The 71757-nt window shown below is 44.5% G+C and overlaps 3 protein-coding genes across 8 annotated transcripts; 1 reads left to right on the top strand and 2 right to left on the bottom strand.

Moving 5' to 3' along the window:
• Window positions 1-18073: 18073 nt before the first annotated feature.
• On the top strand, window positions 18074-18808 carry C1H21orf140 (chromosome 1 C21orf140 homolog). Its single transcript, XM_010201965.2, is given in 7 exon segments — window positions 18074-18099; window positions 18101-18370; window positions 18372-18423; window positions 18425-18534; window positions 18536-18584; window positions 18586-18764; window positions 18766-18808. Coding segments are annotated over 7 exon segments (729 nt in total).
• A 7255-nt stretch (window positions 18809-26063) lies between these two features.
• SMIM11 (small integral membrane protein 11) lies at window positions 26064-36776 on the bottom strand. 6 transcript variants are annotated; one of them, XM_062001377.1, is made up of 4 exons: window positions 33357-36222; window positions 31823-31939; window positions 29986-30165; window positions 26064-26825 (listed from the first exon to the last, which is right to left on the bottom strand). In XM_062001377.1, the coding sequence occupies exons 2-3, from the start codon at window positions 31841-31843 to the stop codon at window positions 29998-30000; spliced, it is 189 nt and encodes a 62-aa protein (XP_061857361.1). In that variant the 5' UTR covers window positions 31844-31939; window positions 33357-36222; the 3' UTR covers window positions 26064-26825; window positions 29986-29997. The 6 variants fall into 6 exon arrangements, with proteins under 6 accessions (XP_061857361.1, XP_061857324.1, XP_061857332.1 ...); XM_062001340.1 differs by lacking the exons at window positions 26064-26825; window positions 33357-36222 and adding exons at window positions 28074-28266; window positions 36652-36776; XM_062001348.1 differs by lacking the exons at window positions 26064-26825; window positions 33357-36222 and adding exons at window positions 28074-28266; window positions 36271-36641.
• A 1908-nt stretch (window positions 36777-38684) lies between these two features.
• Window positions 38685-39062, bottom strand: KCNE2 (potassium voltage-gated channel subfamily E regulatory subunit 2). The gene has a single exon (XM_010198541.2). It carries the CDS (start codon window positions 39060-39062, stop codon window positions 38685-38687), a length of 378 nt encoding a protein of 125 aa, XP_010196843.1.
• Window positions 39063-71757: the final 32695 nt, after the last annotated feature.

Here is a 71757-nt window from a genome sequence, read left to right on the forward strand (position 1 = left end):
CAGGCTAACACATTTTATCTGGAAATCTCCAGGGGAGGGAGAAGAGGAAACAGGCAATTAGAGCGGTGGAGACAACACGGGGCAACCTGTCAAATTGCCTGGCCTGCTGCCATCGTGTGTGGCTGTACCCAGGTGCCACCCTAGATCACAGCCCAACACAAACACTCCTCCTCTGCTGACACCTCCTCCTTCCATTTTGGTGACATTATGGGCAGATCCCAGGCAGCTGTTCCCAGCTGCCCAAGCCTGCAGTTTTAGAAATACCCAACTCAAGATGAATGTCCGAGGAGCTCATCACAGTAATGGTCAGGAAATAATACACTGATGGGGTAACCACCTCGCCACAGCTGCATCTCTGCCAGTGGCAACTTCTCTTCCAATGCCGTTAGCCTTCTCGGTGTCCTCCTCTTCCACCTACTCTGATGGCTGACTGCAATCATGAGTGAACAAAAGAACAAAAAAAAGGGGTATTTGCTAACTTCTGCAGATATTTTCAGCATCTATCACATAATTTATGCCAGTCTTGGGTGTCCTGCTGTGCTCGCTTTTCCTGCGCCACCTCAGCTCTTTCTGCAGGTAGGGCACTGCTCGTCCTCTAGTGTCACCAGCAGCCAGCAGCCACCACCGCAGGCTGGATCAGGTTGGCCCAGGGTGATGTTGTCTTCAGCAAGAGCTCCTTAATGTGTAGCCTGTGGTGGAAACAGGATGTGAAGCACAGGATGGGAGTGGCAATTGCTTTTATTGCTGTCCTGAAGGTGATACTACTCAAACTATATTACCGTGTGTCTGGATAGGAACCAAAAGTGTGAACCAATATCAGACCACAATAAATGTGGACCTTTTTTGCTCCACCGGTACAATTAAAGGGCAACATCCAGTATTTTACTGTCAGTAGGTGAGTCAGAAGTGGATGTGGCTTGGAGGCAAGCAACTCCTGAAGCAGTTACAGCTGCACAGAGCCTGCACGTGAAATGAATTACGTGATGAAGCAGGGATGAGTCCTCAGTGCTCGGCAATGCCTTTGTCTGAAGCGCGCTCTGTTGTGAGCACTCTGAGGTGGGGCTGACTGCCACAGCTGCCTCCTGGTGATGCTGAGTCGCAGCAGCAACACTAAGACAGCATTAGAAAATGGAATTTCCTGGCAAAGAGATGGCCTGAGAATGGTGGAAGAGTCCAAGAATGGTTAAGAGAGCAGCTAGAGCTGTGGAGATCTGCTACGCTGAAGTACTGAGAAAACTAAATGCATTCAGAAGGATCAGCTGATAAACACTGGCAAAGCTAGGGGGGGAAAAAAGGAAAAAAGAAACAAAGAGCCTAAACTTAACTGCCTGAGACTTTTATCATCAGACTCACTCATAATACAGTGTCTAATAACACCGTTTTTGCCATGTGACTCATACTGCATATCTCACAGAAAGCAGAAGTCCTTCTCTCATCTGATGTATTCAATGTGCAAGTAGCTGTTCAGAGTTCACTCTTATCACTGAGGAGGAGTATTTGGAATATCTAAAGGTCCTGTAGGAAAAGAAGGAGTGAGCCACGCAGTGCAGTGCATGAGCAAGGAGCAGACATTCCTGAGCAGATACCCTAGTACCACGCCATTTCCACTTAGCCTCAGTGTACAATCAGGGCTGCAATAGTGTTTTGCATAAATACTCAAGGATTCAGACAAGCTTTTTCTCACACCTACACTTGAGCATGGAGGGAGAGAGAAACAGGTCACCAGATAACCAGTACTAGCCCAAGGCCTCCTATTGCAACAGCAAAATGAAAGCTCTGGCTTGCTCTCAGCCACGGAAACGTGGGCAATGCAAGTCATGACATGATCTGACCCCCCACGAGAGACAACGTGTCCTGCCTTGCACCGGGGCCATTACCTGCAGCCCCTAATCCTCAGCCACCATGAGTGAGTGCCCCTTCTCACACTGTTCTAGGAAGCCAAAATGACTCAGCCACCAGTCGGAGGAAGCTGGAAGAAAGACACGACAGATTATCTCCCTGCCCAGCCAAGTTCCTACAAAGGAGTTTCCTACATAAAGGAGCTCGATGCTCTAATAAATCTTCCCCAGCTCTTGCCTAACTGCAAACTCAACACATTGCTCCTCCAGTGCCAGCTTCTCTGGTTCCCAGCAGAGCAATTCTCTTGATAGTGCTGCAGCAGCATGTCAGCCTCCTGAGTATTGTGACCCTGCCTCCTGGACCAGCCAGACCTGCTTGTCTGAGACACCTTGGAGCACTCCAGCCAACAGCAACCCCCAGGAGGACTGCTGGAGAAGAGGCACCCTTCAGCATCCCTGTCTTGGGAATGGTTCATTCCTGGAGTAAATGCCTGTCAGGGCATGACCTAGATTTTTTCTGAGGAAGTCACAGGTCTAGCATGCAAAGAGCAACATGGGGTTGAGGTCCTCAGTACCCCACTGTCCCCGATGACCTGTGTAGTCTGTTTATAGGACTCAGCCACGTGAAGAATGCTCCAATGCTCATCTTAGATCCAGACATTCCTTCATCCCACTTCCTCCAAGGCAAGTCAGGTCACCCTGAATCAACTGTAAATATCACTTGGAGATGTGAACCACCTTGTATCCCACAGGGGTGAGGGCATGGAAAACAAGCTAGCATGCTGCTGGGGAAAGTGTGTATGGGAAATACTTCACGTCTGAAGCTTATCTGGGCTTGTCCAGGTGCTTCAATGGCACGATGTATCTTCTGTTCCTGGCTCATCCCAACCCATAGGATTTTAAAGACATGTCTACCTGTCTTGGTCACGTCTTGCATGTGCTTTCAGGTGTCCTTGGTCCTGGAAGAGGGGAAGCACCATGATTAGTTCAATTTCCACCAGTTCCCAAGCCATCTCCAGGTCTCTGTTTCTCACTGTAGAGTTGCCAATGCTCTAAAATTCAACATTTGTGCAAAAATATGACCAAAAGATCCTTACTGATTTATATTGTTTCCTTATGCTATCACTTTCAAAAAATAAAGCTTCAGTAACAAGAGAATCAGATCCTCAGCTGATGTGCTCTGGTCTATCTCCTATAAAGCTGATGGAAACTCCCCAACTTATTCTGGGATCCTTATGCCGTCATTGAAAGACTGTCAGAATTACTTCTTCTAACCTTGCTGTTATGATCACGCTCCAAACCTGTTCCCTCATACTTTGTTCCTTTTTTAAAAAAAGGTGCCACTTGACACCAGCACAGATTTCCAGGGTGGTGGAAGGAGGCTGTCACCATTAGGCAGGTGATGAGTGCTTGTTCCTGGTCAAGGGACATGGTCATGCCTGTGTGTTCCATTCACACTGCAACGGGATCCAGTCCTGTGACACACTCCTGATCATTTCTGCCCTCCCCCTCACCTAGACGTCTTATGCCACCCCAGCTTCTTTGTTCTCATTGTCGGAAATGGTATCTGGATGGTTCCTCTGGGTGACACGGGATCCTTGCTGTCCTGCCTTGTGAAAGACAAGTAGGAACCCTACATCCTTTGCCTTGTTATGGCTGAGGGGGGAGTCCACCTCAGAGCACTTTTACTGTCATCGGGTTAGAAGCTGACACTAATCACAGTCATTAGAAAGCAACCTGCTCTTGAGGGCACGTTCTGCTGAGAGATGGACTCATTACCCTTCAGTGCTGTCACTCCACTCACCCCACTAAGTAGGGAAGCTCCCCATAGACTCCCAGGCAGTGAAACAAATCCTACCACTGGTGTATGCTTTGGCCTATATTGCTTACACTCCCATGCTGTGCAGATCAGATGGCCATCATCACCAAAGGTTTTACTATCAGTGTTTATACTTTTACATTCCCATTTATTTCCAAGAAAAGAGACCATTGAATCTAGGAAAGAGGTACAAAACTAGGTGGGTTTTCCATCTCCATGCTTCAGCTAGGTAGAAGGATGAGAAGAGGAGCTGCAAAGGAGCTGATGGGGCAAAAGGACAAGGTTTGAGGCTCATCTTTCCCCAGCACTGACCTACACACTTTCTCTGAAATGGGAGATAAGACAGCTGTTAAGACAGATAAAATATAGTGCCCAGTCTAACCTGCCCTGCAGAGAAGCTGGCTAATGAGCCGTGCTCTGGGGCTGCTCCCTGGCCCTCACCAGCATCTCCACCTGGCTCATTAACAGCCAGCCCAGCTCTCTGGCTCTGCCCCATGCAAGATCAGGCAGCCAGGCCTGCTGGTGTCTTGTGTTCTTTGCTGGGTTTTGGCTCTTATTGGGAAGGTGATGTTAAACCAGTAATACTCAGCACCACATTTTGCTCTGAGAGCTGGGGGTTAGCTATAAAACAGCTCTGTCAGTCTGGATGCAGTGGGAGGTTATACATGAATAAGGGAAGGTGTGTGTAGGAGTTTACCAAACCTCTCTTTCCCCATTGTCCTTGCTGCCTCAGAGCCCTCCACTCTCCTTTCCTCCAACCAGTAGCTTCTGATTTTCTCCCTGTTTCTGCATTTGTTAGCCAAAGGTGCAGCTCACCTAACAAGCTGCTAATACTTTCAAAGCACTGTGTGTTATCCAAAAAAGGCTAGACATGTGAAAAAATGAGTAGTTTGAACGAGTCCCACAGCAACATTTATGAATCTGTCTGACAGCAGTTTCACAGCACTAGCTATTGCCGCTTCCCGAAGGCAGACATACCCTACTGTCGTGGGGCCCTACTTACCCTTGCCTTCAACAATCCTCCTCCCTCCAGCTTTCCACACAAAGAAAACCCACTGGCTTTAGCATGAGCTCTCTTCCTCCCTCAGCTGCCTTCATTTGTTCTGTTTGCACAAAGTAACCCCATGTGAGCGGTCGTCTGTGGCTCCTATGCCAAAGGCTGAGATAAATTAGAGATGTTGCAAGCCGTGGCTGGTGTTATGTGTTGATCTTGAAAGGAGACTTGGCTGTGAAGGGTTGTAACTCATGCTGTTTTGCCAGGGAGAGGGTGTATGAATGAAATAAAACACCCATACCCAGCTGGCAGAACAGGATATAAGAGGTTGCGGCAGGAAGATGCAAGATGGAAGACAGCAAGGTTGCTTCATCCAGCATTCTCTTTCCTATTCCTGGCTACTTTCTTTCGCCATCCTTTCACCATCAGGGTAGAGAAGGATGAACAAGGATGTGGGTGCGTGTTGAACAAAGAGACACAACTGCATTGCTTCTTTCCTCTGACGTGATGTGTGGCATCAGCCAAACACATCTAGGGAGGCACTAGGACACTGCTATTTTCTTTCCCATTTCTGAATGTCCTTGACTTTCAAAAAGACAGATCTATGATTAATAACCAAAAATGACCCTGAGCCCACTCTTTATACTCTTACATCGTCTCTGTCCAACAGCAAGCACCCTCCTGGAGCAGCCTTTATGTCTTATTTTGCCCAGTGTTCAGAAAATTGAGTCCTCATCCACGTTACTCTTGTGCCCTGAAAGATAAGAAAATATACATGACCACTTGCCTTGGAGCCCCTATTTAATAAGAGCCTCACGGGCCCATAGTATCCTGTTACCACATTGCTTTGCCGACACTCCCTTATGCATAATATACCTGTGATTACTTGCTAGAGGCGAGAAGCAGAGGCCACTCCTCTCCTATGCGCCTTAAATAGTTAAATGCATTGGTCAGCTGGGAGCAAGCCTGACAGCTGCAAGAGGTGCTGCTCCCAGGACAGAGCCTGGTCTGCGTGTAAGTAAACTGTTCGATACATACAACACTTCATAGCTCCTGTTATGGTACCTGGGTTGTCTTCAGCTCCCTCTTCGTAGTGATAAGTAGGCACTGGTTTACACTTTCATTTAAATTTCTCCATTATTTTGTATACTAAATCTTTTATTTTTTCCCCCTAAAGTGCTGTTCTCTGGAAATAAGCTCTATTTAACACTCAAGCTACTAGTCTTTTTATTTTTTTAAATGGCTAGATATGGCATTATCCATGTGGGTCTGTGGCTGTTTTTATATCTTAGTGTGTGTTTGTGTGTGTAGGGAGAGGAGAAGTTTACGCACGTGCATCTGTGTGTCTCAATTTATTCCTACTTACGAGAAAGACGATAGCGCTGTACATCTCTAGTTGATGTGAGTGAAACACACCTTTGCACACACAAAAAATGGTTAAAAATGGAAAAGTCTTTATATCACAGAAAAGCAATGAAGAGGAGAGTTGGTAGAAAGGATGTGAGTCTCATCATGGAAAAAAAAAAAGCCTGACTACCAACTTGTGTATCTAGTTTGATGGGGAAAAAGTAGCAATACAGATGTCTGAAGTCTGGAGGAGTACTGACATGGCATCCCAGTATCTTTCCAGAATTGTCTGTGTATGTGTGGGTGTATGAGGGGTGATGAGTGTGCACGTGACAAATGATACACAGACTTATTTGTACAAAACCGTCTGAACGGCAGCCACCAATCCTTCCCTTAGTTACCACTAAAGGCAAATCCTACCATAGACAACTTCTTTCTCATTTTGGGCTGAATACTCAGGTTCTGCCTTTCAGTGGTGTCCCACGTGCTTGGCCTCCACAGCCTGATGGCTAAAACTCCCGTGTTCTGCGTGCCTGACATAAGGGGAATTAGGTAGATGTTGAAGTTAATGGGTCATACTCTGTCCTTTTGGCTTGTTATGTCATTTGCCTCAAGCCTCTCATTACTGTTTTCTGGGGATGGATACCTGTTGTGTTGGTTTTCTGTTGTATTTTGTATGAGAGGGGAAACTGTTAGAAAAACATAAATGCATGTTTTCCCCTGAAATAAAAGTGTTTTCAGTACAGACAAGATGCCAAGGTAGTGAAGTGGTACATGGCTCAGTGATAACCACACTTGCAGATATTTTAAGTGCCAGTCCAAAATGTAATCAGTTTCACCATTCTAGAGCAGAAACATCATATTCCTTAAAAAGCAGTACCTGAGGAACTGCATATCAAAGCACTGTGCTTTAGTATTCCATGTTTAAACCCCAACAATTTGTACACATCGCTAAGGGACCAGCCCCACATGAGTTGTGGCAGGAGTCAGGGAGCCCATGCCAAGAGACTCCAAGGGGCATCATGAAGCTGTGGTTCCCAACCAGAGATCATCTTCCCAAACAAGAGAAGGACAGTGCATTTAGTTACTGTCCTGTCTCCAGGTGTCTAGAGGAGGGCTTGAGATGACTCATAAAGCAATACAATGAGCGTAGAAAAGGCCTCTGAACAAAACACACTGGAAGTACTAAACATGGGTAAGAGCCTTTGAATCTTAGTCTCACTTTTATGTGACAGTCAATGCTTATAATGGTGGCAACTGGGTACAGGATAACCTGGGGGTGGGCACAGGGTGGGTTGCTTGGGGTTTTTTTGCAGAAAGTTAGGATGCCCATCTATCAAGAAGAGGATCGACTTCTGCTATATCGCTGAACTCCAGTCCTTTGCAATGTGTTGTAGCTCATGGTTGCATTAGCCACCAAATTCAAGGCAGTTAGTGTAGCAAGAATAGGCTGGAGAGGCAAAGAAAGGAAATGTGAATTTGATGAGAGACAGAGGAAATCTTGTTATCAAAAAATCAATTTACTTTCAGTAAATCTTCTTTTCAGAACAAACTTTTAACCTGGTGTTCAGCCAAGGTATAGATCACTTTTTTTTCACATTGTTCTCTCTTAAAGCAGAACACCAAGAAAGATTTCACTGCTGTGGTGTATTGTGGTGACTGATTTCTACTGCAGCCAAGTAGAAATAGACAGATTGGACTGGGGTGGAGAAGAATTTTGTAATCTACAGTCAGTTTCCTTGTGTCTAGCTTGGAACCTGGAAGGGATCTTGCCTTTATATTTTTCTGTATAGTCCAAAAATTCCTGGTTAGCTAAAAGCCATACCCTACCTGAACCATATGGCCCCACAGACATACAATGTATTTGTACAAAATATATTGTACATATATTCTGCAATATATTCTACACCCCTCATACATCCTCAGCTCCTGTGGCTGTGGCTGTAAATCTCCCCACATCTCTGCAAATGGGTCCCATGAAAGCTCTGCACTCAGCTCATGCAGCCACTCGTTGTGGTTATTTGGTGACTATTAATAGATTCCAGGGAGACCAGTCACCATGCAGACAGCAAGGTAAACACATTCATTAAAAGTTAATCGTTGCAAGAAGGAGGAAACATAACCAGGAATAGTTAACCTTAATCATCCAGGATGTTCAAGCAATTTCAGACACCCAATTGGCACTTCAGTGGTCTTGTGATGGGCTTGTTCTATCTGGACCTAAGAGGAAATGCCTGACTTCCCTGAGTCAGGAGTAGTGAACATCCCAGCACAAGGAGGGAAGACAAAATAATCTCCTCTGGCCAGTGTCTGCAAGCAGAATGAGACAGGAAAGGAAGCTGTCTGATGGAGTTCAGGCCACTGTCTTTCCAAGAGTAACCCTCATTTTCGCACTGCCAAATGTCTCTGGGCTGACTGGCAGTGAGAGCTGCTTTGAGTGGGCTTTCTCTAGACCCCATCTGATTTTTTTTCAGAGTTTTTCATTCTGCCATTCATATCCAGCTCTTTAAATGATTTCTTGTACAAGATCTAAGGGAACAGTCAAATCCTCAAGTATGGTAAATCACCTGAGCTCTTGTTGCAATGCGTGGGGTTACAGCCTCATTTTGCACAGAACCTTTGCAATGGGAGAGCTACACACTTTAATTAGCACTGGCTGAAAAGCAAGGAAAAATACAAGGAAAGTGAATTACTTTAAATTAGCCAAAGTTGTACTTTGGGCATGAAACTCTTGGCTTCTATTTACAGCTGAGCAAGATTTCATGGGCAGATTTACACAAAATTCTCAAAGATTACCACACACTTCCCAAAGAAGGGGATTTCAGACAACTAAAAATTATACATAGATTTGTAACAAAATTGGAAAACTGATGCTGAAAAAATAGAAAAAAGCTTATTTTTTGGATGTGGGATTAGGAGAGAGAGTCAAAACTTTCTATCTTGATTTTTTTTCAGAATGGAAGGATTTTGTGGTTTGCTCAGAGGCAATGATTTAAGCTTGTCTTGTGCTATAAATGACTTAGAAAACGCTCATAAAGAAAAAGAAAACAAGCTCCAGAAACATAATTTGGCAGAAAATATTTTCTTTCAAGCTTCCTTCTCAGCAAGACAACAAACTTAAATGAGTGTTTGGATGTGTTTAGTTCCTTCCCACATCTCTTTTTCAATTCAGCAGGTTTTACTGTGGATGATTCAGAATCACAGAATCATTACGGTTGGAAAAGACCTTTAAGATCAAGTCCAACCACTAATCTAACACAAAGCCTACGTCTAAACTATGTCCTTCAGTACTTCATCTACACAGCTTTTAAATATCTTCAGGCATGGTGACTCCACCACCTCCCTGGGCAGCCTGTGCCAGTGTCTAAGAGCCCTCTCAGTGAAAAAGTTCTTCCTAATGTCCAATCTAAACCTCCCCTGGTGCAACATGAGCCCATTTCCTCTTGTTACTTGGGAAAAGAGACAGACCCTCATCTTGCTACAACCTCCTTTCAGGTACAGAGTGATCATGTCTCCCCTCAGCCTCCTCCAGGCTAAACATCCCCAGTTCCCTCAGCCACTCCTCATAAGACTTGTTCTCCATACTCTTCACCAGCTTTGTTGCTCATGTCTGGACATATTCCACCACTTCACTGACCCTCTTGTAATGAGGGGCCCAAAAGTAAACACAGTATTTGAGGTGCAGCCCCCCCAGTGTGAACAGCCCTCCCACCCAGGAGGCATGGCTGTAATACTAGTATTGTGGTCTTCTCCCCTGGGCAGAGTTACTGTTTCAGTTATACTGGTACAAGTTATCCTAGACTGCATGGATTAGATGGAAGGACTATTCACATGTCCTGATTTTGACGCTGTATCACCAGCAAGCCAAAGTCAGCCTAAGGGAGCAGTATGTACCCATGCATGTACCTGCATGTCTTTCATGCAGAGAGCAGAGTATTCTGATTCTCTGAATTCATGCATTAACTTGCCACTGACTTTTACTATCTCTGTCTGAAAGCAAGACGTGCAGCTAGACGATAGCTACACAGCAGAGAAGAGGAAATGGTGTGTGGGACTTGAGCTAGAAGACACAAAAGGACAGATGTACATAAACCAGCTGATTCTTTAATTTTGCTTTGTTTTATTTAGCTTTTGCAGCCACAGTGGAAGGACAAGATGGCTCTCAGCAACCAGACAAACGACAGTTTGGTCTTGCCAAATTTACTCCACCTGTTAGTGGAAAAAAACAAGACCCTTCGGTTCAATAATTTCAGCAATCCAGCCTTGAAGATGCAAGAAGAGATAATGGCCTCATTTTATATCCTCATCATTGTTGGGTTTTTTGGCTTTCTTCTCTTTGTCATGATGCTCAGCAATATTGTTTCCAGCAAGCCTGAAAACTACATTGACTATCTCTATTCTGGGAAACTTAACCCTCAGAGAATCAAGGTGGAGCTTCCAGGAGAGGAGAACAAAGACACTTTCGTCATTATCAACAGCACTGCCTTACTGGAACTGCAAAGGCAGGAAGGCAAAAACAACCCTGGATTTGAGGCACCGAGCACAGATGTGGTCCTGAGGAATGTATGAAAATGGTTTCTTTTTATTATCATTCTGTTGTGCACACAGAGCCTAAACGGATATTTTTTGTTCATGAAAGCAAGAAACAAGAAGCTGTGCCAGGACAGATGCAGACCAGTCTTGCTCAAGCTTCCCACGTGCAGCTGTGAAGGTACATGACTGCAAACTGTGTTGTTTCAGCCCCAGGCCTTTGGAGATGAGGCTGGAAATCAAGTTCTTGCTGGCCTAGCTCTTTCATGGCTGTTTCTATCATGGCTTTTTATGGATTGACTCTTGGGAGAACAGAAGGCCATTCTTGGCATGTTGTTGCTCCAAGAAGGGCTGGTACATTTCCAGCTGTTGCTCTGTTGATGTGCCTGTTTGCTCTTACTCTTTATTCATTTATTTATTTGGAGGGTCAGAGCTGCCAGTGACCCCATTGGGTGCAGACTCTGCAAGCAGAAACAGCTGATGCAGCCTCTGGTTCCACCCTCACCGCCATGCAGGGCACTTGGTGGAGGCAAGCTGACTCCAGTCCAGCCCTTTGGGAAGGCAGGTTATCTCAGAGGTCTGGAAGCACATGTCAGACTTGAACTGGTTTGCTCGCTTGGCAGGCTTGATCTGCAGCGGGTTTTTGACAGTGGTCATGCATTTCTCAGCAGCTCTTCTCCTGCTTGTCAACCCTTTATCAAAGTCCAGGTCAACGACAATGGCCAAGACATCCTGACATCTCTTCAGGGCTCCTCTCAGGGCCTACCTGGACAACCCTCAGGGCTGCGCCACCGTTATGTCAATAACCCCTATCAAATTCCTTTCATGTTCAGTGCTAACCCACTCATCATGAAATCCCACTGAACCCTCAGCCCCTGCCACTTCCTCAGGTAGTAGACAGCAAGCAGAGGGGTGCCATAGTAGTTTTAGGGTGTCGTCTGCAGGTCACCAAGCCTCAGCAGACCCCAGAAGGAGGGTTTTGCCAATCTCACAGCTCAGGGGCATTCAGTCCATATTCAGTCCATGTAGAGCCCTGGCATACAGGGGTCCAGGATGGACAGCTGTGGAGAGGCAAATTTTGGCAGTGGCCTTCAGCTTGCTATACTTGGTCCACATATTCATTGGAAAAAGCTCTGGAGTCTGCAAATCAAAATGATTGGAAATTGAGGGGTGCAGATACTCTCAGGACTTGAAGGCATTTTGTCATAGAAGCAAAAATCCTCTGAAATCCTGTAAAATTGTATGCATGTGCTTGGGTGTGGCTGGCTGCACTCAGCCTTCTTTCCGTTCCTTTGTGTAGTTTTTGTTACTGATAGGCTAAAAGTTCCCAACTGTTCTGTACCCTAGGAAACATTATTTCCTAACTTTTCTTAAACAGATTTTTTTTCTGTACCTAGCTTCATCTTTTACTACTGTGATTTCTTTACCTTTTTTATTTTTTTAATGTACTCTTTTCTGCCACAACAGAGTGTTATTGTTATTGAGTTTTGCCACTGTTTGGTCCAAGCCAACTGCCTGGAAATTTTTTACTTCATGTGGGCCATATCCTTAAAGGGAGTTTCCAGAGCCTGATCTCATAAGGCATATTCCAAGACTGATATTTCCAACTGATAGCCAAGATGAAATCCACACCACTCTCTTGGCTTTCCACACTTCTCTAAATTCCAGAGATGCAGCTTTCCAACATAGACATCTCCTTTTTTGGACAGGTGCATATTCCCCAGACGCTGTCTCCAGCAAAGGCAAATTAGGCAATTGAGTTAGTTTTGGACTCCATTGCCTTTGGCTTCATTACCATGTCTGGTTTAATAACTCCTCAGTTTGAGCCAGGATCTACTATTTATGCTCTCTGCTCCTGACTGCACTCAGTAGCCATGTTCCCACTGCTGCAGCTCAGTTAGTCAGACCTGAAAAACAGAATGTGTTCTGAAGGTAGGAAAAAACATTTGTAGTTCCAGGCTTGTTCTTTCGGCCCAGTATGGATATTTTCCAGAAGATGACGAGTATTACTGTCCATTTTGGAGAAAGATCAGGTTTTGCCCAGTGCCAGCATTGTCAGGAGGCTATCAGTAGTGACAATTCTTGCTTTGTAGACACAGTTGATCAATTTTTCCAGTCATGCAACAGTGTTGAGGAGCAGATTAAAATCTCACTCTCATCATGAGTCTTAGATACAGCTTTCAGACGTCCGTCACTCACACCAGGTTCTGTGCAGTGAAGCTTCACCTCCTGTGCAGTGGCCACAGCTTTTCCAGACAGGCTAATGCAAGAGAAGTGCCAGGCTGGAGGGTGAACCCCACAGCTGTGGGAAGTGCTCTCTACAAACTTTGGAAAAGTTTGCAAGCTTCCAAAAACAAATTCACCACCGACATATGACAAAAGTCTACTGATATCCCCTTTGGTGTCCTTTTGGAGATGAGCCCATTCCTGTTCACACCCAGAAGTAATCAGCTTTTGCAAAGCAGCCCAGGGTGGGGGAGTGTGGTGAACCCCATCATCTGCCCGTGCTCACCGTATAGTGTGGGCTTTACATCCTGTATTAATAGTTAAAATCAGGCCTCAACCCCACTCAGGTAACAGACCTAATAGCTCTGTCCCCTTCCAAAACCAGGCACATCCATCAGTTCAGTGCCAACCTCTTAGCCTTTAAGCAGCATTGAAGTTGCTTTGTCTTCCCTTTTATTTCCTCTCCACCTCAGGGAGACATATATGTGTGTACATATAGTTTCAATCACATCTGATAAAAACCTTCAACTCCTAACAATACTCTGTTTCTACAGAGTCCAGGCAATTGATGGCCAAGTATTTCTAACTGAAATAGTGGCTATGCTTAGGTAGAAGCCATGTGACTGTGATGTCACCAAGGGAAGGCTGATAAGCTCAGTCTTGGCAGAGAGTCCCTAATGCTGGAAACCAAATTTCATTAGTTTTCACAAGGTGCCTCACCAGTCTGTGTGGGAAACCACCAGCAGTTGTACTAGCTCTGTTCTGAGAAGTTTAGGCTCTTACTTTAGGTATTGGCTTCATTTACTTTTTTGAAGTTTCCACATTTTTCTGTTTCCATTTGGAGGCCTGTTTTGATTTTGGCAAGCGCTTCTCCTCTGGGTTCCATCACGGATCAAGAGCTAAAATTATACACTTTTGGAAAGTCTGGTTTGACATCAGAACTACTGCTCTGGCATGGGACTTCAGCTCATGTTCAAGACTTCATCAGACAGCTAGATGAAAAATAAGAAATAGATTATTTAAATTGCACACGGTATTTGTTAGCAAAAGAATCCTAATTTTTTTTGCTCCATGTAGGACTGGAAGACAACTAAATTCCCTGCAGAACAGTTTTCTCAAGTGTTGGTTTTGGAAAGAAAAAAAATTTCAAACTCACAAAACATTTTATTCAGATAAAAATAAAATGTTAAATTTCAAAATCAGCAACTTATTTTAGCTGCTACATATAATACAATACAGCAGTAAAAAACATCTACTGTTTGCCTAACATCTTGCCTACTGTTTATGTGTATTTCACTATGTTCTGTATTTCATTACGATTTTACTTGGCATTTTAAAATAAAGGGTTTGTGATGATTTTTAGCTTGCATAAAGGGTGTGTAGACTGGTGACATCATAATGGGTAATTGGTATGTAACTGATAATTGGTATCCTAATTGCTTCGTTAATAGGGACTTTGTCCATGGTAATTGGTAAATTTGTTATTTAGCTAAGTGGTATAATGGAAGTTGGTGAAGCACCCAAAAAGCACATTAGGTAGGAGTGTCACTGCTCGGGACCCACTTGCGTACACAGGCAGCGATGGAGGAGCTGGCAGAAGGCAGGGGCCAGACCTCACACCTCCTTCTCGGGGTGAGCAGGATGCTGCTGAGCCTGGGTGGCCCATGAACTGCTCAAGTGCTAGTGGGCCTATCCTCCCACACTGCAGGCACGCCCTGGCCCATTGCCCCTGTGTGGGGTGCTGTGTGCAATGTCAATGCAGGAAAACAAGTGGTCCCAGCGCTGATGCCCAAACCCCAGCCTTCAGGGCACTGCCTTGCTGCCAGAGGCAGGTCTTGCTGGGAGGGCAGTAAGGCGAGAGCAGGAAACACAGATGCAACACCTAAAGGGTAAGAGAGCAATTGGAAGTGCCTTTTACCAAATCCCAAATGCACTTGGGAGGCAGCAGCTACACCCTGAGATTTTCTGCTGCATGGACTTGCTAGGGAATGTTGGAAGTCTGAAATTACAAGAGTAAAGGTCCCTACCCTGTAGTTCTGACTGGCTATGTAGACATTGGGTGGGGAGGGAAAACAGGCAAAAAGTAACCCAGCAGACTAAAGGTAGCATGGGAAATAAAATACATACTTTTTTTTTGTCTCAGCCCCATGCCTTATGTCTCCTGCCTAAATTTTTTAAATGATGTTAAGACTGTGAATAATTGTTTTTAAAGCAGATGTACAAGTGGGTTTGTATCATATATACACACGAATGAGACAGAGTTTGGAGTATTCTCAAATAGTTACTCTGAAAAGGAGATGAGAGCAGTCCATTCCTCCCATCTCACTACATATTTGCTGCATTATCGTTCATATTTTCATAACCAGCTAGGTACAGACCATTTCATCGGAGTTTAAGGAGCTAGGGCCAGCCAGAGTTGCAGGCACTGCAATGCTACCTGACAGGATACGAGCATCACTTTGTCCTTTAGGGACAGAACCACAACACAGTGACACTGATGTGTCCCATGCCTAAGGCCTAACAGGCAGAAAGGATGGTTTGTGTCTCCTTCATCCACCTTGCTAAGTCCCTTCATCAGCACACAAAAGCACAGACAAGCATTCCACCTCCAGCAGCACTCTTGTCACTCAGATTTTACCTTGATGCTGCAAACCCACAAAAGCCTGGAGTGACAGAGCAGCAGTTTCAGGAGTGTTCACTATAGAGAGTCTGAAGAGAGGAACGCCAAGACCAATTTTCTTGGGCAGCCCCAACAGTACCTACATGTGTGGTCCATTTCAGTAGACCATCAGGATTTTCAAGTGCACCCCCTGACGGCTGCTGCTGTGTTTTGATTTGCCTTTTGGTTTGCCTCCTGGACCAGTCTCAAGAGCACGCAAAGGGGCTGGACACCACAGCTTTCAGACAGCGGGCAGCCTGCAGGGCACAGCAGGACAGACCTGGTGGCAAGGGCAGGTCTGAGTGATGAGCTGGGCAGTGTTAGAGTTGTCTGTAGCCTGACAGGCTCAGGAGGCCTCAAAAATGAGGCCGCCATCATTTTGGTACCTGGGGACACTGCTTGGATGCTACCACAGTTGTTCTGACTTGTTCCCTACTAGTGTCCATTCATGATCAGAAGATACCTAGAAAGAAAGAGTAACAAAAGTGGCATGCTCTTTTGTGTCTGTCTCAAGGATGGCATGCTGCAACCCAGGAACAATTAAGCAATTCCCCTTTGGAGAGGAGACAAGGAAATGGCATCTTCAATTTAGGTAACAGCAAGTATGATTGGCTGTTCCAGTGGATATAATGGGTGGGATGCTTGTCACAGCCACCAAGAAGAATTAGAGACTAAGACTTCTTTACAGGTAATTCTTTTGACACTTTATATCCAGTTCTTGAACACTGAGGTTCTCATATATGCATTTTTTGAGGACCTTAGGCCCTAATCTGCCCTCTAAACACATGAACTTCTCAAAACTACCAAGCACTCAATAACTGCAGTAGGGCTACTCATGTCAGGTTATGCTCCTGGTATACACGTATAAAGAACAAAAGCTCACACTAAAAGAGAAAGGTATACCCCAGTGTGAAATGTTAATAGAGATGAGTCAGTATTATTTTATGTTATATTCTCGTATGAATATGTACTACTTATTAAAGGATTTTTCTTCATATGTGTACAGTCTGAATCTGCCATCATTTTGCATCTGGATTAAAAAATCCAACATATAGGCTTTTCTTTTTCTGGGAGTATACTCTTCTTCTTATATCAAACTTTCAGACTTCAGCTCTCCCTGTGCTGCTGCTAACATGATGTGCCCCATCACTCATGTGCCTCAGCAAGGAGAGCATCCATACAGCTGAGTTAGATACCACAGCTTTTTTTTTGCATTAACACCTTCCCACTGTTAGTGGGAAATAAAACTGTTCCAGGGGAGAAGACATGGAATGTGGGGTATCTCAGTTTCAAAGGTGGGCAAGGAAATGCATGCCGTTGTTGGAGACTAGCATGTTTGTGCTGTTCAGCCCCATCTGTGCGGCTGACGAGTGAATGTTGCCAGTATTCACTCCCAGCCTTGTAAGTACAGCTAGGTGTGAGCAATTTAACAGTCTTGTACCAATAAGAACGTTTCTGTGGTAAAATTCTGCATATGCATCTGCAGGGGGAGGAAGGACAGATCAGAAACCAGATGGGTCAAAATAGTTTTCACTTTCTTGTTTCTCCACAGTCATGCACACACACACACACACTTGGACACACATGTGCGTGCACATGCACACATGTTCCCCTGACTGTTCCCATTTCTCCAGGCCAGATGCAGCCCTCACTTTGCCACATGCTTCTGTGCTCCTGTTTGGGATGTACCCATGAGTGCCAAGGGAGCCAGCTGATATTATTGCTAAACTGCTCTCCATCATTTTCAAACAATCGTGGAGGACCAGTGAGGTGCCTGAGGACTACAGGAAGGCCAATGTCACAAGAAGGCCAAAGGATGAGAAGGATGACCCTGGAAACTACAGGCAGGTCAGTCTCACCTCCATCCCTGGGAAGCTGATGGAATAGCTCATCCTGGATGCCATTTCTAAGGGCATGAAGGAACAGATGGTTATCAGGGGGGCTCAACACAGATTCACCAGGGGGAAATCCTACCTGACTAATCTAGCCTTCTAGCCTGAACAACCTGGCATCACCTCTTTCTTTCCCCTCCAAGGCCTGGAACTGGGCAGGCTGAACACGGTGGACCTTGCCCAGGATGCTGTGCTGTTGGGCACCGGTCACCAGGCATCACCTTCCAACACTGGGATTGGGCCTGCTCACTAGAGAGGTTTGGGTGGGGGTCTGCTGGTTCTCCTTCCTCCCATAACAAGACACCAAGAGTTCATCCCCTTCATTCACCCAGGGGGATTTCAAAGCGACATCTTCCTTAAGGCCACAGACTTGCCAAGGAGGAAATTTCTGCCACTGGTCTCAAAGCTCAGGCATTGGCTTACTCTCTGTGCTGACTCTAGGCTGCTCCTTCCTCTATATCCTCATCCCTCTGGACCTCTTTCACCTGGTTGGTGCCTGGTTGGGCCACACACACTCACAGGGCACATGGATCTACCCAATCCTGTGAGAAGGAATCACAGTGTTCAATATGAGCAAGTATCAGCTAGCTGTGCAGTTGCAGCCTACCCAGCCTGGTGGAACTATTGTTTTCCAAGATGCGATTTGATCAGCAACCTGGAAACCACTGCTGGTGCTGCCACTGATTGAGTGTGACAGTGCAGAGTAGCACTGGGACAACAGGCATCGTGAGCTCTGCAAGTATACTTCATGAGCCTTCAGATGCCACCATGCAGGGCATTGCAAATCCACTCCTCAGTAATTCACAGAGGCTGCTTTGATGCTGCTTCAAAGAGGCAGAGCCTGCCGTATTTAAGAGCTCTGAGGATGCTGCAGCTTAATAGTTTCAATACATTTTTAGCAGAAGCAGATAGTCCAGAATATCTTATAACAGGAGGAAAAGTAGCCAAGGAGGCCAGTCTGCATTGCCCAGTATGGACACTTGTTCATGCCGGCAGATGCCCACGGTGGATGCCCTGGAGATACAAACTGGTATTGAGAGGTTCTCTGCCCATCCATTAGCAGAACCTTGTGTGAAGCTCTGACCACATCCTATGGGAAGTGCATAATGGTGACAAATGGATAAAATGCAGCCAATGTGTGCAGGGACAAAAGAAGGGAAGGAGATGGAGAGGGGAGCCCTGCTGCCAGTCCCACCGGCAATCCACATGTACAGTATTAAGTGTTGCCCTGGTTACTAGAGCCAATGGCCGTGATCTTATTCTTGTGCCTTCATCTTACAACCATCATCTATCCTACGGACACCACCTGGGCTTCTTTGAAATGGTTTATTACAGACAACAGCAAGAACTTTGCCCTGAGGTCTGTAGAGAGGACCCACTCCTGTAAGTGTACTCTCTTCAGTGACTTGATTGTTAAAGGAATAGAGAAGATGACTCCAAACATATGGAAGGTAGTGACTCATGAAGAAATGGGAGAGCTTCTACCTTGACACATTTTCTTAAATGGTTCTTCCTGCAGTCAGGCTTCAAATCTGTTTTGATTGCTGTCAAATGAGTTACCCTGCTCTAGCCCTGCTGAGCCTTTCTCATAAAAAAATGTAAACTGTAAGGACTACATGCCAATAGCACTCATAAAAGAGACAATTTAAAATCAAAATGTCTTGGTTTAGGTGTATTCTATGACTAGGCTGATATGCTTGCATCAGAGAGGGTGCAAGCCTTATCACAAAAGTGGGCCAAACCATGCCTAAGATCCACTTTCTGTATTCTGTTCTGAATTCCAGTTTCTGTCTTATATTTGTTGTGTTTTTTCCCAGACAGTACAGAAGCATGTTGACAGTCTCTCACTTGGTTCCCCCTATTCACTCTCATCCTTGTTAGGATGGCAGAGGCCCCAGCAAAATGTGAGGAAAAAGATAACCAAGGATGTTTTGGATTAAGACAAGGGCAGGGAGGGCTCGCTGACAATTACGGTTCTAGGCAAAACAGACTCCAGTACTCGACTTAGAGAGGAAAGTAGGAAAGTTTGTTCTGCTACCTACAAGAAACAGAACAGAACAAAAAGCAAAAATAGAGCAGGATGATGAGAAAATTATAACCAGCACTTTAAGATCTCTCTCTCCCTTCCCTCCTTTCTTCCCAGGCCCAGCTCACTGCTCCCAATATCTCTACCTCCTTCCCCACTCAACAACTCAAGGGGGCAGGGAGTGGGAGATGTGGTCAGTCTCTCACACATGGGCTCTGCTGCTTCTCTCTGCTCAGATGAGGATGACTCCTGGCATTCTTCCCCTGCTCTGATACGGGGTCCCTCCCATGGGACACAGTCCTTAACAAACTTCTCTGGTGTGGGTTGTTCCCAACAGCTGTGGCTTCTGCCAATACAGGGTCCCTCACACGGGACACAGTCCTTGGTGGATATCTCTGGCGTGGATTCTTCACCAAAGTTGCAGTTTCTGCAGATACAGGGTCCCTCCCTTGGGACATGGCCTCTTCTGAGCATAATTTTAATGAGCTTCTTTGTCATGGGTTTCTTCCCACAGTTACAGCTTCTGTGAATATGGGGTCCCTCCCATGGGACATGGCCTGCTACGGCCATAGTTTCTGCCCCTGGCTCAGGGTCTTTAATGAAGTGAATCACTGCCCCTGGCTAGAGAAGAAGAAAGAAACAGGAAGAAGCCTCCTCTTCCAGCTTCTTCTTAAAAAGTGATCGGGGAGTCATCTAATTGGCTCAGCCCCAGAAGTGGGTCTGGCTCAGAGCTGGGGAGAGTTGTGAGCAACTACTTGCAGGACCTATCTTTACAGCCCCTTCCCCCTTACCAGAAATGGCTGTCATGTCAAACCATAACAGCATTCCAGTTCTGAATCCTGTAGGTCAAGCTTCTTTTTGACCCTCACCCCGAGCAGGGAATATGCTGGAGAGTGAACGACATCAGAGTCCACAGAAGTCTGAAGACTTTAATGCAACTTTCCCATCATACACACATTAACATCTGCTATCAACTCAGTTGTTCGTTGAACCCAGTACCTTGGTTCCTACTGTGGCCTCCAATAAACACTTCAGTGACAGATAAAAGAAAGCTCTCTAAAATGAAAGTTCCTCTCTGAAGCCTAACAATTAGTAGTTAGTTGGTTCAGGCTTTAAAGTACGAAGAGTTCAGTCTCTCAGGATAAAATATGTCACTCATCATTGGAGTTTTTCTTTATCCATGACATCGATTACTGAGATGTAATGATTCCTCATGGAACTGAGTTCAAAAGATTGTTTATGAGTGATGCAAAGTAATATTTTTTAACAGCAGCTTTTTTCAAGTTCATTGAATATTTCAGTTGTTTGTTTTAAAGTGGCTCCCAATTTACATTCTCTGCACTGCTCATTACTGGGTGTGTGTTTATTGTGTACTTCTAAGAGAACTAAGACCATAAAAACATAAAAGAAATGTTATGAAATGATTCACAGGTTCACTAAAATGTTTTAATACGCTGAAGCAAATCTGTGCAGTTTTTCTCCTGTATGTGGGAACTATCTAAATGAGCATTTAAATTTGGTGTGGCAGAGAGATATCTAGAAACAAGCCTCATCTATCTTCAGAAGAATCCACACGTATGATTCTTTAGAGCTGAGATGTGAACGTACAAAGAAAAATAACCATCTTTTCTCAGCTTCATATTCATCAACAGAAACATCTGCTCACTTTTTACAAATATGGGATGTCGCAGAGAATGGAAAATTAGGTACTTCAAATGCAAGGAGGAAAGAGAGGGCCAGGGAAGCAGAGCAACTGGAGACGGTCAGAAATGTTTTTGTTGTCCTTGTCTCGTGGCCCTGAACGTAATTTCACGTTGGCTTGAAGTAGTGATTGCTCCACTAAATATCAATGAATACGAAGTGGCGTGAAATCAGCATGAAGAAAGAAATAGGCCTGGTGCCTAGTTACCACAAGGATAGGCAGTAATTGCACAGCAGCTTGGTTTTCTTAAGAAATAAGTGGTGCACACCTCACTTTCCCAATAACTGTTTACCTTCATCTGATGACGCTGCACTACGCTATTAGGGAGAATAACAGTCTGCTGTAGTCAAACCAGCATAAAGCTGGTGACTTCATTGCTGCGTTCTGGATTCACATGATGAAGGAGACCAAACCTGAAAGGAGCAGAGACCCAGACTGCTGCCTCACCGTAGCTCAGCCCTCTTGCTCTCTGATGCTGTGGCTTATGCAGCTGCGAGTTGAGGGCTGCATTGCAACACTTCTTCGTGGACAGGGTGTGTCTTCTGCCTTCCCTAATTCACAGAGGAGTCCATGGGACCAAGTGCAGAATCACACGCTTTCCATCCATTTTAGCAATAGGGAAGCATCAAATGGAAGTGATTTCTGTCACAGGAATTTCTTTGCCTTTCCTGTTTTGTGTTCTTTGGTAAAACGAGGATGAAGCCTCCATGAAAGGTTTCACTGAAACGAGCACAAGGAAAGAGGAAGTGTTTGGTGATGCAACTCCCAGACAGCAAGAAGTCATCCTTTTCCTGCAAAGGCCTGGCAAAACCTTACTGAACACCTTCAGTTTTCCCAGCCTCTTGTTCGGAGGCTGAGGGCTGGCAAAACTTTTCTATCCAGCCTTATTTAAAGTGTATGGAAACCTGTGGGCTGGCAAAACAACTGAGTCTGAAATCAAATAAACTTTGGTATTTTATAAAAACACCCTCTCCTTTCTTCCTCCCTCCCCCTTTGCTGCTGCCTAAGGGTAATTACAACCCATGTTTTCTAGAAAATGTTGTAAACCTTTGTACTGAGGAAAAATATTGTGGCTCATACAGTTCTGACTCAACTGGTAATTTAGGATGACAAGCAATTCCTTTAACATATGACTAAACAAGCTAATAAGAGGATGTTACCAAATAGCACGCACCTTATTCAAGAGCACTTGAAATAGCATGCATGAGTTTAATATCTTCTTGGTAGGATTTTAAATAACTATTATTTTATTAGGTTTGCTAGCAACAGCTCTTGTTGTGAGGCTCAGAACACTTTGACCATTGCAGGATGTCAAAGCAAAGCTTTTTGTTCCTACTCATGACTCTGTGTGACTGAAAGGCATCACTAGAAGAAAATGATTAAAGTATCTTTGCATAAAGAGGAGCAGCAGATGCAAATGCATATGTTGATGAAGAAGCTATAACAGATGTCCCTCTGCTCCAAGTTAGCTGGAATGCAAATCACCTGAATTTTTATGATGTCTCATTGACTAATTGCTTCTAAATGCTTTTCCAAGACTCATCTCCATGGAAAAAAAACCCCACATTTATTTTCCTTCAGCTCATGAAGCAGGCCTGTGATGACTGGCTCAACTCATTTTTCTTTCTTATTTTCAAGTCCTCTGCTCTAAAACCATGCTGCAATCCAGGGTACAGATGGGACAAATGCACTTGGGGCAAGAGCCTATAGAGGCCCAAGCCAGGGATGTAATGATGGCACATAAGGTGTGAACTTCTGTCACTGAGCAGGCAGAGTGAGTCCTATTTCGGCCACACCTGAGAACTGGGAGCAGGCTGGTTGGGTAGTGGAAAGACAACCAACATTGCTCAAAGCCCAGCCTCTGTCTCCGGGAACTTGTTCCTTGACATTTCCTTTTGCAGTGACCATGTGGATGAGGCATGGAGTGAAATGCATAGATGAACAAAGAAGGGATTATAGGAACACTGTTCTATGTAAGAAATGCAAACCAAGAAATTTGTTTTATAAAACAAATATATCTAAGAGCCAGATTCATTTATTGACTTAAAATTGTACTTAACTGTCACTGTCTGACATTTCTTGGTGGGTAGCTCTACATCTCCTCAAATCAATGAGAAACACCGTGCCAGAAAATTATCCTGAGTTTGGGCCAGAGGAATAGCAATCACAGCAAATCAAAAGATCCATAGGACTGGGGAAGTGCCACACCATAAGAAGCCGAGGCACTGGACAGCAAAATCAATCAATACGAGGAAGTCCAGGGGAAAAATAAGAGACCAATAAAAAAGAGTAGTCACCCATGCTGTTTCTCATGATCAATAAAAAGTGACTACATACAGTCTCTGCTCTGTAACGGCCATCTGAAGAGCCTTTGGATAGACTGGAAACAGTCTGTTGGTCCGGCAGCCTTTGATGCTGGTACACATGGATATTTCCAACAGCCCTCTCGTCAGATTCAAAGAGGGAGAAATTGATGCCATATGGAGATACATATAAATATGGGCCTAGTCACTTCTTTGTGCCCAAAACAAAACTTTTCTCTATGGGAACATATGAGGAGTTCATTGCTATGGGGATAACTGTTCTGGCAATCAGCAGGTATTTCTGTTATCAGCTGGAGAAGGGCCAGCTGGTGACCCCAAGATTGGCACACACATATGCCAATGAAGGCCCAGCTGAGCCTAGATGATATGCTGGGTTTCTTCCAAGTAGCCAAGACAAATCACTTTTGAAAGCCAAAGCCAAACCAAGAAATTATGTGGGCTGTGTATGCCACCTCCAAGCCCAAACCAGTTAGTCACAGTCAGACTATATGAAAATGGCTTCTGGTACATGTCCAGGGGGAAACTCAGGTATTAAAAATTTTACCTGATTAGTCTCCAGACATTCACGTGGGTTGTATGTCTGTTTTCCACATGACTGAGAGCATGTCAGACACAAGACCAACAAAAGGCAGCCAACCCCTTCATGTGACATCTATCAGCTCCTCACTAAACTTGACTTGAAGACTTACAACGTAGTTAATAAACAAGGAGAAGATGCAACAAGTTTGGAAGCAATTTTGCAAATACTGTTAACAACCACTGAAAGCTGGAACAAGTGAGGTTTGTTTCAGTTTAGTCTCCTGGTTTCACTCACAACAGACCTCGAAAGGGAGATGTGAGAGTTTGCTGCAGTGCTCCTCTTCGGACAGAGTTGAGATCAGGGAGTTGACAGTCAGCAGGTAAGCAGAGATGCTGACTGAGTGTCATAAGTTAAAGCTGGAACCAAGTAGAACTGTGAAGGACTCTACCCCAGGCAGAATATTTGCAGGGCTTTTACTAAAAAGAGCAAGAATAAAAAACATCTGGAACTGCTGATCCCCAAGGGGAAAACTGAGGAAGGAAATGCTGGAAATAGTTTTTTGCATCTGAGGCTTTTGGAAGAGCTAACAAATATTGAGCTCCCTGACTTGCTGCACAATGGCTGGAGAGCAATCCCTCCTACTCTAGGATGCTGCTCAGGGAGCTCTGCCTTCCTCCTGCACCACTGCTGGTGTGTTTCCAGTAAAAGTCTTGTGGCCTTCTGACTAAAACTGTTCGGTGGTACTAAAATCAAGCTGACTTCATTTCAGCCAAAGTCTAAAAAGGATGAGAAAATAGTCCAGCTGAATGCTTCTTCATTTATTTTTCACTTTAAGGATCACATACACTCCACAGTCACTGACCTCCCTCAGGTTGGAAAAGTCCTATTCCAGTAGCCACTTCAGTCATCTCAGAACCTCTGAGAGTTTATTTGCTTTCTCTTAAAAGCCCAACAGCTCCATTTGCTATTACTACACAAAGATTTTGGCTTCTGTTAAAAAACACAAGCCTCTGTGTCAGTAAAAGAAAGCTTGAAGGTACACACACGAGAATGTTAAGTCAGATTTATTTCTCAGTCTTCAACACTTGGCACTGATGACAATGACAACATCCCATAATGCAAGTGGGGTGCTGAAAGCTGGCCATCTGATAGACAACATGAATGTCCTTTTTGAAAAGAGTCATTTCATGGAACAGGAGAGACTCCATAGTTCTGTGGGCAACAGAAGAGTGTGATCTGCCTCGCTTTCTGGAAGGGGAACATGTACAAGAGGATCCTGTGTAGTCATACACGCTGAGCACTTCAAGGCTCTCTACCCTTGCTGTCTCATCCTGTTTGCAGACACTCAATCGAATTGAATATTTTGTTCTTTTCCTTAAACTTGTCAAGACTAATTGTATAACCCTTCTTTCAGTAAGAAACCAAACTTCAAGGTCCCCAGACGATTTCTGAACAAGAAACCTAAACAAATCTGAGCTGTTGTCTCCCCCCAGTGTCAGCACAATTTCTTGTTCAAGGCTGCAACTGTGACATGCAGGAAACCCAAAGGCATAAGAAAAAAAGAAAAAGCTGTAACCCACCTACTGAGAACATAGATCAAAACTCTGCCTTGGTATGACAGAAAACTGGGAATTCAGGTCTGGGAATGGATAAGATCTCTTCTTATTTTGGAAACTCTAGGCTATCAGCCTGCTGTGGCACCCATCACAAGCTCTAAGGGTTATCTGTGCTGTAGCACTACTCCACAGTTAAAGTAAGCAAGGTTGGACCTGGCTTCGAAATCTTACACATACAAAGATCTTTTCTGATTTGGCTGCAGACAAAATAAGGTGATGGTGTGGATGACTTCAGAGGAGAATCCTCACAGCTCCTTTCTTCCCCATTCAAGCCCCAGACAAAAAAGAGGCTTGTTCTGTTAATTCCCATCTTGCACATGCTTGGCAATGTAGGGTTCCCAGATTTTAACGCTGGTCCTGATTGCTTTGAGTGCCAAACGGTGCCAAAAAGATGCTCACGTGTTTTAGTGCTAAATGACTTGCTTTACAGAGAGATTGTGTGCCTTTGATCCTGTCTTACAAAGCAACTTTATTGAAGGAGAGATTATCTCTGCTTCCAGTTCCATAAAAAACAAACAAACAAACAAAGCCAAAAAGCTGATTATTACTACTGGTCTGGAAAAACCTGCTCTCAGTTGAAAGTCTAAAAACCATCTAGTTTGGGGTCAATATTCAAAGGCATGCATCAAGCCAAGACTTTACTTACTTTTGAAGCTGGTGGAGACTACACAAGCCTTACAATTTCCTCTTAAGGTTTAGGCATGTGGCTTAGCTGAGCACCACAGTGCATTTCCCTAAACAGCTGTTTAATGGAGGTGGTTAGCAGAGTCTGTTCTCACTGAACATCGCAGAGCCATTTAATTAAATTACCATTCAATCCCACCTTTGCACAGACAGATGACTGCTGAGGTTGTAGGAGGAAACTGCTGTTTTGTAATGGCACTAGGAATGTCTGAGCCTAGCAGCCCCGAGGCCACTGTAGCAAGGATGTTGCTCTATCCCAGGAACAGGATTCTGTGATGCTTATATTCCTCAGTCACCAAGGTGACTGCATGAACAATGAGACTTGAAAAATCACTGCAGCTCCCGGTGAGTAACTACCACAGGCAAAGCTCCCTGAGGATCAGCCACATCTGCTGCACACAAACTCAGTCAGGTAGCACTTGCGAGGATATGGCAGCAGCATGTGCTGGTGCAATTACAGCAGGCAACTCAGCCTGCAGCCACAGGGAGAGGGCAGGAGTAAGCCACCCCAGGGGCCTCCCACGTTCTGCTGGATTCACAAGGCTTCTGCAAGGGCTCTTCCATCTCTCTTCTTTCTTCCTGTCCCCACTCCACTGGCAGATTTCAGGTCCATCTTAACTTCCAGAAGATACAAGGATCTAGGAAGTGCTTTATAATGGAAACATGAAGGGAAACGTGAAAGAAAATGTATTTATTTGCACTCCTACACATGCTTAAGCCTTTATTTCTGTGAAAAAAGTATCTCCTCTGTCGATTAACTTACCATGCCAAGGATTTCGTGTTACTGCATATGAAGGAATAGCAATGGTAATGAACACCCTCGCTGATTCACAGGCTAAGCAGCAGAGAGCCATACACAGTTCTCTGATACCGTGTATAGTGAAATAATATAATAAATCTCCTAGCATGATAACTCCCCAAAGGTGATACTGTGATTTGCATTAATCTAAGGAAGTTCTAGGCATAGAAAGTGGTTTGAGAAAGACTTGCTTGGACATGGAGGGCATAGAACTGTTACGGTTGGAAAAGACCTTTAAGATCATCAAGTCTAACCACTAACCTGACACTGCCAAGCCCGTCACTAAGCTAAACCTCAGTACTTCATCTATGCATCTTTGGAATATCTCCAGGGACAGGGACTCCACCACCCCCCTGGGCAGCCCATTCCAATGCTTAACAACTCAGTGAAAAAGTTCTTCCTAACGTCCAATCTAAACCCCCCCTGGGGTAACTTGAAACCACTTCCTCGTGTTCTGGAGGAATTTATTCTGGAGAGATGGACCCTCACCTCACTACAGCTCCCCTTCAGTTAGTTGTAGAGAGTGGTCATATCTCCCCTCCGCCTCCTCTTTTCAGGCTAAACATCCCCAGTTCCCTCAGACATTCCTCATCAGACTTGTTCTCCAGACCATTCACCAGCTTTGTTGCTTGTCTCTGGACATGCTCTATCATCTCAGTGTCCTTCTTGCAGTGAAGGGCCCAGAATTGGACACAGCATTCGAGGTGTGGCCTCACTTGCATTGAGTACAGGGGGACAATCACCTCCTGGGTCCTGCTGGTCACACTATTTTTTATACAGGCCAGGATGCCATTGGCCTTCTTGGCCACCCAGACACACTGCTGGCTCATGTTCATGTTGGAAAAGCTCCTCTCCAGGGTTTGTTCATCTGGATTCAACAAAGGGCCAACAGGCCCCAGATTTACACCTCTGCAGGAAGCATCTGTTCTGAGGAAGAACCCTCCTCATTTCCTTCTGTCTGTTCATGAACCTTGTACATACCCATGATGCATTCAAAATGTTTTTTCTCTTTAAAACCAGCCCTTGCAGCTAATCTTTAAGATCTGCTTCCCCTGCAGTTCTGACTGTAGCATTTGAGTGAGCAGCAACCAAAGACATCACTTTTTACAAAGGATTTTTTATTGCATAAATAGAGGCTTAGATACTTTGCTGTACATATAAAAAGTTGAAATACAGTTTAGGTGAATGGTACTCTTGAGGGTTTTATTCCTTTGACACATCCTTCATCTACAGGAAAGCTTCGTTCTCCTAGGAAAGGAATCCAACGTAAGCTGCCAAGTGTCAGAAAATCTGCAGGGTGGGGAAACAGCAGTGAGAACAGCTGGCAGGATACGCTGGCAGCACACGGGCTAAATCTGCCTGCCCATGTGGCATGCTGCAATCGCAGCTAATCACAGCTCTGCAGTGCTGACACTAGAGAACATTTTTGGGCTAGAAGAACTCACCCTTTTTGCAATCCCATTATAGAAAGATATGTCTGACAGTTCAAGAGATGGTAGAATTTAGGAAGGACCGGGCCTCTGGTAGGCAACACCAGGCAAGCAAAGTGTTTTCTGCAAAGCCAGAGATACTTTAACACCAGTCACTGGACAAGGCCAGCATCACAGGCTGAACACAGGCGCCTTGTGTCCTGAGCTCCTTACCCTAGTGCAGCAATCTCCTTGGGCTATGGGTCCAAGAATGCCCTGGCATCTAGCACACACAGTACCCTGTGTTCCCCTCAAGTGGCAGGCTTGCGTGCTCGCAAGGCAACCCATCTCTCCTTTCTTTAGCAATAAAACTCCATACAATTTACTCTGACTTGTTCTGCCAAAACGGAAAGCAGTGTTCTCACAGCATTTAACCAGTGGCTAGCAGAACTCATTTAAAAGTTTAAAATTACATAAGTCTGTCCAGAGATAAGCCATCTGTCTGATGTAAACAGGAGACTGAAAAACACCTTTGGCTTTGTTGTCTTTTTTCTATGCAAGTTAACCACTTTGTTCCCATGGCTATTTCCAGGGCCCCTTTCAAGACACAGTTTCCAATCTTGGTTGCACAAAATAAAACAGTGATAGGTTTGAAACCAGAACTAGCAAACATTTTTAAAAACTAAAACTCTCTTCACATGTGAGGTGATGACCTCAAAAGGAGAAAGTAAGTTTTTTTTAGTTTAATGAGGTGTAACATTACTTCAAACTCCCACCGAGTTTACCAAGGGCAGGCAGGAATAGAATTCTCACTTTGCTGCAGAACAGAGACACGTGAAATTGATACAAAAATCACATACAAAACAAGCCGGGAATGTAATTGTAGCACTAGGCAGTACTCATTCTGCTAATGGACTTGATCCAACAAGGCAGTGATTGTTCAAACTTGGAAAACAGAGAGAAGCAGTTCAGCACCTGGGGAATGAAACCCCAAAACTTCAAGGAATTTTGCAATGTTCATTTTGCTCTTTGATACAGAAAGACATCCTTTTTTCTCAGTGAAGTATATATGGTGGATGTAACGAGGCTTAACCTGTGGCATTTAAGTTACCTTGGGAAGTTCCACGGCATGAGATTTGGCCCTTCTGTTCTACAACTTGTCATGTATTTCACAGAAATGTAATGGCTGATTCTTTTCTATCTTAATCATGTGACTTAAGGCCAAGAGGACTTACTGTATCATCCTGTCTGGCACACCTCTCGTGCATCTTTTGCCCAATTTAACAGCCTCTTTACACATCAGGATTTCCTGTGCCATTGGTTGGGTGTAAAACTTCAGAGAGACTAAGAACAGAAAAGGAATACTGGGCTAAGAGCTCCCAAAATCACGGGCCATGGCTGCTGTCAAGTTTTCTGGTGGTAACTGCAATTACTACAAAGAATGGGCATGATATGGGTGTGCAAATATGCTGATACATCACAGGAAACAAACATTACGAGAACTCTGCTGATGGTGATAGTTCTAACTGCACAATTTGAATGCATCAAAGTCAAAATATGAGATTAAGCTGAAGACCGGGGCATCAAATAAATTCTATACCTGAGAGACTCTTCAATCACCCTTCTTCTCTGCTTCTCTTTTCAATTTCTCTTCCCGTTCCCTCTTCAGCTTCTCTTCAATTTTTTTGCTTTGGTACATTTTTACTCCAGCAAACGCTAAGCAAAGGATCAATGTTTTAGCTGCCAAAATGTACATCAGCAATGGGAAAGTCTCCAAAGCCTGAAATGCAAAGTAATATGTTTAGGCAGTTACTGGAATACTTGGACAATAAAGATGAACTTACAGGGATGCTCTACAGCTTCCTACAGCAACGTCATTATTCAAAGCAATGGTAATGCTCCTCTGTTCATAGAATCATAAGAAACTGTGCTGATCAATGCCTAGCAGAAAGGACAAAAATGAGTCCACTCCACTCAAGTTTGTACCTGAAGCCCCTCTGCACAGGCCTTTGTTGCTTTTGTTTGCTTTACAGCAAATAGAATACTGGTACAATCTGGAGCTAAAACGAGGGAAGAATCAAACATCTTAAGATCATCGTAAAAGTGGAAATGCTTCTGAAGAATTCCCACATGAGCAATGGATCCATGCATATCAGCTACCAGATATCATCCCCAAAGACACTTTTGTGCTCCTAGAAATTTCAATCCATGTCAGTTTTGCAATTAACTTGCCCAGATCTGGAAGGTATAGATAAATGCCTTTAAACTCAAAGAAGAGAAAAAACAAAAACCACCAAAACACACAGCCTCCCATGATTCAGTTTCAGGAGTTTCTAATGCCTGGAACCACTGAAATAGCACGACATACTTGAATGTTATAAAAGCATGCTACTCTAAGTGCACATGGAGTGGAAAATAAAATGCAAATGGGTAATGCTGTGAACTTGGAATACAAATATAAGTAGAGAAGCACAGGCACTCAGTGAAAGATGACAATTCCAGAAGGGTACTGAAGGTACATTTAACTTCCCAGCCTACTAATTCAAAGAGCCAACTGGCTAGAAGGGTAAGTCCAGTCTCACAGGTTCACAGGGCCAGCTCTCCCTTAGCAAGCCTCCCAGTACTCCCCTGTACCCTTAGCAGCCTTCCAGTCCCTCATAAAGCTGTTTGGCCATTGTCAAACTACTGAATTTATAAAAAGCCCTGTATCCATAGACCATTGGTGTGTGTCCTTAAAGTCCACAAATCAGAGGCTCAAGTGGGGTCTTTTATAATGCTACGTTCACCTTTGGCATCAGGCCACTCCTCTCCAATATTACTAAAACCCTCCATTCTCTGTCCATCTCTCCACATACGATGGGAGATAAAAGTGGCAAATTCTTTAAACCACAGGTCTGCAACAGCAGAAAGATAAAGCCAAGGCTTGGGGTTAGCACTGCTTTCTTGCCAAATGGCTTGATTTAACATGTTAAAATTGTCCACGCATGAGGTACTCGCTCAAACATTTCTGTGCCCTAAACATGTATCGTGCAGAATGTTTATTGCCCCAAGACATCGAAAGACATAGTGGAGAAAACAACCTCCAGTGGAATTTGCTGAGGAAAGCCAAGTCAAAGAGAAGTCTGGAAAGGGGAAAGCCAGCAGGAGTGGAGAGGAGTAGAGCACAGCTTGCCTACCAGTTCTGTGCTCAGGTCTAAAGTGTGAGGCTCCAACAGCAAACACTGGGACCAGCCTACAAGGTGCAAGCACGTATGGCAAGAAAGCGTAACAAGAAGTCCTCTGTCCTTGAGGTGCAGAGAACAACCTTCACCATTTTCTTTCTAGGCAAGGAAACCATAAACACAGGACCCACCCGACCATACCTTACATGCATCTGATTGAAAGAGCAGAAATTCATTGCTTTACAAATACGTTTTATGAATGGGAGAGAGCCTCACCTTCCAGTTAAATGCCACCATCTTGGCTGCCTGATTATATTGCCCGTCCCACAGCAGGCTGCACTCAGGCACCGACGAGCGTCACGCTTCTAAAGGCACAGACCAGGGCAGGAGCATCTTGAAGAAACAGAAATTAAAAAGAATCACCCAACGTGTTTCTACCCAGCACGTCCACCCTGCAGCTCTCTTGACAAGCTCATCTGCTGCACGGCTCCTGGCAGTGTCCCAGCACCACACGGCTCAGAAATGACCTACATGGATCTTTTTGGAGCTGAGTGACGGCCTGAAGCACGGCCTGTGCTGCTGAAGGACAGGCGTTTGACGGGCCCCGGGCAGGTGCTGCGCTTGTGCAGAGCGAGGCCGAGTTTCCATCACACACAGAGCACCTCCCAGCAGCTGCCCAGCCAAATGCACCGTGCTGTCTGCTTCCCAAAGCTTGGTGCATGTGCACGTCCCACCAGCTCACTCACATTTGAGACCCAGTGGATTAAAGTGCACTCGGAAGAGCTGTCTTGTGGTTTTTAAGTCCACCTGCCCTATTTGGAGCCTGAATGCCTAACAAATTCTAGGATCTAGTGTAATTTACCAGTTCTCTCTGAATTACTGATAAATTAAACACCCCATACAGCCCGTAATATCATGGAACTGAGTCAATCATTCACTGGATCCCTTCAGTGGTCAACATCCATTTCAGAGCTGAACTTCGAGGCTGAGAAATGCCTGAGGGGCTGCTGAAGGCTGAAGCGCACAGCCACAACACTGCCTTCAGGGCTCTGCTTGCTGCTCCACCAGCACCAATTTCAGCTGCTAGATTTCAGATTAAGTACATATCCCTGCCTGATCCCCTTGAGCTGTCTCCTGTATCAGTAACAAGAGTCCCTGTTGGGCAGAAGGAAGCCCTACATCTTAGTCCAAACCTTCACCAGCAGCTGGTCTGAATAAATCTCCAACACACCACAATAGCTGCTGCTGATCTTTTTTCAGAAACAAGATGTCAAGTAAATGTTCTCGAGGCTCCTGCACTGCTCAGCCAGCTTCTTCACAAACGCCCTTATTTATCCACATAGGGTATTCTCTTCTCTTCTCTTCCCCCAGGTGCAAAATCCTCACCCTGCAGAGCATACCCAAGAAACATCCCCATGGAGGGGCACCACTGGTGATCTCTGTTACCGAGATCGAACTATACTGAAGCACTGGTGTGGCCAATTTGTTTGCCATTCAGTATTTACTGTGTTCATCGTGAGTTGCACAGTTCCTTTCCCCAACAAAATGTCAGGGCAGCTGTGAACTAATGAGTCAATAGTGTTACACTTCCAAAAAAAAAGGCATTTTAACTTCTGAAGTTTCCTCCAGGATTTTGGCAATGGTTAAGATCTGAAGTTTGCTGACAATTAGTCAGCAAAAACCCCATATCAGAGCAGACTCTGGTTCTCACTGCACAGTTCAGATGACTATATGCTTCTCAATAAAACCCAAGTTACACAAGCCTGACTTGATCTGAAGGGACTGCACTGCTCAACTGGGGTGTCCTCACCTCGAAATGATGACTTGGGTGGGGGCTTCATCAGATACAGCCTTCACTCTTCTAAATTGCTGTAAACTCTGTGCTTCAGTCGGAATCAATTTTGCAACATGTTGTAAAAAGACAAGAACTCGGCCATTCAGACACACGCTAGCATCTGGCATACGATGCTGAAAATGGGGTTTTAGTGATTTTTTACATACAGAAAAAGTTTCAGAGTCAGCAAACATTATGCAAGCATGATTGCAGGGTACTGTCCTGCCAGCAAGAAGCAGAGTATAATGTGTATCACAATGTGCACTCCTGCAAATGCTCTTGTTTGTGAGTTGATTATTTAAGCATTTAGCAAAACAATCCTCTCTGCTGAGATGCTAGCCTGAATCTGCCTGAATTTTATATCTACTAGGAGTAGCTGTCCTAGGTACAAAGGACAGGAAGCCAAGAAATTCTCTCTGTGTTCTGAAGAGTGGTGTTTTGATCCCAAGTGTTTCCCGTGGGAGCTGACACTTTCGATGGTCCATCCTCATAATGTCTCCTCAGTTGGAAATAAGCAAGGGAGCCACCGCTCTCTCCACACTGCATTACCACAGCCTGTGCCACCAGCCTCCAAGTGGTCAAGCACTTCTCCCCACTTTGTCTCTTGACTCTTTCGGACTCCATCTTGATGCAGATCTTATTAAAAACAGCTGAAACCCCAGGACAGAAGAAAATAGGTGGAGCTGGGGCATGGGGTAGGGACAAGAAAGTAGGAAGAGGAGAGAAAAAGGTAGGATTTACTTCACATTTGAAAAACAGTATTTGTTAATGTTAAGGTTGGCAATTCAAATGCAAAAAGCTCAGACACTACTTTCAAGGTTGTGCTATCTTAAAAGCATGAAGGCAAATAACAGCTGAAGTTTTGTGTTTGCCTTTTCAGAGTCAGATAAGGCACAGATAGGAGTTCCTAACACACCTACAGTCAGGCATTGTTCATTCCCCAGGAAAATGCAAGCTCCCTTCACAAACACAGAGCTACTGGGAGTGAAAACTCAGCCCCACAGAAGGTCACTTAAATTACCTTCACTCACAAGCAAGAAGGTCTTGTAGTGAGCCACATAAGAAAGAATCAGGAGGACAAGGCTCTACCTGAAGTCCTGCTGAAGATTCTACGACACATACTCCATGAACTATCTATCAGATGCTTGTGGAGTCCTATGCAGCGTAGGGACAAAATGATATAACTCCACACATCTTGGTGGCCTTTGCCACTGTGACTGCACCTCACAGTCACTAGCCTATTTACACTCAGACCTACTGGGGAAGCAGATCAAGCTACAGCAGATGTGAGAGGAAGAGGGTCTGCCCATACTGCACACCTCAGTGCTGTACTAGCAATCCTCTGTTAGCTTCAAATGCTCTGCGGTCTTCTGGGTCCAGAGCAGGCAGACAGGGTCACCAAACACGGCTTTAGGAGCCTGTGTTCTCAGCAGGGCTGAAGAGTTCCCTGGGGATTCTGTACAACGCTGTGTTGCGCAACACAATCACCCCAGACAGAATAAGGAGTTGGGCCCCAGTCAGATGGGAAGTCTGTGGTGCAGTGCAGAATTGAATCCAGGTCTCTCAGCTGCTGAATTACAGCTCCAGTCCACCACAGGAACCACATCACAACCCAGCCACTCACACCATCATTTGCTTATGTAGCAGCAGAGCATTTGACTGGCCTGCATGCATCAGGAAACACCTATACAGGCATTTGGGTACTCACAAACCCACTTGAATTGTCTTGGCTGAACATCTCATGCAGCCTGCCAGTAACTACATCTACTCAACAACATGGGACTTGAGATATTATTTTGTCTACTGGGGATTTCTGAGCAACTCCATTTTATCCATTTGTGAAAAGCTATAAAAGTCACCAGTCACAAGGCCTCAGAAAGCAGGGGCAACTAAGGTTATGTGACTGCACTTAAAAAGGAGTGATGGCTGAGTGTGTCCTCAGAAAAAAAGAAGACTACTGGGTCATATGAAAATATAGTAATATGGTAAAGTCCACCATCTGCAGAGAAGCACAGTGAAAGCACTATGATACAGAGTTGCTGCACTAAGAATCCACCACAAACCACTGTCATAAGATGCAGCAGTTCACAACCTTCAGTCAGAAGCACAGACCTGTGTACATTTATGGCCTCTATGTGTAGAGGAGTAAAGAGACCACTCCATAAAAAGACCTATATAATCATTCAGTTTACACTAGTGTCACTGTATAGAAATTCCTACATGAACACCAACTCAAGAAACATCAAAAACATAAAGCCATATAAGACCTTCACACCTGAGGAAGCAGAAATGACAATAATAGCAATTACTCTGGCAGCTCCCCACATGCTCCAAACTCTGGAAAATAAGAAGAGACCAGATGGGACGTACCAGTCATGACATTTGGAATAAAACCAAATAGAATCAAGACCAAAAACATCAGTAGCACATTAGAATGCTCCACTGTGTCTCCCAAGGCATCATTTCAACCATATCCCAGGGTCTCTGCAAACTGCAGCCCCTCGCTTGCTACCTCCACGTTACTCTAGGAGATTCTGCTGGGCTGCCAGCCTCCTCTGCCTCCATCCTCACCCCAGCTCTGCTGTGGCCCTTGGTCACCTTTCCTTGTCCCTGCATGCCCAGAACTGCCAGCAACCCATGCTGGCATGCACTCCATGAAAACAAAATTTTCAACAAACAATAACTTCACATCCCTCTTTGTCACTTATTTGCTTATTTCTTATAAAAACGCCCAACAAAATTTGTCAGACACTTCCAAGCTGCTGTGCATTATACCCGGTGGTAACACACCAGAACACAGCCAAAATTAGGCTTGACGCAGTTTATAGCCAGCGAGTGTGTTCCATGCCCGCGGATTCTAGAAAACGAGTGTGTCTCCGACAGCTTTTACCTCACACACTCCCTGGTCCGGAGGTTATTGCAAGGAGGGAGCTTCTGCTCCCGCTTGGCCCAGCCGCCGGCGCGGGCAGGAAGCCGGGAGAGCAAGAAACCCCGGGGGGCAAAAGAAAGGGCGAAGGCAGGTTAGGCAGATCAGCAGCGGGCTGGCAGGGGGGCAGGAGAAGCAGGAAGGCCGAAAGCTGTGGGTTCTGGGGCGGCCGGGCAGGGCGGCAGGCCGGCGGGCAGGCAGCGATGCAGGCAGGGCAGGAAGCAGCTCCCTGCCGATGTCGTGCCGCCGCCCGCGCCTGCTCGCCTGCCCCCTCAGCACGGGGCGGCGGGCGCTGGGCCAAGCAAGGCTATGGAGGAAGGCCCAGGGGGAAATCCTGTCTCCTACCTCACAGGGCGGCCATGGCTCTGGGCGAGAAGGCGCGACAAACTACATCTCCCAGCAGCGGCAGCGGCGAGGCCCGGCGGGGCAGTCCCGCCTTCCCCCGGCAGAGCCGCCTGTCCCGCAAAGGCGCAGCCGCATGGGGCCGCAGCAGAAAGTAGCCCCTCGTTTCTTCCAAAAAAAAAAAAAAACCCAGGATAATTATGAGGTAATGCAATTCCCACTTGTCCCAGGGGTTTAGGTACGAGGGTAGAACAGCCCAGGTCTCGATCCTCAGCCTCGCTGCGCAGCCTCTCAGCCGTGTCGCGGTCCCCGGGAGCAGGGCCGGAGCAGAGGCCGGAGCTGCTGTCTGGTTTTAGCGGGGAGCGGGGCGTGAGCGGGCCCAGCAGCTGCTGGTGATGTTGGTGCACCTGGATACGTTTTCCGGGGGTGCTGCTCCGACTGGACCTTGCCAAAAGAGGCTCTCCGTGACCGCGGCATGGCCGTAAGGCCAGTTGGCCCCGGAGTCCCTCCTCCCGCTCGGTGCAGCACCACATTTGCGCTTTTCCCCCAAAATAAAAGTCCCACAGCCGCGGCCGGAGCCGAGCAGCCGGCAGTCACCCACATTCCACCCGAGGCAGGTGAGGGGGAACGGGGCATGCTGGGTGGGGAGAGCCTCAGCATAGAGCCATGCTGGGAGCTGACAAGCCTTTGCCAGCACTGACAGACTGAGTGACTTCTTACCCTGCCTGCAAAAGGCACATCTGGGAGCACGACAGCACCTGCTGTACCAAATCTCAAAACCAGTCTACAAAGCAAGCCAAAGCTTCCTACAAAGAAAGCCCTTTGTAGTTTCTTTTTTAAGGTGAGCAAAACAAAATTGTCAGAAATGCAGCAGCAGACATGGCTGAAGTGTTTCAGCCAAAACTTTCTAAAAACAAGCCCACACAATAGACAGCCAGCATGGGAACTTTTAGCTTGAGTGAGTTAAGCCTGGCAACATGAATCGGTGCTAAACCCAGAGTCTTATAAAATGAAGCACGTTTTAATACTAGAAGTGTCACCAGTTATGCTTCTAATTATTTGCTGAGAGCCAGCATTGTGATGCTTCAGCAGTGCGGGAGAAGACAGACCATCCGTCAGCCATTGGAAACCAGTACCCAACTTGTGAATGCCTTAGGAAATACAGCAATGGGATAACCTTGATAGCTGCATATAGAAACCCCTTATCAGAAAGTCAGAAAGCAGAATCTTAGTGGTCTACACTGAGCCCTGGCTGATGGCATGTGTCTAGCACCACCATCACCCAGCTTGTATCCCAGGTGGACAGATTGCTCCAGAGAACCAAAGAGCAACAGAAGAGACAGCTTGGCCAGCTGTAGACTTGAGAACAGATCATAAACCACCAGAAGCTGCCCTGGACAGCCAGGGCATGTTCCTAGATGAGGCTGCTAGTTCAGCAGCTCCACTGGTATAAAAACAGGCCTTATCAGGTGGCCATGAGTCAATCTTTGCTGCCAATGAATAATGAAATAAAAACGAGAGCCAGATCATTAAAAAAGTAATTTGGAATCAATGTGTGTAGGTATAGGTTAGCTCCTATGATTCATATAGTAACACATTGTTCAGTCAAGAGATGGAGATTTTGATATTTTACTGCATATTTTCAGATTATTTTTAAGATGGGGTTAAGTCATACAGTTTGGATCCAAATTGGCACTTTTAACCACTAATTCACAGTTATTCTGAGGTGGTAACATCCAATCTGCTTCTGGATGTTGAAAAAGCTAAAAAAAAAAAATCAAATTACTCATTCTAGTGGTTTTATTTTCCCAAAGAACAGAATATGAGGGCAAAGCACAATCATGCATTTTTCGTGTGTGTTCCCCGAGCTGCTGTGCCAAAGTCCTCGTGGGAAACAGTGATACTGATTTCTTTGGCACTCCGTTCCACATTGACCCATCTGTTAATCTGAGGAACAGTTTCACAGCTATTTGTAATTCCAGTGGGTTCCCTGCACATGGCTTTATGATTTTCTTATTGCTGGTGTCTTCAAAAAGTCAAGGCGATCCAAGGCTTCCTTTCTCCCTTGCACCCAAGTTTTCGTGGATCACACACTTGAGGTCTTCTGGATTCAGAACCTGGCTTTTATACTTCTCACCCCAATCCTCAACGATGTACTGGTGATAGGGGTCATTAGAGTGCTCTCGCCTCTTTGATTTCACAGTACTCACCAAGATTGCCACAATAATGAAGGAGAACATCCCAATCATCACCATCAAATAAAGGATAACGTAATCAAAGTTTTCAGCTTCGACCTTGGCTTGCAATTTATCTGCTGCTTCCGTCATGTTTTTCCTCCAGCCGTTCATGTAAGTGAGAAAGGTTTCCTTGAAAATGTCTTCCACTGCCCGAGTGAAGTTTTGCATTTCAGCCATCTTTGCAAGATATGACTACAAAAGACAATGTGATACTTATTTTAATCAAGGACCTCTGTTAAACCAGTTACATTGGTTTATTTTGTTTATGTTATGACAATTAGGTAATATAATAACACCTGCCATCTGCCACTTGAAAGTGCAGCACCAGTTTTAGATCAGCTGAGATTCCCCATCTCCGAGTGGTTCGATATGTTCAGAGACCTGAGGAGGTCTCACTTCTCTCCTCGTTCAAGTCACATTCAGGCTGTGGGAGGCCAAATATGCCTTGATGAAGACCAGTGAGCGTGGACCCCTGTGATCCAACTTACAGGGGTCAAGATATACTGCTTTCCTTACTGAGGCAAACCCAAGCAAAAAAGCATTATGCCTGGGAGAAGACAAAGTGCATATGGGGTCCTGTAAGAGCTGGCACAGTGCCACTCCAGGATCTCTCAGGGAGGGATGTGACCTTCCCCCTTTCCTGTTTGATGTAAAGGCTGGCGTACCCATGCAAACACAAATGAGTCTGTAGGAACGTTATAGCCAGACAGCTGCAAGGCCATGTCTGTGCTGCACCTCTCCCACCCATCCCAAAGCTTGCCACAGTCAGACCCAGCTGCTGCTCAGAAACCCATGAATCAGGTCTCCATCCTACAGGGGACATCTCCCTCCAGCACATACCTGCTGCAGAGCTCACTCTTGCCCAGGGGCAAGGCTCTCCCAGTTTCACAAGCACATAGTGTGGATGCCCCTGCATTAGGACCTGTCAGGAGTTGTTGTTTTCAGTGGTCTTTCTCTAAGTCTAGATTTCAGAGTTGCTAACTTTGCTAGCAGAGGAGTAGAGGGTGGGAGAGAGACCCTGATGAGGCTTCCAGACTGTTAACTCTTGAACAGAGCAATGCAGGAGGGAGGAAGAGAGGAGGGAGATACCTGCTCAGCAAATGATTATTTATCAGTCCAAATAGTCCCCCGATCAGTCACTCTGTGCTGGTTCTGGGCTAGGTCTGAGGCAGAAACCATCACTTACCAACTCCAGTGAAGGAGCTCTCAAGAAGCTCTGAGGAAAGCCACTTTCCCTTTCTACCTTTCCTACATAAAAAGGAGAGTGTGATTGGATTGCAGCCTACTAGCCAGAAAAAAGCAAAGGGCACAATGGGGCATTTAAGCGTGATGCTCCTGTCTACCCTCTACTGTTCAGTGCTTCAGGCCAGCCAAGCCCTACGTGTGGCAAAGCTTCCAAAAAAAGTCACTTGATCTGAGTACAGTCTTCAAGCAGTAGTGAGCTTACTGCAGCCTATGGTAAGAGGCGGTGAATTTTCATCACTAATAAGAAATTGTGTCTTTCAAGTTGGAATTCGGCAATCTGCCTTCCTCTCCTTGGTGGACTAGCCTAGCAATATCTGTGTGCAGAGAACAGGCATGAACACACAGAAAGACACAGGTACACGTGCAGGTAGATCTCTCTGCAATTACACACTGTCACACACTCAAACACAGGGGCTAAAGGTAATCTAATGAAAGTAAGCATGCTATAAGGAAATCCAAATACAAACCACCTTGACAGATTTTTTGTGTGTAAAATATGCTTTTTCTTTGATTCAGAACAAAAATTCCTATGCTTTTTCAATAGTAAATAAAAAATTACCAACAGAAACTTACCTTTCCTGTGCCCTTCTTCTAATGAGAGTCACAGTAACGCTTGGGATTTTAAAAGTCCACTGGATACTCTTGAAAGGAGCAGAGGTATCTTAAACTTTAAGTAGCCTCCAGCCTGCAGAAGGCTATAAGCAATTTTCTGTTAAATGAGTGCCTTGTACTGCATGCATTATGTTTATATTAAAGTTTAAATCTAATCTCACCCGGAAAGTCAAATATTGGCTGACATCCTATCAGATGCTGAGCACTGCTCTATGCTTAATAGTGAAATTTCATGTATTGTAAAAGAGCGCTGCTGTGCTTTCCTGTGCATAAACAATGATGCAGCTCAATCTTTGTCAACCCAGGCAGGAGAAGAGTAAAGATGAGCTCTGCTGTTTAATGATAATAACAACAGCCACGAATTCCTGTGGCTGATACAGGCACGAGAGGCTGAACAGGAGATGTGAAAGGCCTGCCAGCTTATCAGGCTGCTTAGCACCCATGATTTGTGTTTCCTTTTCTTCCACCAGGATCATGCTTGTTAGTGACCAACCCCTCTATGAAGCCCATGCTGTGAGAAGCAGGTCTTCATACACAGCCAGGACCAGCTTCTCTGAGGTCTGTTCTGTTTGTATCTCACTGATGATCCGGAGCAGCAAAAGCCAAAACTGGCTTTAGAAAAAAGCAGAATTAATTAGTGTTGATTTTATTTCTAGTGAATAGCACATGCTGACACCTAACTGAAAGGCTCTGAGTCACACCTTAGAAAATAAGTGTGCTCAATGAAATGAGATGACTTTGGTTTCAGTCAGCAGGGGTTCCTGGATATGATTGGGACATCCACAGATGAGAGATTAGAGTGGAATTGTGGTGCAAAGTGCTCCACAAACACGTGAGCTGGGGCAGACCTTCTATAAAATATATTTTCATTTCACAGGTGGTCCTGCCTAAGCAATTTGCAGAGAAAGTGATTTCTCAGGTAGCTCTGCTTTGAGAAGATAAAGCAAAGACAAACAACCACATAATCAACAGCTCACATCAGAAGAAGGGAGATATGCTCTTGGTATGGAAAAGTGTTAATCCCTGAGGAAGCCCTGCTAGTGCTGTGCTGCTGGTATTGTCATGGTTACTGCTATTATTTCTTTTGGATGATTTTCTGTGCATGAACACTCCAGCACAGGGGCGAGTTGCTGGCAGCATTTCCTCTCTGATCCCCCCGCTTCTCTCTGGCAGTTTTCCACCTGCTCTTGGTTTGTACCCCTCCAAGTCAAGGTAGCTGGCGAGCTGCTTCTGTTTGCTTTGATGAAGCCCAGGACCACGACAAGTCCAGTCTCCTGCATTGTGCATCTAGAGTCAAACCCTGGTTAGTCCTGGCTGGATAAAGCCACCTGGGGCCACCAGTGTGTTGTTAACAGAGCAGCTCCCAAATGCAGGGCTGTGAACATGGCTTATGGAAATAAGAAGAGGAGCCATAGCCTCAGAGGTTCCCAAGCAGAGTGACTTGGAAACTGCAGCCCTTGACTGTCAATAACCAGGTGAAAGGACTTACCTTTCCTTCAGCCAGCCTTTTCTACCATCTGTTCCTGGCCAGTCCTGTCTGGCCAGTACTTGCAGGGATACATTCATGTGCTTGCACAGGCATAGTTACGTATATAAAATATACAAATGTTGTCAAGGAGACATGAAATTTAACTACCGACTCTGTTCTCAATGAAACCATAAGACTCCTTGAATAATACCATTCTGCTACATGTGCCCCTGAAGGTGACATTTGCTTGGGGTTTGCTTAGTCTTTATAGCATGAGGTGACCAAGTACAGACAGCATGGAATTGGTTAAAAAGAAGGAGGGGCAGACAAATGTCTTGGACAGGAAAGGTGACTGCCTTAATATTAGTCTCTCAAATGGAGACTAATCTTAATCAATTGCTTCTGGTCTCAGGACAGAGGTTGGTTTGGTCTCAGGACAGAGGTTGATTGAACCTCCTGTGTCTACCTCAAGAATGGCTAGGTTATGGCAATCAGGAAAAGACCCTGGTGACTGGAAAAAGGCAAATGTCACACTCATCCTTGAGAAGAGTAATGAAGGCCCAGGGAGCTGAAGGATGATGAGCCATACCTCAAAGCATGCAACAATTAAGGGGTAGATCCCTCTGGAAGCCATTGTCAGGCATGTGAAGGACAAAAAATGATTTGAAACAGCCAGCACAGATTTACCAAGGGCAAATCATGCCTGATGAAGTGGATTGCTTTCTAATGTGAGATGAAAGGGCTGTTTCAGTTTATGAAAGCAGAGTGGTAGTGGTGGTTTATCTTCACTTTAGCAAGGTTTCAGCATGGTATGTCATAGTATCCTTGTAGCCAGATTGGAGAGATATGGCTCATATGTGCTAGACCACTGTCATGGGCAAGGTAGAGTAAATGACAACCCATAGCAAATCTGGGTGCTGGGCTTTATGTAAGAACCAAGGACATCTGTGCCTTCACACTCATCTGCCAGCTCCATCGCAGCAACTGACCATTGACTGACAAGGCAGTGCTGTGGCAACATCTGCTTCTGCCTCCCAGGTGGTGTGGAGCAGGTGGGTCCACCCAATGACAGGGTATTTTCATCAGCAGGAGGTGTACCACAAGTGAACATGCATGGTATTTAACAATTAGGAGAAATGGCATTACAATTGGATAGATTTTCACATGTAGCAGCCATGTGATCTTGAAGACACCATCTGAGGAAAACATTCTCTTTTTCAGACATACAGGAGGTTCAGAACTGAACGATGCTCAATTGTTCATAACCTTCATGAGTTGATAACCCTTCTGAGGCTGTGTAGCACTCTCTTATTTTGTTGGCTATTTTACAAATCCTTAGTTAGCCTTACTGGTGAGACAGTGAAGAAGGTAGCAGACATACTGAAGATCCTGTGGTTACACCCAGGTAGAACTCATAGAAGAGTTTACATGAGTTCATTGGCAGTTCACACCCCACACATTTTGATATATATATTGTAAATGCGTAAAGGGATACTCATAAGTAAACACAACAATGCATACACATAACATGCATAGATCACTATCTATAGGATTGGAATAGGGTACTCAGTTTTCTGTGTTTCCTGTAGAAGACAAGACTAACAGAAGAATGTAATTACTGTTGATCTTTGTTCCCCAGATGTTTTCCTTCTTAGAAGCTTCCAGTATACTGGATCATTGTTTTCCAATCCTCTGTGATATTTCCCCATATTATTTCTCCATATTCTCTACAATAATAAACTTGGATCCACCTGAGGGTACTGATGGACCTGGCAGAAGTGCTCCCCAAGCCACTTTCTATCATTAACCAGCAGTTCTGACTAACCAAGGAGGTCTCAGTGGACCTCCTAGTGGTTGGCAAATGTGACACTCATCTACAAGAGGGGCCAGAAGGAGGATCCAGGGAACTGCAGGCCTGTCAGCCTGACCTCTGTGCTGAAGAAAGTTATGGATTATATAATCTTGAGTACCATCATGAGGCACATACAAGACAACCAAGGGTTCAGGCCAGTCAATATGGCTTTATGAAATGCAAGTTCTGCCTGACTAACCTGATCTCCTTCTATGACAAGGTGACCTGCTTAGTGGATGAGGGAAAGGTTGTGGATATGGTCTTCCTGGACTTTAGTAAAGCCTTCAACGCCGTCTCCCACAGTGCTTTCACTAGTGCTGGCAAAACTGAAGGTGTTCATTTGGGTTTTCCAAGAGGAATGCAATAAATACATCTAGAAAGAAAGAATGAACACGTCTACAATAATGCTTTGGATCAAGTGTCCCATACATCCTGTGAAGGTGCTAAACCTCAGCCAACCAGGTAACATCAGTAGATTGTTGCTTGTGAGGCTTTAACTTCTGGAGAAGTTGAAGGTGGTCTTCTATGCTGGCTGATTTGTCAGTTACATTGAAGCAACTCATGCGTTCAGAATTGAGTGTTCATGGTGTGAAAGGACAAAATAGTCTACCTTCAGTCAATTTTGTGATGTTCGTAGGTGTACAGCTGTCACCTACTTAAAACCAACCAAAGCAATGAGAAATAGCAATGTCAAAATGACTTAACGTAGTATAATCTCGTAATACAGCTGCTGGCATTGGCACACCAATGAAACACATTGTTAAAAGATCCAAACCTCCTTCAGTGTAAAATGCAGATGAGTTAGTTACAGTGGAGGCTGAGTAAAATATTGCCATACTGATCTTGCAGAAATATGTGCAGTGAATGTGCTTGTAGCACAGACTACAAAGCACAACAAGCCAACCTTTGATAGAAAGAGGAAAACAGGAGTATCGTCTTGTTTCAGTAATACATATGCTGGTGCTCCAGCTCTTCAGGTAATATTAGTCTGGGTTTTGTAACCTCTTGTGAGGTGATGGCCCACACACATTGGAGAGCTGTGTCTTCGCTTTTTTAGATTGGACTTCAATTTGATGTTGGGTTTGTGATACTGGTAATACTGTTTCAATACTGTCCCCTCTAGATAAGACACCGGTGTTTGTCAAAGATACATAAAATACAAGAACTCGAGAACCTGATATCAACAAAGGACGTAAAGTAAGTGGAGAAGTTGTGGTAGAGAACCATACAGCATTATCAGGGGTTACTGTATGAATTTTCATGTCTAGACTAATAGGTCCCAGTCCCGCTATGCAATCTGTAAGTGTAAATGATTCCACTTCCCCTGAGGTTTATGTGCATGTTGTGCTTTCATCAGTAAACCAGGCACTTTTTTGTTCTCTTCTATTGACTTGTCTTAAGGGGATGCCTCCTCCACAGGAGATGTAAGGATGTCTCCTTGAGGGGAGTTTTCCCTAGTATGGGCATAAAAGTTCTCCAATACCCTAAACATCCCAAAAAGATCTTTCACTGTAGTTTGCACAGGAAATTTCTGGACTGTTTGCTGTGTGCTATTTGGTATTTATCTAACCTATCCATGCCAAAACGGTCCCCAAAGTTGTACAGCAGTACCAGGGCCCTGTAATTTCTTTGGATCAATTACTCAGCCTTGGTCTTGTAAATGTCTTGTCGTCGATTCAGCAGCTGTTTCAATTTCTGATTTTGAGACGGACATAATCAATAGATCATCAATATAATGGTAAACACTGACAGTACCAGCATATAGTGCTAGATCACCTGCTATCATTTCGTGGCAAGTTGAGGGACCATGTTTGTAGCCCTGAGGCGATACCTGGAAAGTATATTGCTTTTGTTGCCAGGTAAAGGCAAACTGGTCTTGGCTTTCTGAAGCAATTATAGAAAAGATAGGATTAGCAAGATCCATCACCACCTTCCAAGACTTTACGTTTTTGTTGTTTTCCATAATCATGTCTGGTACTGTAACTGCAAGAGGGCAGAGGGTAACTTTATTCAGTTCTGTATAATCTACAGTCATTCTTCAAGTGCCATCTGGCTTTCAGACAAGCCAAACTGACTTATTAAAAGCATTCATAGTTTCCCTAATTCCCAATTCTTGAGGTGTCTGAATGGTTTGGGTAATTCCCTCCTCCCCCCTAGAATATGATATTGATTTACAGTTACCACCTTGGTAGTAACATGTGTCACAATCAGATTCCACTTTGGGAATCCATGCAGGACAGTTATAGATCAAATGGCAAATGCAGCTTGTGAAGTGAACTTTGTGAAACAAAAGTGACTATTTAAAGTTTCAACCATGTGTCCTGGCAACACATCAATACTCAAAACACATTCCTTAACTGGGGCAATTAACACCATAGCAGTAAACGGCACAGCATTTCCTATTGTTAAGGACACTGTAGCTTGGAGAGTGGAGGTTGAACTTTCCTTTATTGATATCACCATGCAATACAGTAACTTCAGCTCCAGTATCCAGGAGAGCTAATGATGTAAAATCCTGCCATCCTGCCACTCGATAGTTAAAGGAACATGGAGGTATTGGTCCTCCTAGTGGCAAGGGACTACTGTAGGCAGTTTTGGGGGATGTGCCAGAGGTTTCTATTGCTTTGGCATTTGCAGTAGAGCATCATGCATTGAAGAGGTAGGTGGGGTGGAGGGTAGGCACAGAACTAGTAGTGGGGATAAGAATGTTTTTTTTGTATAAAAGCTAACTTTTGCCATTGACAAAACATTTCTGATGATGTGGTCCCATCTATTTCTGACTGTGGGATACCAGCTTGTACAATATCATTCCATGTTTGTTTCCTCATCTTTTGGTTTTGCTGACTTTCCTTCAATCATTGGGAAAAGGGATTATTAAACACTGGCACAGGCTGCCCAGGGAGGTGGTGGAGTCACCATCCCTGGAGATATTTTAAAGACATGTAGATGAGGTGTTCAAGGTCATGTGTAGCATTGGCCTTGGCAGTGTGAGGTTAGTGGTTCGACTCGATGATCTTAAAGGTCTTTTCCAACTGAAACAATTCTATGATTCTATGAAACTTTATTTTTGTATTAAATCAGCAGCTTATGTATTTATACACAGCTTTTGCTATCTTTTTTTTCTTTCCTTTTGTTTAAACTACACATAATATGTCAATTATAGGGTTCATTACTTAGGATCATGAATTTTGTAGGGTTCATTCTTAGAAACAAAAGAATATATCTGTTAAGTGTGGTTATTGGAGAGGTATGAGTATCCTCTCATATGTAGTTTTCCTTCAGTATTTCTTCTGTTCTGGTTAAAGCAAAATATTGTGTTATTCACCATGACTTTCAGATCTCAAACCTTTCTATATACAGACTTAACCCTCAGTCTTTTCAGCCTTTAACTACTGATAGGCTATACTACTAACTACAGATACTTAAAGTGCCGATAGTATTTAATTAGTTTTCCCACTGCTTGGGACTTTTTACCTTCTTGATAGCCCTCCTAGATTCTTTCTGGTATTTATGTTTGCTTAAAAGAACATTAGTGAATTTGACGGTTCTGTTGCTGGATCTGGCTGCTGCTTTTCAAATTGTTATCCGTCAGTGGATCACTCTGTAAAACAAAAAGACCTGCCAAGGTTACTTGGTTTTTATAGTTTGGCTTTAACTGTGATGGCTGAAACATTTCCTCTTAAGATTTCTCATCTATTAATTTACTTTGAATAGTTTGTTTTGGTTGGTTTTTCACTGTAATACAATTTTTGCTACATCTGAGGATGTTTTCCAGCTCCTTCTCATTTCTTGAAACAGTGTTATTAATTAAAGATTCTGACTCATTATTTTTTTTTGCTTTACATTTGTACTTGTAGTTTTTTTACTTATTTCTTGTGTTTTTATGCTGAGCACCTGCAGTGGGTCAGCAAGTGTAAGCTACCACTTCTTCAGGAGCTTTGACCTTCCCTTCTCAGACATTTAACTCTTCTGCCTCTGCTTGCCATTCCTCTAAACAAATCATTAGAGTTTCATTTGCTTTCTGTATTCACCTCCTGTACGATGGATGTTATTTTCTTTCTCAAGGTAGGGGAGTTAGGATTTGTACATCCTTTCCTCTGAAGGGTACAATTTTCAGCACAACTCGGTGTTTTAATGTCTTGCCCTGTACTGGTTAGATTTTCTTTTTAAGTGAGGAAATCCTTTTGCAATTGCTTATTTTGCATGCAACTATTCTTCTGCCTTTCAGGGAGAAATGTTTAGAGGTTTCATCCTTAGCCTGTTTTCTGTGGCCTTTGCTCAAAGGTAAACATATTTTCTAGTTCAGTGGTTGGGGTATTCTGTTTTTCTGAGAGACCTTGAGACTCAACTGCATGTTGTGCAATTTGATCACCTATTATAATACTTTGGGTATGTTTGTAAAAGTATTAACCCTCATCTTTGCCCATAGGATCTGACATGGATGCTAAGGGGAGGGACAGTTGATGTGCTGGAAGCTTGGTCTCTATGCAGAAGGATATAGACAGGATGTCCCCAGAACATTCATAGCTGGTAAATACATACTTCTAAGTATTAGGATAACTCTGTGTCTGAAGACCACTCCCTAGTCACGTCAGAGACTCATATCAGCATGTATTATCCTTAATACCTTGTATAGAAACAATTAAAAGAGTGCAGGCAGTGGAGAAGGACCCTTGGAAATGGTTCTATTAAAAATATGTTTGACAGAGCAATATTTTCCAGTTGTCACAGAAGTGAGAGGAAAATCATTCAGAAGGAAAGTGAATTTTAACCGTATTTTGTTATGCAGTATGAGTGTAAGCAAGGTTGTGAAGGAAAACCTTTTGTGTCTATGAGAAAAGACTATATCTCATCAGGATGCATTCAACGGTAAGGGACTCTAGCCTAAGCAGTTTCTCAGCTCCTAGTGCTTGAAAAAAAACACAAGGCAGGACAGGTCAGGTCTTAAACTCTGTCTGGTGCCAGGACTGCAAGATATTGGCACCTGCCATCCCACCAAGAAATCCACAGCTCCGCTTAGCCCAGGCTACAGGCATGGAGAAATCATGGCCAGGGGGAGACTGCAATCGTTCAGCTTTGTTGCTATGGTTTTATGTGTTGCTGTTGCAAAAGCTTTAGAGGATAAATAAGGGTGTTGCCTGCACATAGCATTTAAATGAAAAAGCAAACACTAATATTTCACCATGCCTGATGCTTAGTGACTAGTGACTTAAGGAAATTCCTTCCTCAGCCCCTTTGAGATCAACCTTCTGAACATAAGATGAAAATAAACACCTTTCCAAACAGTGACCACAGAAATGCTGTTTGCTGCAGACAGGGAGCTCTGAGGGAAGTTGTCCAACATGCTGCAGGTAAAGGACATCCTTACAATAGCCCTGGAGAACACAACCTGCTGAGTGACCTCCATCCTGAGCACGGGCAATGGGGATGGTGCCTGCATGCACCGGTGATAAACTGTGCAGCAACTGGTGGCACTGGGCCCCTCCTGTCTGCCAACACCAGGGTAAGACTAACAAGAGCTACCTGTTATGGCCATGTACTCATCAACACCTCAGTGTATGCCTGCACACAGACTGATCTCCTCTCATGTGGAAACTGCATACTTGCTGCAGCCCAGACACCCAACAGGCTTCTGAAAGGCAGATTTGGCTGCCAGCTCCTACACTAGCACAGCCTGAGAATTACATCCTTCTGTCTGGGAAGATAAGATGTGGCATCTCAAATGCATGTATGTGTGTCCCTCAGAGAAGGAAAGAAATCTGAAGTGCTCACACAGCTTCCCTCTTAAATATTGGGTGGATTTTCACCATACTTTCAGCTGTAATGAAAATACTGCTACCTGCAGCTAAACCCGGTGCAACACTTGAGGTTCTCTGAAGGCAAGGTCCTGCTCAAAGACAGTGTAATGAAAGGTGAAGCTAAGGGTAATACCTGACAGCAGCAATTTTGTTCCAAATGGATTAATCTGAACCTGTCCTTTGTGTGGGAAACTGCAGGTGAGTTGCTTGCTGGGTTGTACAGAGGAAGCACACACATGCAGACACCTCATGCATACATAAGCACATCTCTGCTCTCTGCTCCTCACCCACACTTTCCCGGCCCTTAGGGAGGAATATGATCAGTAGATCAGCTGGAGCAGTTAAAGAGTTGGGGAGATGGTAGCAAAGAGTTGGATGGGTACTATAAATATCACCCAGGGCAGTGATACTGTCTGTGTCCTCCTGCCTTCTGCTTCCATGGAGTACCTTTGAAAACTACAGGCCATTTCCCATCAGAGATTTGAACTCACACCAATGCTGATATGGAGGTACTGCTCTCCCTCGTGCCCCTCACCTAGCCTGGCATCCAGACCTTTTGCTCTGATGCTTTTACAGCTGATAGCTACACTGCTGGGCCTGGAAATAAAATTGCATCATGATCAACCAGCCTTAAATGTTTGGGGATTTTTTTTGTCCTGACATTTGCTCCGATAAACACTACCTGTGTAGCTAAAGACTGGCTAAAGAAGTGTGTGTTGTGCACTTCGATTACAGATAGAATAAGGTCTTTTGAGCCATTATGTGTAGCAACTACTGTTCTCACATAGGAATGCTTGCCCTGTGCAGAGCCAACCTAGCCTAAGACTTAGATATCACCTATACCTGCACCTCAATTTGACTTCCAGTGACGTCCACTGAACACAATGACAGGTGAACATTTTTTCTTTCTCTGTGTGTTGGCCGTTCGGAAGCCTGGGCCAGGGAAATGAAACAGCTCTTTACATGTTCTCTCTGCTTCCCCACAAGGCACCCAGGGACAGGCAAGCCAGGCCCTAGGTGACATGAGAAGGCCACAGGTATGTGCTGACCTGAGGCTTGGTTTGGGATTGTGCTGGGTAGCAATTCACAGCAATTGCAGCACAAATGTACAATGGTAGCAGGCATCATGCCACAGCGCTCTAGCAAAAAGGGTTTTCTCCCAGCCAAACTCAGTAGACCCTGGGATCTACTGTTAGTATCAAGGATTTTCTGGGGAATGGGAACTGGGAGAAGCACCCTTGCTGAAGCCACATTTTATTTTGAAGTCCTGTCATACAGCAGAGAGAAAGAAGAGTAGTAGTTACTGCAACAGGCCACGGGTTTGGCAGGAGATTGTCGCACTGACAGAGGTCACTGATTGCAACAGCTCCTCTGGGCAGGGGCAGCTCACAGCTTCTAACAGGGCTGAATGCCCACATAACTCTGGTGGCTTCAGCTCTTGTTCCTTCTCCTTTCATGTCCTAACCACTGAGTGTGGCCTATAAACTGGATCCAAATCCTGACTGGGTCTCTTGAGTCTTACGAAGAAGTCCCCTTCCTTCTTCAGAGAATGCACTGCTAAGGCATGGAACTTCTTATAGATGCTAGTATCTGGCAAGCATTTAAAAGTGGTTAGGTTGATTCAGAGAAGAAAAATGTATCAAGAGTTTTTGAGTAATAAAACATCATGCCCTGTCACAGCAGACTGGTGGGGATTATTCTGGGGAAGTGTGACTACATGCTTGCCCCACTTCTATGTTCTTTCTTAGGCTTCCAGGTTTATCTGTTCCCTTGGCTGATTTCTTCACTTAACAAAACATCCCCACCCTGTCTGGTAAGGGTGAAGGAGAGTTAGGAAGGAGGACAGTGAGAAAAGAAAAAAGCATGTAGGAATCAACCTGTCCAGTGGACAACAGAAAAAACAAAGGGAGGGATGTAAAGGTCACCAAGATGCTTCCATCAGTCCTCCCTCCTCTGGGGTCAAGGGTGCCATAACTTGATGAAGCTTTAGAAGGAATGAGGTAAATAAAAAGGGGAAGGCAAGGAAACAGACGGAGCCTTTCTAGGATGCTCTGCGTGGGTCAGAAGAGAGATCATAACCTGCCACTCTCAGGGTGTTTGCGTGCCAGGGTGTTCCTCTTGCCACGGAAAGGTAGATGGATTTGTGGCTGACCCAGGATAGACATCCTTAAAATACTGTAGCCCGCTGATACTCCAGAGTGGGCTTCAGCCCCAAGTTTGATGGCGATTTGATCCGTAGCTGAGAGCTGGATGAGGACAAAGGTGCAGAGGTACTTAGACCAGCTTTAGTACAAGGCTTGCCATCAGCAGCCCCTCTGGTACGACCCGGATTGTAAGCTTGCTAGTTCTTCACTCCTGGCTCAAGAGAAGACCACAGAAGCTAGTGGGGAATTCAGATGGACAGAGCAAGGAAATCTTGGACTAGAGCTGGAGTTACTGCCAATATCCACTTTTGCAGATCTTGATTTGTCAACTCACGCGTCTGCAGACTTGCAGACTTGTTGCTGAAAAGTGGCACATATGAGTGAATCATCTGTTTTCATAACTCCTCAGCAAAACAAGTGGTCTGATTCACACGGGCAGGAGAGCTCAGCTATTTCTCCAGGAAGGCTGCTGTACCCTTAGCAAGGATGCATATCAAGACACCTTTTAAAGCTATGCTGTTTAGAAGACAGAGGACTGAAGGCAGGGATTAAATTCTAGCCCCTCAGGTCTCTGAAAAATTATAAGACACTCATGGATCTTTCAAATTTTGTTGGAAGCATTGTACTGCAGATCCTGACAGCAGATTTGTTACTCATCCAGTGGCTAGATCTACACAGACAATTTCACCTGCTTCAGAGCAACAGGCTGTACTCTAAACTAGCTTGCAGCCACAGGTAAAGACTCTGTCTTACCTCACATTTGATCTCTCTCCTTACAGAGACATTTAGCCAGTGATCAAGACCTTTCTCCTGCATGGCCAAGAGATGCTTTAGCTGAGGACAGGCCCCTTTTAAAGCCTGACAGGTAGCTAGGTACCGCTGGCCCATTTCTCAGAGGCTGTGAGAGAAAGCACTGTTAGAGCAGCATGCCTTCCCAGTGGGTACCCTCTGGAGTCGGTGACTGGCAGAAGGTAGGAATTTAAAGTGCTTGCCAAATAGCACGCCTGTCTGCCTCTATCCAGAGCCTAATGCAAACCAGTCTCCTTTGCACAGGAGGCTAATGGAAGTGCCAGCAACCAGCATGGTCTCACATTAAACAACTTTGTGTTTAAAACTCCAACTTTGTCCCTATGCTTAGATGCAAATGCATGACTACATATTAGCATATACATTTATGTATTTTAATCCCTTCTCTTTGTAAAGGCTATGTGAATACTTTACTACGGAGTCGGGGAGGAGAAATGGACCATAGACTTCAAGATACCACCTGAGGCTCAGCTTAAGCTGGAAAGTTTGATAAGAGAGCAAGTGAGGATGTAAATCTGCAATATTTAATGCAGGATCAGAATAGAGCTCAATTGCCTGCTTCATCTATCCCTGTGAAGACCCTCAGTGGGAAATCAGCTTTCACTGCACTTCTGCAGTTCTTAGGAGCACACCAAGGCCTTTTCCCACACAGATACGCAGTGGGCAAATGCTGCCTGTCTGTTGGAGCTGCTACTGGCCCTGGATCTTGTACTGGAGGAAGGCTGCTAGCCAGCAGTGTGCTACCTGGTAGGATCTCACTTTCAAAACCCTGGTACTAGTGAGCAAGCACATTGCTTGAGTATAGCAGCCACCCTTCAGCCACCCAAGCCCGTGTGGCTCTGTCTCCCATGTTGGGAAAGAAGAGATCTGAGAGCTGCTCTACTTGCCCTGTGGCACTTTGTTATTGGTGGAGTCCAGGCATTGGCAACCCATGCGGAGTGCTTGTGCCATGTTATGCTGCGCAGGTAGGAAGAGTAGCCAGCACAGGTCATGCTGGTATGAGCACATGGTCACTGTGGCTGGGTGCAACCTGTTGACAAGCTCAGCGTTTTGCAGAAATCTCAAGTTAGGGGAGAGCTGCTATATACTTTGGGTTTAATGCACTCTGTCATGGCATGTTTTAAAAAGTGTTGTTTATTTCTCCCAATTTGTACGCCTGGATACAGCCTAGTAGAGATGCTCAATGCTCATACTTGAAGCCATAATGGAGTCCTGTGATCACAGAACCAGTGGATTCCACTCACACAATGATAATGAAAGGGGAAGCAAAGACCAGGACAGGACATTTTATTGAAACAGAAAACCAGAAAGCCAAGCATCCTGCACAGACTCATGCAATAGCATCTTTTGAGCCCAACTGCACTGTCAGAGAAAGTTATATTACACTGATACTTATTTTGGCAGAAAAAAAAATCTATGTTTTACACACAGCAATACAAGTCATTGAGGTCAAAACATCATCCCGAGGCCCCACATAACCCTGAGAGCTCTAAAAAGTAAAGGCAATTGATCATTTCAAACCCACTGTCAGGGAAGGAAAACAAGTATGTCATCATGGGAGTCAAGAAATAATTGCTCATTTAACCTGGTATATGTTGCTTGAGCACAGGCACATTTCTTGTTCCCTCAGCCTTTCTTGACCTTGGGCCCATTTGCTTGTATGGCCACAATCCAGTTGCGCAAACTGGCCATGCAATCGGCTTGCGTTCAGCTCCTGCTTCAAGCAGAAAAAATCCCGTCTCTGGAGCAGCAGACAGAGGCCACCCACACCTATGCTGCTTCCTCATCTTTCCCACCCCTTCCCTGATATCCAGCTTGGGGTGTGGGGCTGGTGGCATGCAGGGACATCTGGCCCACCTGGCACTGGCCTGCTCTGGATTCAATGTTGACCCTGCCCTGAGCAGGGCTGGCTCCCTGCCATCCCCTATCCTGCACAAGCTCCCCCAGGAAGGCGCTGGGAGCCAAGGCAAGCTCCTCATGTTGATCTTCACACTGCCTTGGGACAGCTCCCAGGCCCAAAAGAATGTGTGAATTTAGATATGCCATGAACTACATAACTCTATGAGTATTCCCATGGTCAAGAAGTGCAGTGACTCTGCAGAGATGGCAGCGGTCTTCTCGTGGTTTTCTAAAATCAGCTGTAACCTTCCCATTGACATTAATCTCAATTTAGGAAGACAGCTAGGGTGCAATTAACTACAGCCTTATTGGAAGTGGCTCTTATGTACATGCCTAACTTTAAACAAATGTTTAAGTGCTGTTCTGAATAAAGATGATTTCTTGAACTGGAGTTTCCGCTGGGAGCTGGAGTGGATCCAGAAGAAGGTCATTCTGGGTAAGCTGTCTGAGGGATTTAAACAGATAATTTCATACATCTATTTAGCACCCTATCTGGAGTAAAGAAGAGTAATCTTTTAATTGGATTCCATGTGATTACCCTACTGGATCTACTAACCTCCATCACTCTAGAAACTGTATTCTAGAAACTAGAATACTATAAACTATTCTAGAAACTGTATTAATCAAAGGCTCCAGTAAAAGCTACATTAAAAAGCCATAGACTGTTGTTTCACCTTAGATTTCAAAAATACCATAGATGTGGTGTCCAGGAACACGTGCTACAAGCATTGTGGTGTGGCATGTACAATTATCCCACCAAAGTCACAAATGGAAGAGTGTTTTGGTCCTACTTTCTTTAGTTCCAGAACTATATAATGTGTTGTTCCTTAAAGAGTCTTCTTCGAAATGGATGAGTTTACCATTTCTGCTCCTGCCTTTCACTGGCCATTTCTGAGATGGAAGAAAGAGGAGAAATTTCCATTTTCATAAAAATTCAGTCACCTTTAAAAAAAAAATCAGATTTTTCAGGGTACTCACAAAGATGTCTGCAGGCCAAACTGATTGGAGTATGCACACTTTTTTGTTTGTGTAAGTATGTGATTGTTGTGGTTCATGTAAGAACATGTTCACAACATTTCTATCTCATATTGGTACCTTACTCTGTTTTTGTGTCATTGCAGATCATTCAGAGGTCTTGTCATCTCAGTGGGGTAACCACAGTCCCCATGCTAGTATCTCCTGGATATCTCCCAAAGCAGCATTGAAGGCACCAAAGTATAGCAGTCAGTATGGAGGCTGACAAGGGTAGATCTGGCCGCCCTCTGTCAGCTCTCTAGGTTAAGAGGTAGCTTCGTATTGCAATCTAATGCACCAAATCAGACTCCTATTTTGTGCCTTTCGGCAGGAATTACCATAGCTCATGCACCTGCTTACAGCCATCACTCCTTCTCCATTACCAGATCTAGCTACAAGCCCAGTGCTAAATGCAACCCTTTGACCCAAAAGCAGCACTATTCCTGAGCTTGGACACTGGCACATTCAAGAACATGCTGATCCATGTGTGAACTAGGGGAATAGATGTACTAACCATTGAGGAATCTGTGTGATGGAGGAGTCTTAAAACACTTGGGTGCAGTGTGACTGTGCATTTTCTAACTCAGTGGAGGCAATCCTGGCACTTCATTTTGAAGTGCTTGCTGCTATTGTAATGACAGAAAGAAAAACAGTACAAGATTCCTGATGCAAATTAGTTATAATAGTCACAAGTAGATTTCAGATACAAGTTATTAGTTTGATCCCGCAAACATTGGAGAATGGTCTGGAGTCAAGTGGGTGCTTATTTGTCTGTCTATCTCCTCCTCATCCTCTCCAGATGCTTTCAGAGCTGACAAACTTCAGCTTGTTGTCCTTGAGGCGCTGTGAATCAGTAGACTACAAAGGACAGACTGCTTGCCTGGTTTTGTGCATATATGTCTCCACTGAAGTTAGCCTTACAGATATTCCACGTAAAAAAAATCATCACTCATCTCTCTTTTTCCTATTACTGAAGTTCTTCAACCTGGTGATTACATCTGCTAAACAAGGACTTTCCATTTTTTTAAAGGGAAATTGTCCATTTACTCCAAGGTCCTTTGGAGAATAGCAACACTGGAGGTAAGGGAAAAGCAAATAGAAAGGCATACATAGGATCTATGTAAAATATAGACTCCACACAATGTAATGGACAAAGTTTTGCCTTGTGAAGTAGCTTTTACAGTAATGACGCCAGAAGCTGTATCTTTCAATGGTCACAAAGGAAAACAATTCTCGGTCAGAAGCACCATCTGCTGGTGGACACCAATTCTGTTACTTCAGTTGGAAAGTCTACGGTGAAGCTAGTTTAACAGACCACCTCACAGACTGTTGGAGTTGCTCTAGAGGCATCTTTGAGACCTTAATCCAAACCCTAAATGTAATATTTACCCATTTTTCACACTAAATTCCTCATGGCACTGTGTTACTCCAGTCCCTAGCTAAGAAGTTTCACCAGTAGATATTCGCTTCGACAGAAGCAAAAAGTTTCCTCTGTTTAGAAAAGGATCAGACTTTTACCCTCCTCTCACTAAAGTCAATACAAGAACTTTCACTGTCCCCTGCAGTGAAAACAGTCCCAAGTGTTTTCTCAGTGACAATAGGAGAAGTTTCTTAGCATTGGGCTACAAAGGCTGTGTGTCTCCCCATTGTCTATGGAGGTCTTGGTTTTCATCAAATGGAGATTTCTCCCTGCCCAGAAGCACAGATTAAGGGCTATGTATTCTGATGGGGCTGAAAGAGTGACTACATTTCAGCCAGCAGACAGACTGAATGACTGAAAATGTCCCCGTGTTTCAATCTGAAGGGAAGGTGAAAAATACTGGGGTTTACGTTATCCTGGAAATGGTCAATGAGTTTACAAAAGCATTCTGTTGAGTAAGTTTCCTATGTTCCTTCATTAAAAAAATGTGCTCCAGTGACATAATTCAGAAGCCTTGCTTTACAAGGATACAGAGCTGACCTTTCTGATCTGAATTCCCTCAGCTCAGGCAGGGTTCAAAATATGAATCCAGACGTGGATTTAAATGCTGCAGACCATTCTGTATAAGAAGCTGAACTGTTGATATTCCCTCCTGTTAATACATCCACATTTGACCTGAGATCTCAGTGCTGTATCATGAGCCCACCTCTGATCCTAGCCTGCAGTGAAAAATTGAAAGGTTCCTTATAGCAAGCTGATCCTCCTCCAGAAGGACCTCAAACGTCCAAATTCCAAATGTAATAATGTGGATGGGTTGGCTGAAGAAAAAGAGGCTCAGATTGAAGATGTCCCTATTTCTGGGCTTTGACTTTGCCAGCCCACAGTCAAAACCACCATATTCTGCAAAAATAAAATAGAAAACAGTTTCCATAGCCCAGGGCTCACTTAAAGTAATTTCATCTTCTCAGAGGGAAGTCTCAAACCTCTCATAAAAGTCAGACTTTCTGTTAAAACTGATCTATAAAACTTTTTTTTTTCTGCTTTCTCTATTCAGATTTTTACTTTTGATGCCAAGAATTACCATAAAGCTAATACAACAGTGAAGTGCTCAAAATAGGGCTGAAGAGTAATATGTCGTTTGTGTAGCCACTTATCAGGAGGACCAAAGCCGGGGGAGAAGATTGCTCACATGCCTTACTTCAAAGGCTCCATATCAGTCTGCATTTGGCACACAGCACAAAGCCATTTGCTTGACCTGCAGCTGTGGCTAAACATCACGATAAATGAAAAGGACCCGATTAGATATAAAAATATCTGGGTCACTTTTGCCAGTGAAGCAAAAGCAGACCTCATCTCTTCCAGAGAGATATTTTTTCCCATAAATCAGGACAATGGGATGTCCTTCACATTTTCTCTTGGAGCACATTGGACACTGCAGAGGATGCAGGTCCCACCAACTCCAGCTGGCATCGTTTCTCTAAATACCATTTCCTATTTGAAGGACTAACTGATATCTTATTAAAGGAGCAAAATGTTTCTCTCTAGATATCAGTCTAGTAACAAAATTCCAAGTCAGCAGCCTATGGTGTCCCAAAATGGATTCTTCCTTTGTTCTTTTTTTTTTTAATGTACGCCACAGAAAACTATGAAACAAACAAGCACACCATGAAGAAATGGCCAAATAGGTAGTGACTCTAACCTCATAAGTTACAGCCATTTTTCTCATTTGTCTTGTACTGATAGATAGAGCCTACCTAATGGAACAGGCTGTCTCGGGAGGTGATGGAGTCACCATCCCTGGAGGTATTTAAAAGACGTGTAGATGTGGCCATTAGGGACATGATTTAGTGGTGGACTTGGCAGTGCTGGGTTAACAATTGGACTTGAATATCTTAAAGGTTTTTTCCAACCTAAACAATTTTATTATTCTATTATTATACTCTTCTATCTGAAGTCTCAAAGGTGCCTTAGCCACACCCTCACCTCGGTCTTACAGTGACTGCTCTTTTTGCTGACATCTTTTAACAACCTTGATGTATTTTAAAGCTCACATGCTTTTAGAAGCTATTTGCTGAAAATACAGACACAGTTTTGCTCCCGTAACTCTAAACAATCTGGAAGCTTCCAGATGTGCGACATGTGGTGCGAGATTTTCTTTAACAAGTTGAAACTTTGAAGGGAGCCTTAGCTCACCAGGTGGGAACAGTATGAGCTGTGCTCTGCAGCATCTTGTGGCTGATACAAGTCTAAGGAAGGGTAAGAACATTGCATCTGAAGGAGAAGGATATATATCACCCAGAGACAGAGCCTGGCTGCTGGCACAGAGCTGCCTTGAGGTATGCCATCCCAGGAAGTCTAGGTTTTCAGGACTGCAGGGAGCACTCTATCCTCGTATCTGTGGGCTTTCTTTTTTTTTTTCTTTTTTTTTTGTGTTAACAGGACCACCAAATTGAAACTTTGATTTGCTGACTATCTTTCAAGGAAGCAACTGAAAGCATAGACTTTTAAGCTGTGTAGTACCTATTAAAAGCAGCAGGAGCTAGGAACTAAAATAGCTTTGAGAAGCTGAGTGGTTTGTCCATCACTGAATGACTCTGTGATGGGACAAGAGGCCGAACCTAGGTCTTCTCAGCTGTGACTGTTTCTGCTGACTCACTGACTACTGGTACCTTTGATGTAAAGACTGATTTATGAACCTCATCCTCTACAAAACATGCATCAAAACTCTCATTCTTATAGAAAGCCCTACCTTATGCCTAACATCCATGCTACTTGCATGGTGAAAATCTGCTTCAGAGACCCCCCTCAAATCCAACAGTGTTTGAGAACTGCACTTGTTCTTTCAAATAAGGATCCTTATTATTAATTCATAGGTGAGCGATATTTTTAATTGGTCATTAATTTCACATCATAGGTGGCTGAAGCTTATATAACAAGTTAAGTAAGAACCAAAGGCTCATCTGAACAGTCTTGGACCTTGTGGAACTGGAGATCAAATGCTATGTCAGGAATCATTAATAATTAATTGAAACCAACTATCCCATTTAACGGGAGGAATTCAGGAGCTCAGAGACATCTTCGCAGCAGAATCTGATCCTGATTCACATCACTGTGTTTCTGAGCTTTTCCTAGGTTAACCAGAATCCTAGCACAATGTTCCAGGTAAAATTTAAGGCATCTTCAACTCCTGAGAGGGAAATGCACGAAATGTATGTACCTGACCAGGATCAAGGTTCACAGCCTGCATAGCATCACAATGAGCATTAGGCAGATAGTAGTAATCCTCTTATTACATCTAATTGCCTTCCACCCCAGACTGAAACTCAAACATCTCATCTTCCTCTTAGAAAGCGAGTGGAGTCTCAGGTAGGAAGATGGAGATGAGGAGGAGGAAGCCCGGGGGTACTCTGCATGGTGCCTGGGCTACTGAGGATTTGTGAGATGGGTCTGTCAAAACATCATCCAACCCCAAAATTTTTGACAAGCCAGTGAACTCATTTTGTTGCTGTTTCTTCAGGCAGCTGTCATGGTGATGGATTCAGTCCACAGAGAGAGTGCTAAGAAAACACTGTTGTTGTATTGTGGAGAGCACTGCACACTCCAGCACAGCACTCTCTTTTCTGCCCCTACAGCTGTCTGCTTTGAGACATCTGACAGGAGCTCCTGGATGTGCATATGAATAAGTTCAGAGACAGATTAATCCAGAGGTCAGCCCATGGACATCAAAACCCTCCTCAGGGCTTGCTCTAATTCAGAAATCAGGATAGCAGCACCTGCACCAGATGAGCACACATCTGGGCTTGGCCCAGTTGAGTTAATGAATAATTAACTGGGTGACACAGTAACCCATGAGCATCCCTCTGGCTAGACAAAAAACCATGGGGAACAAGGAATTGATTGTCTAACTTCAGGTTTGATATATGCATAAACTTTTGAAGATGGGAACTGAACCTAGGAGGGTCTAGTGGGCTGAAAAGGTTCCCCTGGAATCATAGAATCATGGAATTATTTTGGTTGGAAAAGACCTTTAAGATCATCAAGTCCAACCTCTAATCTAACACCGCCAAGCCGACCCCTAAACCATGTCCCTGAACTACACAGCTTTTAAATATCTCCAGGGATGGTGACTCCACCACCTCCCTGGGCAGCCTGTGTCAGTGTCTAACAACCCTCTCAGTGAAAAAGTTCTTCGTAATCTCCAATCTAAACCTCCCCTGGTGCAACTGGAGCCCATTTCCCCTTGCCCTGTTATTCATTACTGGGGAGAAGAGACCAAACCCCACCTTGCTTCAACCTCCTGTCAGGGGAGCAGCTGGTGGGAACACTGCAGTCTAGTGGGGATCAGCTTGTGGGGGAACAACTCTGCCAGTGAGGTTAGTTCCCTCAGATTGATGCTTACACACATGGTGTCATTCTGGAGGCAAATGCCGGGCCTGGGCCTCTATCATTTGCCGGCAGAGCTGTGCAGAAGGAGGTATGATTTACACTGGCTGAGACACACTTAGCCTTTCCTCTGAACCAGAGGATGTACCTGGTTCCAGATATACCACAGATTCCAAGATCCAAAGGGCTGAAAACGCAATCCATATTTTTCAGCGTCGGAATCTGGCCACCCAAAAGGCTGTCGCCGGTGCGGGGGACAGATAACCCTACGAGCTGGCACCTCTGTTTTCTCTCCCGCGGTGACAAGCAGATCGGTGTTCGCTCTTGCTCTGCCTACACCCGCCTGAGGAGAAAGCGAAGCAGAGGCTCAGCTCTCCCGCATCGGGTGCCGTTCTCGGGAGCGACCACACTGTGTCCCCACAGAGCTGTACTTCCCTCCCTCCGCCTACCCGCAGGAACGCGTCCAACTGGTAGCTCATCTGCATGCCCATAAATATACCCCCCCTCCAGCCCTGCTCTAACCCCTACTTACATGGTTAGAGCTGGCAGCAAAATCATTCTGACCTTCAATTGTGACCAGTCCGCTCAGTTCAGGCTTGGTGAGGCGAGGACGGAGAGCCATAAAAAAACCCCGACCCAACAAACCCCCAAAACAAACAACAACAACAAAAAAACCCAACAACATGTAAAGGTCAAAATTCAAGGTCTGCTGCTCATTACTGAGAAATAACAACAGCAACCTTCCTCGTTTGCATAATACATTTCATGCTGAGACCTGAAATGTCCCAAACACAAAGGTAAGCACTGCTAGCCTCATTTCACAGAGGGAGAAGCATGCCCACAAGTGCCAAGACCACACAGAGGCAAGGAGCAGACCTGAACCCCATTAGTCTCCTGTCTGTCTAGGCCCATCCCACTGGATCATACTCCCACACCTGTGCGATAAGGTGACAATGTGGGGTTTTGTTTCTTTCTACCCTTAAATGTAATGTCTCCCAGGCTGAGGGATGCAAGTGAAGCAGCTCCTGCGTTGCCACCAAGCTGTGGCTATTGTGCCCTTTCAGCTGCCCTGGCAGAGTGGGAGTGAGCAGCTCCCCTGACCTCCCTGAGGTCATGCACCTGAGACACCCCAGCACATATAGAAACTGGCATTTCGGAATTATCTGGCCCACTACAGCAACTTTTAGGACATCTCTGGATCTCTGTGACCACACACAGATGTCAACAGCATCTCTGGAACACTAGAGTGTGCCAACACATATCTGGAATGACAGAACAACGTGGGCCATGACACCTTACCCTCTTCCCGTGTTCCTTCAAACACAGCAGGTCTCTTGAAAAGCTGGGTACTGCATTTAAGACACATGTACATTTCCACAGCCAGGTGTGCCAACCACCTGATACACAAGCGTGGGGTTCCGGGGCCAGATAAGGCTAATGGGGAGGAGAAGTTGAGGGCAGTAGGGAAAAGAAATACATGAAGGGCTATGAGTTCACAAAGCAGAGCTGCAGTGCCGATGGGGTACGTAGACATCCCTGGCCATACTGCTCATTGGGGGAAATGCAAATTGGAAGGCAGTGAAGGGCAAAGGAGAAAAAGTTAAAGGATGCCTTCAAGACCAAGAGCAGGAGCAACTACTTGAGACAGGAAAAGATACTTCTGCCTCCAGTATGGAGACTTTCAGAAGGCCCACAGGCAGTAAAGCCCTTGGATAACAGAAAGATAAGTCCTCATCCACCAGCAGGTTGCAGCAGATTCGAAGGAAAACTCTCAGCTCTCATAAGAGAGGTTGGCAATGACATGACAGAACATCCATGGGACAGCAGGCCTCACCTTGGACCACCAGCTGGATGTATGCACCACCAGCTTGTCAGTAGTAGTCACTCTGGTGAAGTTCATTTTTTCCTAGCAGCAAGCTGTCTGCCCCCAGGGCCAGTCCACCAGCCCTAGCTCAGCTTGGCACCCATGCCATCTCTCCACCTACCAAGGGCACACCACCAACCCCTCCAGCAATCAGTCAATCTAGCATCAAGGACTCTTCTGCTAAGGAATCAGCAGATGACACTACCAGTTTTGTCAGTCCAAAATAACTTGCTGGGAAATCTCCTATTCCTCAGGATGACCCCGAAAAATATACCTAAGCAACAAAAGGAGGAAACCAGTGATTCTGGTTTTGAGCAACATAATTTTCTGCCAATAGATCATGGCATAGGAGCCCAAGAGAGAGTCATGGATTAGGATAACTGAGGGCCCTGGGACTCTTTTGGCTCTATTTTTTCTCGGTCCTTTTGATTTTTGTCACCTTTACAGAGGGGTGCCTTGTGTTCTGATACCACAGATTTTATCAAATAGAAGAGCAAACAGCCCCTAGCCTGGACTGACTGCCATAAACAGCTATCAGAGAGATCTGGGGTCTGACTTACAGATTAAGAAAAAAAAAGCCAGGCCAGCATGTGGCTTGTGGTAATGCTCCCAGTCTTTCTCCCAGTATCATGACCCATGTCTTCTGGGCACAGTGAATATAAATGATCTTTAGGATTTCACGTTGCCCCAGTGATCAATGAAGAGCTTTTATTCTCTGTGTGATGCCTTGTAGAGCTGCCTTGTCTGCTTCTGTTATGGTTAAGCAAGGCCTGTGTGGTGAGTGTGGGACAGGGGGATCTCTATGGCAAGCCTGTCATTGCTATCAGTCCTCTGTGAACCTTCTCCTTCTCCATAACAAACCTGGACTGCCATACTCGCAGACAGAGTTTCTCACCACTATAAGCTGATCCCCAGTGTAAGGAGAGATATAGGGGGAGAGGGCTGACCAGCCTGCATGTCTTCCCTGGGATTGTGCTCCCTCTCCTGAGTCAGTGCAGCCAGATATGCAGTATAATGTGAGCTGGCTTTCAGGAATGACTTCTCGCCAGAAGCTTCTATATATGAGGCCAATGAAGATTACTGGCCCTTGACCACAGGAAAAGGCTTTACACTTGTTAACCAGAAAGTATTTTTACAATACATGCCTTTCTCTGGACTCAGTGACCTGTAGAAAGGTCCTCACCTCTGTCTGTTGGTGTCTCACTCCATGGACAGAGCAGACTCAACATGTCCAATCCCTGTCTCCAGTTAAGCAGGACCAGCTGCTCACCCCTGGGGCAGGCTCGTGAGGAAGATGCCCCAGGGCTTGTGCTCAGCTGATCTCCCAGGCAGTTAACTCTCAGGCATCAGAAGACACATTTGGCAGGAGCTCAAATGTGACTGACCTCTTCATGGCCATTTGAAGGGAGGCTGTGGAGGGTCACACAGCACTGATAAAGATGAAAGTGGAGATAATCACATTGTGGATACTGATATCTCATGTCAACAGGCAGGAGAGTAAACACTCGACAGGAGTCGCAGGCAGAGAATTTCCAGGAAGCACAGGCACAACGTGCACAGTCAATGCTTCTGCTCATGGTATGTAAAGGCTACCTGTGGCAAGCAGAAAGCCCCAGGTACAACCAAACCTTTTGGAATTGTCTTTGGGGACACCCTGGGGCAACACACAAAGATGATCAAGGATGGCCAGCTAAAAGGGTGTGCATGAGGCAGATGAGACTGAGGATAAGTATTAAGGGGGACTTGACTGAAATACTGTGGAGGGTTTGCCGGAGACATGCCATGCACAATGGATTGTTATACAGGGAGACAGGGTGCTCTAGTCCTTCACCAGAGCACCTCAAAGAGCAATGCAGATACAGGCAGGACTACCTATGTTCATTCATTCACTACTCCTGCTCTGGAATTACTCTTGGAATGCCTTAATCTTACTGAAAGCATGTGGCTTTATAGTTGCAGGACCACTCCAACTTCACCAAGCACTTGCCTAGTGTCAAGCCTCCTACCACAGTCTCTAGCTACTTCTTAGCACTTACACTGCTGCTGCAAGCTACTCATTTCTGACTACTTCATTAATGCAGGTGACATAAATGTCTTCTCAACAGTAGAAGCATGATATTAAATTGTAAAGCCTTAAACATTCACTGTGCATGTCTGCCTCCTGAAAATCATGAAAAAACCCCTGCATCTTTATCTCACCCACAACTCTTGGCCCTGACCAAGTTTAGCTTCCTTTGCCTTCCATATCATGTTATTAATGTGAACTCTGTTACTGCAATCTGCACTTTCAACAATGATCATCATCTTTCTGGCTTTTTTTGATTTACATTTTGTGTGGACGTAGCCTCTTTACAGCTTGAAGCTCAGGGATTATTTTTTAAGAGTTCCTGATAAGTCAGCTAAGTTGCTCTTGTGGAACTTGTATTTCTTTCCTTCTTTTTTTTTTTTCCCTTAATGATTTGGCTATTGAACTAAGACCATTTTTTCATGCAGGTAATATTCCAATAACCAGATGTAGTCACACAATAATTATCTCTATAACCAGACTTCATATAGGATTCATGGCTCCAAGCCCTTCACACAAGTCAGGTAGATGTTTTAAGCAGGAAAAAGAAAAGCAATGGCAGAGGAAAGACACTGACTTTTAAAAATACCACTCACTTCTCCTTGTTTAACTAGGTGAACATCAATTTTATGCACAAAATTATTATACACACTCTGAGAGACTGAGTTAACATGATTAGAAATTTAACTTGAGCATTTCCAGACTCTTGGTCACAGAGCTATTAATACAGATTCTAATTTGGGGTTTACATGGGAAAAAAAGGGGCAGCATTAAGTTGGTGGCAGTTGGGGTAGCTGGTTGTGTGTGCTCTCATCTTGCAGGCTGTTGAACACAAATAGCCGCATCAGGCATAGAGATGAGTTCAAAAAGCAGGGTCCGTAACACGTGCCCAGGCTCTACTGATTGCGTCTGTCAAATTTCAACTCTCAGCAGATTTGCTGTCTCTTCTTAGAAATGTGGTTAGACATTTCTCTTTTCAAGATGGAAAAAATGTAGAGTTTTTTTTCCACTCTCCTATAATGTAAAAGTGACTAAACATCTTTGCTAAACTTCCACTTACGCAGGCAAATTTAACCTTCAGGCAAACACCAAGCACGGAAAACTCCATCTCCAAAGGTAAGTGTTATGGAAAGTTAGGAGAGTGTGAAAAATAGAGGCCATAATGGAAACTATTCCTGCAACAGTAGGCAAATGATTATATTACCATATTGGATTCCTTCTCCACAGTGTTTCGTGTTTCAAGCCAACCCTGTAACGCACAGTGCATTGAAGACAAACAAAGCCAATAATGAACTGACCAAAATTCAATGTTATTCCAAGGAACATAGTTGAGGTGAAGTAAGTTATGTGGAATGGAAGTTGAGGTTAAGTGAACACAAAGACAAAGGAATTTGTGCAGTTTGGGGTATGTGTAGTAAATAGCTTTGCCTTTGCATCTGGTACAAATTGGAGTTGCCATGCAGAAAAGTGCATACCCTGGGCCAAAAGAGAGGTTGGTCTTAAAATTATTTCAATTGTCTTCGAAAACTAAATATTGCTTCTCTAGGATTTGTATTTGTGTAACTTCAAGATGTTCCATAGAGAACTCTGCAGAGTGCCAATGTTAAGATAAAATTACCCTACTATCTGAGGCAGAGCTGAAAGAAAGGCTCCTGTACCTGTGACCCAAGATCTCTGATGAGACTCATGAAGACGGCTTCCAAAAAAGTTGATGGTTGAGGAGAAATAAATGGTCCCCATTTCACCTTTCTAACAGACTCTTTCTTCTTGTTTGCTCTCTGCTTGATAGCTTTTTTTTTAAAAAAAAAAAGCTTTTTTTTTAAAAAAAAAGCTTTCTGCAATTTATTAGTTTGCCCTTCCCTACACACTCCATCACTGAAGGAGAAAGAAAGGACAGAGAAAGACTGCAGACATCTATAAGCAGCAGCTAAAATGCTATTTCAAATCTGTCTTAAGGTGCATGGCTGAACTGAGTAATTTTTGGCTTCCCTTGGACTGAGACTCTTCTGTTAGTTGTCCTTTCCAATTTTGCAATACTTTTTACTTCACAGCAGGAGCTGCCTTATGATCAGTAGCTGAGGAGATACTTGAAGCCAACCATTCTGGGCTCATACTTGAGACAGAGACATGTGGAGATGGATCCTGTTAGCTTTAGTGAACGCAGTATAGACACCTGCATTAAATTGCTCAAACCAGGCAAGAATAAGTGTTTTTAGGGTGTGACTCATCTGGCCGAAAGTAGATGATTGACTTAGGACAAGAGACAATATGCTCTACAAGTGCTTATTTGGCTTTATTGACTATGAAAGGTATTGCAGGGTGACTAGTCCTGCTGGAAATGCCTACATCATCACTCTCTGCACATGACCAGATAGATCCTAGTGCTGCTTTCTGGTGGAAGTCAGGACACTGATCACCACATCTAATAGAAAGCCTCCTGATTGTCAGTGTTATCAGCCATTGTGTTACTATTACTTACTTCTGTTCTTCTTCTGAATGCTGGAAAAACTGTGAAGCAAAAGAAGACCATGACAGCTGGGTAACATCTGTTAGCTTCTAAATGAAACTGTGGGCCATTTAAAAATCATCATTTCTTGATGATTTTTTTCAGCAAGACAAGTGTTAACATAACCTGTTAAAATGACCGTGCTCATTGCTATAGGAACCTGGGCTCTGAATTCTGAGACAGGAAAATCTGAGACCAGGAAGGAAAAGGAGAACATGTGTGGTACAAGAGCATAAAAAAAGAGAGCCAGAAGGAGGAAATAAGATTTATGTGGGAGCAAATCTATCAAGAGGGGCAGGAATGAGCCAGAAAAAGAGAAATATGAAAGGACTGTCTCTGCCTAAGTCTTCCTTAGTCCCAGTCATCTGGTATTTCCAAAAGAGTAACCTCACAGCCTACATGAAAAAAATGGCAGTATGCTTCTAAATTGTAGCAGGATTGCCAGAAATCAGAGGGTTCTTCACATGCTACTGGTCTTCACTGTCTGTGTTAGGCACATGGGATATCAGTGTTCTCTGAGATTCAGATAATCTTCTCTCTCTATCCTGCTCCTTACAGCTATTTGTCCCTATTGTATCTAGTCTTGCAATTTTCTTCTGCACCTCATGGGTCCCAAAAGCCATCAGATTTGAAGCCATCCCTAGAGGTCCCTTTGTCCTATACAATACTTAATTCTCCAAAACCTCCCTGACAGAAGGGGAGGCCATGCCTCCTTTCTCACCTTAGTAGGCAGTTTTCTTGCTCCTTCACAGGTCTGGGCATCAGGCTTATATTTACTTTATATCCACCAAATCTTGCTTCTCTCTGTCACCAAGAATTAAGGAACTCCTCATTGTAAAAGAATTGGGTGAGGGTGGAAATGTCTCCTCACAGTCTAGGGATCCTGGATAGTAAGGGATGGAAATGGGCTTTTTTGATATCATGTTAATTTCACAGATGTTTTATTTCTAGGTCATTGCAGACCTTTATTTGCACTGTTCCTTTCTTCAGCTACTCTTTTTTTCCTGCCTTTTGTTTCCACATCTCTCCATGGTGAGAGATCTGCTAACACAGAGGTCTCATTCACTCTCAAGCCTTCAGACCTTGCTGTTGCTCCTGGAGGTGAGTACACATCAGTGTAGATGTTCAAACTGCATGACATCACCAGGAGAGGTTTGTAAGTCTGCGGAAAGTTTGGGAGATCTCTTTCTCTCTCTATCCTTTCACTAATTGCCCTGCCCTCTCTTGTTGGCACATCTGATTTTCTTGAGTGGTCTTCATGGGAAGGGCTCCACTGTGCAATGATGACACAAGTCACTACCGGCCTGTGTCCCACTGTCACAGAAGGATAAGACATGGGTCACAAGAAAAAGGTCACTTGGACATCTGCATTTACAATTGCTCATTTCCACTCCTTCCTCCTTCAGTTCCCTGGGAACACAGGACCTTGTTCCCAGGCTGCTCCCTTTTTGACACATTTACCTCATATGTGCATAGCCTGATATTTTCTGGACTAATCATACTCCTCAGACCCTTATCAGAACCTAGTTCAGGGTGATCTTTTCCCATTGGCAGTCTCTGTATTTTCTTTTAGGGTTGCTGCTGCTCCCTTTGTATGGGGTGCCTGCCATTTCAGTAGTGGAAAGACGTTTTCTTCTGGTTCCCAGAGCACTGCAGAGGGGTAATACTGGCTGAGAGCAGCTGATACTTTCTGCTCCAGTCTTCACCTGGGCTTAAGATGCATATCTCATCTCTTACAAAGGCCACAGAGATTTTCCCTCACAGTTGACTGCAGCTGTAGCAGGTCACGGTCCTTCAGGTCAGTGGACTGGCTGTACAGAGGAGAAACCAGAGTCAAATAATGTGTGTAGCTTGAGTCACACCTTTTACCTCTCTTGTACCCCAGCTCTGGTGTTCTGATTAGCTGTCCACTGCACATTTGCATTCCCTATGCCCCTTGAGGAACTTAGCCCCTTGTTTCCACAAGCGGATAACATCCCAGGGCCTCAGGAAAAGCCACGCTGCCTGGATGAGGAGCAGAAGTGCAGAAACCATCCCATGGACAAAGTTACCAAGGACTGGGAGGAAAAAGGGCTGATTCAGCTTCAGAGTTTGTTGGTCAAGGCCAAATTCTGCCTGCTCACATCCATGCAAGTTTGTGGGATCCATGAAATTCGGCACAGCGCTCTACTTCAGCAAGGCACAGGATATAAATATCTTGGTTTAAGACTGAAAAGAGAGACAGCTAAAGGGTTTCAGTTTAGTTTCAGTGCTGCAACATGAGATTCCCCAAGGACCCTGTCTGAACCTAGTAGAATTGTTGGCTACTGCACTGAAAGATAAAATAGTGAAGAACTAACATGGCTTATAATGACTTGACTGAACTCAGATGAGAATTTAAATGCTAGTTTCCTGTGAGCCCAGCTGCAGGGGACTGTTGGGATGCAGCACATCAACTTTGGCCCATCAACAGTAAAGTTATTCTGAGGCTATCTGGCCCAAATTCACTCATTGGTTAGCTCAGCCATTTCAGAGCCCAGGAAAATGCCAACCTATCTCTGCCTCCAATTCTCAGAAATGTTAGCTAAACAAGACTCAGAGAGCATTAAATTGAGAACAAAACAAAAACAGAACAGGGCAGGGAAAGGAGTCTGTTGTTGCAACAGACTACAAGGAAAGGAAAGTTTGATTTTTATGTGTCTACATTTATTGTTAAAACTGGGTGTGATAAGGAACAAACTCTAAGCTTATAATGGGTATCCTTACAGTAGATTTTAAAAAAAAACAAAAGTAACCTCTGCTTCTGACACATGATGCCAATTGCATGATGCTGAAGTCCAGAGAAATACTTGCACAGCTAATCATAAGGAACAGAAATGAGAATAGGGATGTCATAAGAAATCCAACATACAAGGTCTACCTAGTTCAAGTTTGCTCACTTGCAGTCACATCCAGTGACTCTGTATGTGCTGATCAGTCTTACTTGAATCCTTCTTTATTACAGCTTTGCCTTGGGAGTTCCAACAATCACTAATGTTCTGCATACTAGAGAATCAAAATTATACCAATGCTACATCTACCACGATCATAGATAAAATCATGGTAGCTGTGATATGCTAGTATCTCTGGGGAAATTTTCAATGCCACAGCTGTCAGGTAAACTTTGAATTCCCCTCTCATTATTTTGATAGCCATGCAGCTAAACATCTGTTTGTGCTTTTGAGAATTATCATTAATACTGCTACTATCATGAGAAGAAAAATTAAGCAGACAAAGGCAACAGATATCTTCACACATGCATCTTTACCTTCATGCATCTACGTTGTGCTGGTGGCCAGAAGAGTGTGTTGGAAATGCAAAGGTCTGAGGTGCATGTGGAATACACTTTATGTTTGGTTTCTGGAAATCTCTACTGTTCTGGAGCCAAAAATAATTCTTTTCCTGCTTTTTTCCTACCATTTTTATGTGCACTTACAGTGGCTCTACAGCTGGTGCAATTTAAAATAATACCATTTCCAAGGCACGACAATGGTTGTGGCATCATTGCTGCATTTCCAATGATCTCATTTTGTCCTGCATCTACATAATTTAGAATTCTTTATAGTTCTCTATAAATGGGTTTCTATTAAGTAAGCCATAAAAATCTTTTAACCTAAGGTCAATGTTTGGCTTACAGTGTCTGTATTTAAATATGATTAGTGAAACTCTGCATTCTGATTATATAAATATAAAGTAAACTCACTGTAATTTTTCTCCTTTTTTTTTTTTTTAACTGTAGGCAGAGCATGAGATTTACAGTTCTTTAGTAAAACTGAG

Source organism: Colius striatus, chromosome 1 (genome assembly GCF_028858725.1).
Source record: "Colius striatus isolate bColStr4 chromosome 1, bColStr4.1.hap1, whole genome shotgun sequence".
In the NCBI taxonomy this organism is placed as follows: domain Eukaryota; kingdom Metazoa; phylum Chordata; class Aves; order Coliiformes; family Coliidae; genus Colius; species Colius striatus.

What these genes read in the sequence shown, in the direction of transcription:
- KCNE2 (XM_010198541.2), bottom strand. Translation starts at nt 39,062, where the DNA reads ATGGCTGAAATGCAAAACTTCACTCGGGCAGTGGAAGACATTTTCAAG.
- SMIM11 (XM_062001377.1), bottom strand. Translation starts at nt 31,843, where the DNA reads ATGGTGGCATTTAACTGGAAG. An exon ending in TGGTGGCATTTAACTGGAAG is followed by an intron (nt 30,166 to 31,822) that starts GTGAGGCTCTCT and finishes TTTGCATTTCAG; the next exon opens with GCTTTGGAGACTTTCCCATT.